Source organism: Hyalella azteca, unplaced genomic scaffold (assembly GCF_000764305.2).
Source record: "Hyalella azteca isolate HAZT.00-mixed unplaced genomic scaffold, Hazt_2.0.2 contig14441, whole genome shotgun sequence".
Taxonomy (NCBI): Eukaryota; Metazoa; Arthropoda; class Malacostraca; order Amphipoda; family Hyalellidae; genus Hyalella; species Hyalella azteca.
The window spans coordinates 4,270-61,562 of record NW_025944327.1 but is presented as its reverse complement, the minus strand read 5'-3'; the positions used below and the strand labels follow the sequence as shown (position 1 = coordinate 61,562).

Here is a 57,293-nt window from a genome sequence, read left to right as displayed (position 1 = left end):
CTGTAGTGCCGCTTCGTGCTAGATTTGTACGATAATGCGATGGGAAACACGGTAGTATCCCGACTCACGTTGGTACGTGAGGCTCTTACCACACACGCACGACATGGGTCTGTGGTCCACTCTCTACCACAAGGCTGCTGAGTGAATACTGTCTTGTGCTACCCACACGAGGCAAGGTAACTTATTTCTGTTGCATGTAGCCGTTTTATTAAAAAAATTGAAAAAAATAATTTTGTCTGCCACAAATTTTTATAATCGATCTTCAACACACTTCTACCTGTCCAATCGATCTGAAATTTTGCACACTTGCGTAAAATCGGAGATAATGCATAAATCAATTGATAGAATAATTGCAAATAAATATTGAATTGAATAATTGACAGAATAATTACAAATAAATATTTAAAAAAGTATAATTGATTTTAATTATATATTAAAAAAATTTAAAAATTAATTTTTTATTATATGAAAATAAAATTAGAAATTCATTGCACATGCGTAACATCGGAAACACGGAATTCTTTAAAAGTGTTGTTCTTTAAAATGTAATTTTTAAGCGCATATTATTGCTGATTAATATATCTATTAACTCCGAACTTAACCAATAATTATTATACTTTTTGATACGCGATTGAACTTTGAGCATAGAAGTTTACTTATTCAGCATACTTATTTTAATGCTACATTACTTCCAATAAATTAAATTTCGTTATCAAGTACTTCGCTGGATCAAAAACATTGTGTAAATGAAGAAATAACATTTGGAATTATTTTTGGCAATATTTGCCAGTCCAAAATAATAATAATACGTGCATGGTTAATACATCAAAATGTTCGTCATGAATCAGAGAACACATATAAAAAAAGTTTCAGAATTTTGGCTTAAGGGCAGCCAATATCCATTATACAAATGTCATTTCACTTTTACAAATGTTTGCTGGAGGAACACACAAACTATAGTTTTAAAATTATAGCTTGCTATAAATATTATTCTATGTAATGTTCTCGTAATGTAGTTTAAAAAATATAACATTGGATATGCGATGAATTTCTACCACTAGAAACATTTTTCATTTTATTACTACTCAAGCGTCTAGTGTGCATTCAACATTCCAGTGTATGTCAATTGCAATGTACATTGTAATTTCTATGTCTAAAGACAAATTTTTATTGCTAAGAATATTTTACAATGAATTTCTTAGCGCTATAAATTATACTGTAAGATAATTATAACGTATCATTCGTATGCAGATGCTGCAGCACGTATTGCTGCGCTACGTGGGCTCGCTCAAGAAGGTGCAGAGCAAGCACCTCTCAGCCGACAACACAACGCTTCTCAAACCCGAAGGCGACGACGATTCCGGTCTGTGATGGTCGTGTTTTTATGCTCTAGTATTTTATATTGAGATTTTCTCTATGGAAAAAATTTTAGTGTTTCTTATAAAAATCGCTTTTTAGCGCATTTTCTCATTTATGAAAAAATGCACTATTGTGCTCGCCATGTCCGTCTGTCCGTCCGTCTGTCTGTCCGTCTGTGACTTCATGTTTTCGTCGACGAGAAAATGCGCTCTCTGTCACTCACTGCAGTGAGTACTGAGTTATATTTTTTATTATTTTTCTTGTAGAATGCTCATAATCGATTATGATTTACATTTATTTGCAGAACATATTAATCAGGAATGATTCTGGTCTATGATGATCATATTCCTATTAAAAAAAGAGAATTCGGTGAAAGATTAGAGATGTTCGGTAGTGATTGCCTTTATTTGCAGAACCTTTCAAACAGAAATGGTTCTGATTACTTTGTTCTGAAAAACCTATGCAGCAATATTATTATTTTTACAAATTTAAATTAAAAACTCATATGGTTCTGTTAAATTAGAAGTATTTCTAGTGAATTTACAATTTTTATCAGTCGAAATTTCACTTCGACTCTTATTTTGGAACCACTTTTGTTGAACCACGCCGGTTGACTTCAATACTTAATTCTGGTTAAGGTAAATTCGACCAGTTGAATTTTTGAAATTGAATCTGAAGCTCAATCATTCTATCAATTGGCAATTCATCGAGGTACTATGTCACAGAGTTGCACTGGCTCTATACATTTCCAATATAGAATTTTTTTCTGGATCGAAAATAGAACTTCAAATGCTTATGAAGAAACTTTTTGCGGCATAATAATGTAAAAAAAGAATAAATATTGCTCGTAAAATTTTTATCGGGGATAATAACATTCTGATTTCATGTATTGTTGTCGGAATTTAGTAATTATCAGTAAATATTTTATCATTTTAGTTCCTAAAATTTGCAAAATGGAGCATAAATTCCTATTTTCTTTAATGCATAATTTTTACTTTTTATTTCTTTTTTATTTTTAATGAAGCATAAATTTCTTTTTTTTTCATTAACTAACTATTTAATTAATAGAGTTGTTTCATAATTTGTTCTAGATCACATGAAATTTTATAGACAAGGGTATAACATACATGAAAGCATCTCGTACGAAATGCGCTTGAGCTGTTCAAATATCTTGTTCATTATTTTCGTTTCGTGGTGGCACAGCACTGCATTGTTATATATTTATATTTTCTTCATATTTTGATTATGAGGTAAATAACTGGTAACATGGCTGGAAATATTTCGTTCTTTTCGTCAATAAACAACCCTGGAGTGAAGAAAAATAAAAAAGTAGTAGGGTTTGTTTTCCAAAAATCGACATTTTTTTCTTCCTTCTAATGAAATAACTGTATTATCTTAAAAAACTATAAACACCGTGATAAATTCAATACCGCCTCATTCAAACAATTTCATGCAAAATTTGTTGGTGCATTTCAGTTATTCAACGAGAAGTTCAATTTAATTACATTTTAATTATTCAAGAGAGTCTACATATCATGATCATTGCTCCAGCCACCGTGTCTCGGTCTCCGAGTTTCTGGCAAAAAATCCATTGACGACTTAGCGGCTCATAAATTGGAGCTGTAGCTTTAATGCAGTAGTGAAGAAATTTTAAAATAAATGTGCATTTGCATTCTTTTTTATTATAGTTTAACGCGATTAATGATGTATTGACATAGAAAGAAACATTTTAAGTGAAAAAGAATCCATATTAAAATGTAACAATTTATTTAACGGAATATTCGTTGGCTCAAGCCAAATTTAAATAAACTCGAAAACTGCTCTCATTAACACCGATGAAACAACGGAGACTAATTCATAAGTAAGAAAACACGTTTCAATAATTTCAAAAATATTCCAAATTTCTAGGACTTATATCTAGGGTGCTTTGCAACTCTTAGTGTTATCGTAAAAGTTGTTCTATTTTTTCTAATGCTCGATTGAAATAAAGCATCCTTCGAACACGAAAAGGAGGATAGCTTGGTTATATAGTTTGATGATCATTGTGATTTTCGGTAGCAGCTGACTTGGGCTACAGGGTAATGGTTAAGGCTACAATAATGTTAAATTTATTTGCCTCAACGTGCTGCTGAATAATCTGCTGCAGGATCGTGGCAGTGAAAATCGAATTTCGAAGTGACACTCGAGTTTGTGGTCTAGGTGGTGATGGTTCTGATTAGAGGGTAACTGCTCGCAGCCTCCGACACACGAGTAGTGTTTCAATTGATATGCACGAGTATTAATGTAATACACGAGTGCAATACACGAGTATTGTTTCATTGCGACACGTCACATTTACAGATGGACAAGCTAATTAAGTAAATTTATTAATTTCTAATCATCAAAGGTTACCATACAATTATTTTAAAAATGAACGCCACTAATTTAACGTATTGGCTTTAAAAATGACGCGCTGAAAATTTTTATTAAGAAATTAACAACGAGGAAGAGATCCATTGAGGCAATTTCAAATTCATGTATTACTGGGGAATATTTCGTGTTGAAGACATTGAAGAGGCTTTCGAGTAATAGAGCCATCAAGTATATAGAGCCTGTCATGCCGTTACGGCACGTGTCATGCCGTTATGGCACATGTCATGCCGTTACGGTACGTGTCATGCCGTTACGGTACGTGTCATGCCGTTATGGCACATGTCATGCCGTTACGGTACGTGTCATGCCGTTACGGTACGTGTCATGCCGTTACGGTACGTGTCATGCCGTTACGGTACGTGTCATGCCGTTACGGTACGTGTCATGCCGTTACGGTACGTGTCATGCCGTTACGGTACGTGTCATGCCGTTACGGTACGTGTCATGCCGTTACGGTACGTGTCATGCCGTTACGGTACGTGTCATGCCGTTACGGTACGTGTCATGCCGTTACGGTACGTGTCATGCCGTTACGGCACGTGTCATGCCGTTACGGCACGTGTCATGCCGTTACGGTACGTGTCATGCCGTTACGGTACGTGTCATGCCGTTACGGTACGTGTCATGCCGTTATGGCACGTGTCATGCCGTTATGGCACGTGTCATGCCGTTACGGCACGCGTTATGCCGTTACGGTACGTGTCATGCCGTTACGGCACGTGTCATGCCGACACGGTACGTGTCATGTCGACACGGTACTGTCATGTCGACACGGTACTGTCATGTCGACACGGTACGTGTCATGCCTCGATATGTGGTGATTTGTTATCATGCATGACAGCGCCAGTCGAGGCCTGAGCTCAAAACCTTATTAATGGAACCACAATACCGTCCGAAATTAATGGCCTCTATACAGAGAGGCCCGGCTAATGAGATTCTAAACTAGAGTTGAAATTTAAAAATAAAGGACTTGATTATTTATGATAACGAAATTTATTTTCGTGAGTTAACCTGCAGCTTAATTTATTAACAGCAAAAAATGCAAAAATATTTACCTACTTGGAATTATAACGAGCGAACTCCAGAAATCTGATTAGAAAGCATTTTCCGGGAAAAGAATAGTGGTGCAACTAAGACAAATAAATGATTAATGATAGCATGCGACATTATTTATATTGTATTTGGGTATGTGGGCATGTCCATGTGCTCGTGAAATGAGAGTGTAATTCGTTCAATTACCGAGCCATAACTTCTATCTTGTATATGTCGTGCCGAAATCGCGGAATTGCCGATTCTATGGAATCGGCAGCAAGTTTGCCGAATCTGTAGAATCAGAATTTTGTTGCTGATTCAGAAAATCTAACGTTAGAGTTAGAATTAGAACATAAATTGACAGTTAGAGTTAGATATGGTTAGGTCAAGTTCGGTCAAGTTCCTTTAGGTATATTTAAATGTTTAGAAAAAAATAACTTGGCTGACTGACCTAACCCCAGATTCCTATAGTATAGAAATGCTGATTCTACAGATTCGGCAAACTGGCTGCCGATTCCATATAATCGGCACTTCCACGATTTCGGCAGAACATATACATAGCAGGGAATATCGAACATGTACGAACGCCGGGGAATATCGTACGTTGAACATGCACGAACGCCGCACGTTTTTATGATAGGTTGAAATGGCATTAAACTTTCTTATAACTGTGACTCCGAGTGAGACATTACATTAAATTAAATTTAAGGTATATTAAATTTTTAAGGTATATTAAATTTTTAAGGTATATTATCATACAGCCGTTGCGACCTCAATAGAATCGATTTTTAAAAGCAATTGGTTACCGCTTATCTCAACTGAGATGAAATTCAAAACCAATGTTATTTATGTCAGTAATATTCGTTTCGAAGTTTCAACATCTTTTATACTTATTACTGAGCTAATTGAGGGTAATTAATTATAAGCGTCATAAAATATTGACCGTAACTCTTTGTCTTTGTAGAAATAATATAGCAATAAAGGCTAGGCAGAAAAGCATGAATTATATGAAGACTTATTGTCAATAATTAAACTGATGAATAAATCGACAAATTATTTGTACTCTAATAGTATAACTTATTATGTATTTCCTATGCCTGATTATCATTGACCAGCCTTCAACAGTTTTACAAGACTCTTATTACAACATCACCAATGATGAATCTAATTGAATGGACGAACATCAATAAGCAAGTTCTGTTACTCTGCAAAATCATACCTGCTATATTTATACAATGTTGAATCTCCAGTCAGTCGCGCAGTAGATATTTATTGTCAATACTAATTACTTAAGAAAGATGGAATCAATTGATGTAGTGAAATTAATGGGTTAAAATTATAACGAATTTTTCGTCTCTCTGTCACAGATGAAGGGTTGTCACAGCACTACATCATTGCAGCCATCATCCTGGCCACCTTATTACCTCTGATGTGCATAGGTGGGATAACAATGATGGTATGCGTCCTCTAGGCGTGTTGCAAACTCCTGAAGCGTCTCATGCCGACGCATTTTAATAGTTTCCAAGGACTGTGAGAATTCCGCCGGGGAGTCCCTCCGTCTTCGCCCTCGACGTCGCCTGCGTCTAGAACTGGACGCTAGCCGCCTCGCTTCAGACGAGTAATCTGACTCTTCCGACGTGTCCGAATCTTGGGTCGTGCAATCAGTTCCGCCAACACAATTCAACGTCCCAGGAAGATCGTTCTCGCTGCTCCAGTGCCACAACCGTATCTCGCTGGACGACGACGTCCTGCTGAAGCCAGAGTCGCCCAACTTCATGGACACCGTCCGTGAAGCCGAGTCTGGCATATCTCTACGAGAAGCTCTTGGCGAACTGCATTCCGATATGGGATGTTCACATGGTTCAACGAACGTTATAGGAAGCAAAGGCATCTTGGTCAAAGACGGCAATGGGACCCCACTTCACATTAAACTTCCGGGGCTGGTTCCAGCAGTGGTTGCCGAGCCGGGATCGCCGAGTAAAGGTCATTCATATCAATCTGAGCAATTGCGACCACTGAAGCAGGAAGTGCTGAAAGGTTCAGTTCGTCTTCCACGGAGAGCAACTCTACAGCAGATGTCAATTTCAGTTGGTCATCACAAGCCTCACGATAGTGCACAGGTTCCTCCTCAAAGAGCATTGCTGGGGTGTCCATTTCCGGGCAATCCCCTAAGCTGTGTCCAGGCTTGTGGCAAAGAAAACAAGAATCGCCCGCGCACTTCGTCGAGACGTGGCTCCGTAGTCCGCACGTCCTACACACTTTCCGATTGGAGTTTGTGAAGACCAAGGTCCTTGTACGTCTCCTGTCGTAAGCATCACAGCGAGTTCGCCTTAGATCCTGCAGTTGAGCGGGCCGAGTCGACACAGCTACGTTTTCACGCTTCAACTCTTCAATGACGGTTTCCAAATTCGTAAGGCAGGTCAACAAACGCTCAAGTAACTGAATCGACATTTCGACAATAGTGTTGAGTAAAGATTACCAGAATAATACAAATATCGAACTCTGCACTATACAAGACCTGACTGTCATTCAGCCAATCTCAGAAGGCAATGCTCAAAAAAACTCCCCCGAATTAATCCCCATACTGGCCACCAAAAATATATGTTGCGGGAGAGCTTTCAACATATACAGCTATCTCCAACGGGATAGTGAGAAGACGAGACTAACAAACTGTTGACAGCCAGGCCATTGAGTTATATTTGAAAACCCTAAGAACCTGATCATAAAAAATCTAACGTTATGCCAATACAATGCTGACTATAAATGAAGTTAAACCGAATTAAAAAAAACTGTAGCACGAGACGTATACAAAGTTTGGGATTTCTTCTAAGCTGCAAGTTTCGACACCACTTCCTGCTGACAAAAAGTCAGAACTCAGTTACAAACTAGGACGACTGTCTTCAAATAAAGTGCCCACTTTCAATTGGCACAGATTCGCGTAGACCGTAGAGGCTCAACAGTTAATTCCTAGGTGACGATCTAGGACATTCGGGAATTTTCAAATCCTCCAAAGATGAGATGGTTTATCCTCTCTCTAACCCGAAGTCCATCCGTCACCGATGAGTATGGAGCATCTTCTTGGCACACTAGTTTCTTTTCCCCACTAAGTCCTTCGATTCAGTGACAGCTCGCCGATGATTAGATTCCATGCGAACCATTAAGGGATAAATGTAATCAGATGCCCACTATGGATGGAATCAGATGCCCACGTCCACCTGCAATAATCGAACACAAAGAATGGGTTTAACGCTCAACAAATACCAAGAACCGTCACCGAAGTAACACTATTAGAAGGACGCATGACGGTATTTATGAAATTTATCCCAACAACAGGGAAGGCACACGAACGGATAAAATCGAAACACTAACCATAGGAGGTAAACAGGAGGCAACCATAGAAACTAAGTCATACGAGTATACAAAACTTCCTTACCCGCCACTCAAATTGAGGCCAAGACATAATTCAGCAGAAATTCAGCACGCAACACCAACTAGTGTGCAACGAGATGGAAAGCAGCTTGTGATAATCTGGGCCTTAGGTACAAATAACTAATTAAAAATTACGATACGCGATTCAATGGCCACTTCAAACCATGCTCAGTAAAAGAATACCTAAAGCGAAGGCAGCTCGCCTCGCTTGTTACCAGCGGAACCCTGGGCAAATAAAAGAAGCCCGAGTTGCGCAGCTACAACGTCAGTAAGATTCGTTTCGAAGTTCAACACTTTTTATGCTTATTACTGAGCTAATTGAAAAAAAGGGGAAATGTATTATAACCGTCATAAAATATTGACCATAACGCTTTGTAGAATTAATATAAAAAGAAGGGCTAGGCAAAAAAAGCATGAGTTATGTGAAGACTTATGAACAATAATTATATTAATGAATAAATCAACCAAGTATTTGTACTCTTATAGTAAGTTATTATGTATTTTCTATGCCTTATTATCATAAAATTACCTAGTTACAAAATTGTGTCCTTTTCATGCATGTATGTGACCAGCCTTCAACAGTTTTACAAGACACTTATTGATCAACAATGATGAATCTAATTGAATGTACGAGCTGAAGTGAGGCGAAATCAATTGATGTAGTGAAATTACAATGTTGAAATTATAACGAGTTTTTCGTTTCTCTGTCACAGATGAAGGGTTGTCACAGCACTACATCATTGCAGCCATCATCCTGGCCACCTTATTACCTCTGATGTGCATAGGAGCCTCTGCCTTTCTTGCCAGGTGAACATACGTGTCAAGCTAAACCAGGTGCTCAGGTGTCAGTAAAACTCTGTTACAAAAAAAAAAAAACTCAAAATTTTGTTGAAAGAAACCAAAATTACTGAAACACTTTATCCTTAAGAGGTCAGAAAGAGGTCATCAAAATATTAAAATGTGCTTTCGCAAAAACCAGCTATTAACTTACGAGTGATCAACACAAGCCCACGCAAGTCACATATTCATCTTGGTACTGCACTCGGTATTTATACCGCGTGCAGTACCAAAATTGATCGTATGTGAAAACTTAGAAACTAAACCAAAATTGATCGTATCAATGTTCAACTTATTAAAAATTAATTTAATTTCAACACGAACTTTTTAAAGATGAACTAACGACTTGACTCGTGGCTGGTGATTTATTACTAACTAGACTTTATTAATGACTAATGACTTAATAACTAACTAATGGTTTATTTTTTTCTCTTTTGATAAATTAAACTAATTAATACCAGGCACTAGACAAACGACGCTAAGAAATATAAATTAATTCCGAGTTGGTTGATTTTGTTGAAGCAAGATTTAATCAACGTCAGATGGCTGGTGAGTAATAATTAGATAATTAAGCCGTACCACTTGTGTACACATGAGGCGGCTGTGGGCCAAAGGCCGCGATGTTGAGGCGGGCGGAGGCGTGAAGCGCGAAGACACCGCGCAGACGAGCGTCAAGAGCCGTACGGGCGGGGACAGCGCCGGGCCGGCGTCACGCAAATCAAGTCGGGCGTCCAAAGGCGAGCGCGACGCGCCGTCTAGCAAAGACCAGCTCATCCAGCAGGTGTGTGAATATGTTGATTTATTATTGATGTTTTGTTATTGATTTTCTCTACAAACCATATAATAATTGTTTTCATCAAGCGATCACGATCAAATTGTTCAGTTTTTTTTACTTCGTTCACGGCGCTCAGGTTCATGTGCTTTTCGTTTTTTATATATATTTTCGCCATTGCGCTCATCTCCACATACTTCTGTATGGACTTTTTTTCAGGCAGGATCAGTAATTTATGAAGTTCGTTTGCTTATTGCATTCCGTTGTTTTCATGAAATTTATTAAAGTTTTCAAGAGGATTCGAGATTACAATTATTACGTTATGATTATTATTTTCGTCAGCGTTGTCGATATCAAGAAATTGTACATCCATATTGTTGTTCCTTGATGTGTGATTGAGATTTATTCTTTAAATATTTTCTTAGGAGAATTTTTTTCCTATTTGAGACTCTTTTTTGCAAAATGCTTTTGAAATTTTCGGGCCGCATGTTTTTTCCATAGTTTTAGTAAACTAGGTGTTATGTAGGAAAAAGTTGGTATTTTTGAGATAATATTCCCTTTTATTTTTACTGAGAAATTTTTTAAGGAAATTTTTCAACTGAACTGAATTTATTTTCCAATGAACTGTTGTTGCATCTCAATATATAAATGAAACTTGATTAAAACTATGAAAACAGTTTTTTTTATTTAAGCAAGTTTGCAGTACATAATGTGAATTGATTCTTCTGTATTTATGTCTTTGATAGGAGTGAATATTTACCAACATGTTGACATTCAAGGTGAGTCATCGCTCGATTTTATCGTTGTTATTCTGGACTCTAAATAAATTAAAAATTGATGCATATTATACTCCTGCATCGGTTTTAGAACTTAAACATTTTTTTATTAATCTAAAACGAGAGAGTTCTGGAAATGAAACAAAAATTGAATTCATAAAATTCAAATCAATTTCGCTATTCATTAATTCATGAAGCCAATCAACTATATCGAGTGAAAATTTCTGGTCAATTTTCTTACTAAAATATATTTTTCGCGTATGAAATTAATTCCACAACTTATTTCACCACTTAATAAGCTGGAATTTGTGAAAGGAAATATGGCATGAAGAATTTTTTCATCATTATTCATGCTTAAAATTTCGCTTGATTATACTGTAAACTTAGGAAACCAGATCGTTCAGAAAATACTGGATAAGTGAAAGCGAGGCTGAAATACACTTCATGAGGAAATAGGTACTGCTACCAGCCATAAACTTCAAAATGTTGTTTATATTAAACAAAGAAATCAATTTAATATTGTCCGTTCTCATAAGAACCTGGAATTTGTGAAAGGAAACATGGCATGAATAATTTTTTCAGCATTATTCATGCATAAAATTTCGCTAGATTATACTGTAAACTCAGGAAACCGGATCGTTCATAAAATACTGGATAAGTGAAAAGCGAGGCTGAAATACACTTCATGAGGAAATAGGTGTGGAATGCTCATAAACACATGTTATTAAATTTTCGATAAATCGGCTCATTTTCTGGAAATTATATACATGTATGTATTGAAATACTTAGAATTTATGCGCGAGGAATGGAGTTTTAAGCTCAAATTCTGTGCGAGATCGAAGCGTAAAATATTTCCCTCGCGATTACTATAAAAGTGATATATTAAGCTTCAATATTTTGTAGGTATTCGAAAACCTCTTTTTTGTCATTCCAATAGAAAGAAATTCTTAGATGTAATACATTTAACCATGTAGATATTTTCTCTAATCGCGCTTCAATTAGTTCATCTGAAAAGTTCCAAAGTTGGAAGTATGCATTCTCTTCACTCATTTAAGTATGATTTTACGATTAGACAATATTTAGCATTATTTTCTATTATATTGCAGTATGAGATATCTCGGTATGTGGAATTTCGTTTGCTATGCTTCGTTTCGTTGTATATTGTTTGTCTCCAATATGTCGCCGTCGAAATCTGTTTTTCAACTATTACGTAGTTCCTTAAAATCATTGCAATGTGTAACGAATGTACTGAGTTTGTAACTGGAGTGTTTGAACAGGTATCTGTGATCAGCAAGGACGACCCTGATTGGGTATTTCAGTACCGATGTCCAGATAGTCTGCCTAGCCCCACAATAGTTCAGTCCACCCTCTCCAGCCTGGAACTAGTACCCAAAACTTCGACCATCAAACCTAAACCTAGTAGAGAATCTTCTCGTACCAAGATCATCACCGATTCTGAACTCACTCAGATTGTGTCCACTGTTAATGTGTCTGCTACTACCAACACCGCTACTATCGCCGATATCGCAGCGACCCTAATTCGTAAACACTCCGAGACCAAAATTGTGGCAGCTGATGGCTCGTCCATTACTCAGAAAGAGCCTGAACCCATATCATCCATCTTCGCAAGCATCCTTAGTCGGAAAGTATCCGAGACAAAGATCATCTTGGGGGAGGCTGCGGCTGTTGCTGTCACCAAAGCTAGTAGACACGCTGACCTCACAATAGATGACGAAGATGATCCCCCTGTAGAAGTCGACTCGTCAACCCCTAGTATCGTGCCGCCACCTAACACTCCTGAGGCAGGTCGCAAACCTTTCAATACTCGCAAACCTTTCAATACTCGCAAACCTTTCAATACTCGCAAACCTTTCAATACTCGTAAGCCTTTCAATACTCGTCCTACCAACATCAGTCTTCCGCGTTTGACGCTATAGTCCCTAGTGACATGCAGGCAACGAACATGCATGGCATAGCTTCGTAATCATCCCGATAACGGTGATCCTGTTTGATATATTTTATCGTGTGTTTGGAAAGAGTTAACGAATCATGTTTGTGCTTGGTTGCAAACAAAGCTTGTTTTTTGTTTTTAATTCCAGTCATCAGTAATTAAAACTTACTTGTCTATCAGGCGAGCAATACTAATGCAAATTATTGATGAACAATTCCTAAACATTAGAATACAAATGATAAGAAATGAATGCTATGGAATAATGAGGAATAGCGTGAAATAAGAAAAAGGGCAAATAAATTAGCTTGCTTATCAAAGCCAAAATGGTAATTTGTGTCCCAATGATTTTTTATGATGTTTCTAGCATTTCAAGTTCACCCTTGAAGTTGTTTAATTTGGTACAAATTCAAAAATTAACGGGAGTGTGCAGTTTTTGCTAATAAGAAACGCTATCAAATCTAAAGTAGTAGAAATTAATTGAATGACTTGCTTCAAAGTTGATACCCAGGTCCATCAATAAAAGTTCCTCAACAAACTCAAGGAGCGATTAGTTTGTTAATTTTCAATGCTCTAAATATTATTCATATCCTGAAATTTGTATTCACGGCTCTCTGAAGTCCATTTGAATTTATTGTATAAAATTGAAACTCGCGAATATTTGATAATCAATCTACGCATTCTTCCAATTAATGGAAAACTCTATTCACAATTTACCACGAACTATGCCTAAAAACCGCCTAAATAATATCGTGAAAATAAAGTCATGCGAGGCGATTAAGTAATTTTATTATGGTACAGGTATTGATAAAATAATTTGTTCGCATCTTTCTTAGTAAATCGGCGTCAAAACGGGAGACTGATGTTGGTATCATTCGTCATGTGTAACTATCATCGAAGCGTTTCTAATTCTTTTGTGTGACTCTTGATTGTATAAAGCAGTATAACGCACCCACCATCGTATTAATCTTTCTAATATTTCTTAAAAATTTATTAGTTGTTAAATCACGCGTATAAATCTTTAATTACTTCTCTTAAATGAAAATAAACATTGTTTCTGCTTTCCGTGTAAGAAAGTATAATTATTTATCGAATTGAATTTGCCATTTTATTTGAATTCATAAACGTTGATTTGCAAGAATTTTTGTAACTTCATGTCATGTTTCATGTCTTCCTTTCCGATTTCCAGTCGCTAAAGGGTAGCATTAAATGCATGGTAAATGTTCAGCGTTGTCGATAAAATGGATATAAATATGCTTTCTAGGAAAAATTTGCCTTGTAATAGATAAAGAGTTAACTTGTTTGTTATGACTATAACGATATAATTTTTTTCTTACTTCATCTCAAATTCAGCAGCAATTTATAAAACAAAACTAATTACAAATATTCTTCCCATTTTTCTGCCTGTCATTTATGGTTAATTCATATTTTTGCCAAAGATGTGAATAATTTGATTTACGAAAATAGTTATTTTTATTTGCATGGTTGAGAATTTCGATTGGTCGGGCTGCTCGCTGGCATCAGCCAGGATTCAAATAGATAGAAATTTATTTTGGCCGAAAATGCGAAACTCGCGTTTACAGTTCAATGTGCTACGAGACTGCGTGAGTTGCAAAGATTGGATGTATTAAATTAGTTCACATTCGAATGCCAAATATGCGACTTTTTAGCATAATTAATTATCGTTAATGTTGTTAACTGGAATTAAGATTCTTATAACGTATACAATGTTAGCTGTTGTGCGATCTTTTTTTTCCTTATTTCGATTCATGTACATCCTTATACCATTGCAATTTTAGGTGGCTATTTATGTCTTAAGATAAAATTTAATTATTTATTATAACAAAGTATTCAACAGGTTTTGATTATGACAATTTGTTTTCAAAGTATTTGTTCAACGTAAATTAATTTATATTAGGATTTAATTCACTGGTTAATCGTCTATGCAAGAGTTGAGATTTCGCTTAAGAAATTCATTTTCATAAGCTGGATGATTTAGGGAAAAAAACGGTATTATTTTTCATCGATGTCTTGTATTGTTTAAATTGGTTAGCCTAAATCCATTTTATGCCTAAATATAAATTTAATTCAGTGAATGTGTTATATGAAGAGGAAGTTGTTTATACGGTTTATATGAAGAGAAAGTTGTAGTATACAGTGTATTTTGTGTAAATATGCTTTTTTTTCTTGATGTACTGTACATGTATATATGTAAAATTCGTATTCAACTTTAAAAATTGTTAATTCAGATTGCACGGTCATATATAAGCTCTTTTAACCCCAACCTAACAGACATTCTAATAATATTATTAAGGTATCGGTGTTCCATTGACTGAAGGAGCATAAAACCTTCATCATTTATCCCAAAAGGTGTTCTGATAAAATCTGTGCCGCTGATGTTTTTCTATCTGTTAATGATTCATCACAGTTAAAAATTTTATAACTGAATGTACTGAAACCTTCATAAGGCAAGCATCGTTTAAAAGCAACTGGGGATTACATTTGTAATACACATATGCTACCAATACATACCTAGTCAAAAATTTAGGTAGTGGCACCAGCTATACAAATTAGACGAGTCCTTATTGCATCGAAGGAACGCCGTAGGAGTGCCCAGTTCTATCTTCTTTATCACGCATTTGAACTCCCAACTGCTGCTGATTCCTATTCTATGCCGAATATTTTTGAATAAATATTTTTGTTTGTGCTGTGGAGTGCGGTGCTGTGGAGTGCGGTGCTGTGGAGTGCGGTGCTGTGGAGTGCGGTGCTGTGGAGGGCGGTGCTGTGGAGTGCGGTGCTTAGTGGAGTTCGGTGATGCAACTAATTGTGAGGCAAAAAAATGAAAAAATTTATATTTAGTTTAAAGCTGGCTCCATAGCTTTTTATGTATTACCTGCTTAAAGTTTCGCTCCTTTAACTCCTAATTTGTATAAATTATGTCGTAGTAAATAATACTGTTAATTATACACTGGGCTTTAAATCGAACATGCATCGTGCATGAATTATTTTTAACCCAAAAATAATACAGACTTAATAAATGAAAATTTAAATCAATGTAATTACAATAGTATGTATTAATCTGTGAATAACATTAAGAATTCTCCTCTACTTCATTGTTCTTTTCCAAAATACTTTCCAATTCAATTCATTATACTATTATGTAGACTGGTTTTTGTTGCGAACTAATGAAACGCAGTTTCCTTGGATGTCAATAGTCTTTCCTGATGACACATTTTCACTTGCTTTCTGATAAAATTACGACATTTTTACGCCATAATTACACAATTTTAAACTATGACTTATTCCTTCTGTTGAATTTCATAGAATGCATCAACATTATTCTGTCTCTGAATGTGACCTGTATATATGAATGCTATGAAAAATTTAAATGCTCAGGATTCGTTTCATAATTCCAATGCTTGCCAATTAATGCTAAAATTTGGTTGAAATCCTTTGAAATAAATTTTTAGTAAGGACATGAAAATGCATAAAGCCATCATAACTTGATATGATTTTTCCAGTAATGGCCAAAGGTTACTGTATTGTAAGAGAAATTTTTTTATAGGTTAGTGTATTGTAAAGGGAAAATTTTTTGTCTTCAACGCCACCAAGAGTCTCGTAAAAATTTTTTATAAAAAACATTTTTGCATGCGTGCTTTGCAATGAACCTCAACATAAATGGCTAAATGTTGATGTTTCTTATAAAATTGTCGTGTTATCTTTCAATTGTTTGCCGTTTAATTTATAACTGGCTTAAGTCGAGTACGATTGAAGCTATAGAATGGATAACGAGTGTAATGTTAATATCATCAACAGTCAAATTAAAATTTTCCAGATGCTAATTTGTTAATATGACCAGTTAAATTCCCGAGCTTGTCTCAACATTTCTGCAATTTCAAGTTATGAGAGAATATTTTTTGGTCTTTAGGACAGCAGTTTGGCGGGATCACCGACCGAAGAGACCGTGGAGATCTTGGAAGACAGTCCCGACGATCTGGAGATCGACACTGCGGCTGAAGACGACGTAGACCGAGACAGCGAAACGGAGATTACGGCCAAAAATGGCATCTCTGTGTCCGTACGGCGGGCCAGTATAATGCCACCAGACCCCGATGGGCCTCTCAACGCCATACGGACCACGGTACGTGCTTGTAAAATAAATATTTCCATGTAACATTGATGCAAATGTTCATCAATGGATGTATATTTGCATCCATTGAAGCGCATCAAATGATGAGAAGGATGTGAGAACATTTTTAAGTTTGCTTCTACACTAAAGAATGGATTCGGGCCAGTTGATGTTAAGAAGACCAAGTTGTCGTGAGTAAAATCATTGAGATTGTTAACCGCGTGGGATTGTAAGGGAGTTGCCAATGCGAAGCATTTATTTACAGCTATTATTGTCTTTAATATTGTTTTAATATGGTTTATGGTTTATTGATTCCAAAACTGGGGTTAACAAGCCCATGGCAGCAATTTTTTCATATCCGGGGGAGTAGAAAGATGACCTCTGAGGAATGTGAATCAGCTGTGGTAATATTCGTGTAACAAAGTTATGTTGTGGAATTGCATATTTGAGTTAATAATCTTTAGAAATTAGGGAACCACTAATTTAATGGGTAAAAATATTGGTCGTATTCTCAAGAAAAATATGCCCATACAGGATAATGCCCTTTGGTAGACTTAACATGTATGAACTGAAACATTTACACGGAACCAGAAACATGCGCCAAAAATCATAAAATTCAGGCCCGAATTCATAGGTAGTTCAAATCCTGAAACTTTTCAATATTCTTTTTTGATATTCTCTCTACTTTTTTAATGTTCTATGAACAGATTTTATTTTCGTAACTTTTAAAAAGCGATCATGGATATTTTTTACAAAACATAGGAACTAACGTTACAGATCTATTTCGTGTCATTTATGAACATTAAAAGCATTACTATTAGTATTAAATAAATCTACGGTCTATTAGTTATTTGTCTGTCACTTAAATAACGATCCCAAGTATTTCACCTCAACTAGAGCCCATGATCGTCCGTCAAACCCACAAATTTACTGGAACAAGGATTTTCAATGAACAAGCTGTTTAAAATAAATACGAGTACAATTAACAAAAAATAATGCTGACAAATTTCACAGAAGTTTATCAAGCCTACATAACAAACCTAAAACTCTAACCATGTGTTTTGATCTTTTAATTACTTTCAATCCTTTACTTTAAGTCAGTTGGCAATCGATCAATTCTAAGTTCAGAATCCAGGAATGGAGGCTTTCTTGAAATAAACATAATAACGTTTTGGAAATACCTAACTAAAATAAAAAGTATTTTAATAATAAACAAATTGACACACGAAATAATTACTATAACACCACACAATTTCCTGCCATTTCACATCGCAAATATGCTCACGATCTGTCAATAAACGCATCTCTACTGCAAGGTCAGCTGAAACAATGATGATTAAAACAACTACTACTCGAGGTCAAATCAAAGGTGATTGAAAATTAAAAATGACTAATCTGACATCTTTAAACCTAAAACAGGACAACTTAAAATTTTTATTTACAGATATAAATTGAGCCTATTTCCTCTCCAAAAAGTAATTCTTACGGCAATCCTACCTCCAGTAATATTAACCGAACTGCTGCAACTCAGGGCCTATACTTTCAATAAAAATCAAGAGATCGTAAGTTCATCCGCCAATCATTGACGGCTTTTCAAGCAAAATCCACCAATCATAAACAAGAAAATAGTGCGTAAGTACTTGCGTTCACTTAGCGAGTTTTGAAAGTATGGTCCCCGATCGTTTGACTTGTGCAGGCTGAGGTAGAGTCCGTGGGTTCTTCTAAACGCCTCGCGGCTCCAACTCGTATCAGGAAAAGTAAGTTTTTCTTGTCTGCATCTGCCTGAACCTTTCCATGAGTCGCTAATGTGAAAGGTAAATCAATTTTTTTCACAATGGAACGGACAGTTTTGTTTGAAAAATTTTGCAGAGTGCCAGTGATTTTTCGCCTAATTCCATAATTTTTGTTTAAAATTATTTTTCTCCAGTGCTGCTGCTTTTTTAGCACTACTGTAGAATTTTGAAAAAGTTTTTTCCTTCGTTTAAGTCGCCTGTGTTCTATTAGTTAAGTGTATCGAGATGAGAATAATATTCATGTAAAATTTTCAGTTTACTATTTATGCTATCAGCTTGTATGGTTATATTGTGTTGTCGGTCATCTAAGCTCTTATATTTCTTACTAACATCTAAGACATTTTTCATTATAACCTAAATTCATAACAGTTTCTACAGATTTTTGACAATATTTTGATCAGCCTGCCAGTATCAATAAAACTATGTTGTTTTGTATAATTTTTTTGCATGTTTTTGTAATATAACGAAAACACTGCATTTGACTTTGAACATAACTTTCTACGTCAGTCGTCCTCTTTGTTGTGTCATTTGTTGGTGTCAAAAACATTTATGTGATAAACATCATCATAACTATTCATCATTAAAATGTGAGCAACTAAACATCGCGTTACTTAGGACTTGATAAACATTGCTAATTACTTGTCTGCCATAACCATTGGAAAATATAAAAATGCTACATTTTTGGTAGCAATAAATAATTTAAAGACCACCTTTAATCATAATTAAAATGATATTATCGCGCCTGATTCCTGTTTCTCTCAAGGCTTTCGATGCCCCACTCATAAAATTAAATTAACATTATTTAAAATCAAAATCAATTAAAAACGTTAATATCGCAGATTTTTAACATTTTCAGCGACAAGCTTGTTTTCTCCTCTAAGAGTACGAATTTGTATGCAAATTCTCGTCACTAATTACATGGCTACGCATTGAAATAGCGTCCCGCGCCCATGTCGAGCGCCTAAGTGTTTTCGATTTTAATTAGCGCGAATTTATTCATTTAATTCTCGTATAGTGTGACTGCGAGCTGATTGATAACATCTCAATTATTTGGGTTGAAAAAATAGAGCCTTAATCTAAAATAATAGAAATAAAGAATTTTAAAATATTTTGAATAATGACTGTCATACAATAGGTAGGAAGGCAAAGATAGTAGAAAATAATTTAAAATTGGTAATGGTAAATATTCCAATTCAAAAAAATTTATATCGCATGATTCTCTTCTTCATTGATTTTATTCAACTGATGAAACCTTATTTTTTTCATATAATTGAATTTCGGTGAATATTATTGAATGAATTTCGGAATAAATCTAAACATTTTTTTTTAATTCGGTTTCCGGTCTGCCACTATAACAATTCATATCAGTGGTTTCTAAAACTAAATTTTAATGAAAATTATAAAAGACAAACTCCTTCTTTCGAAATACTTGATAAGTGATTAAAAAAATGTGTTTCGTGTATGCAATTTAAAACTTTTTAGAAATCCTCATGGATAAATAGGGACAACGTTTGGGGTTCCTGAAGAAAATATCCTTAATAATTTAACCGTAATGCGCAACTAGAAAGTATAAATTGAGTGTGGAAGTAAAAACGAAAAGCATTTTAATCAAATAAATCCAAACCAATTGAAAAATTTTGGTGTAATGGTTTCAGCCTTTCGTTAAAACCCTTCAAAAACTTTCTAGAGTAATATACTCGTGCATCATAAAAATTTTTATGGTAAAACAATATTTTGGGTACACACAATTATTACTATTACCAACCAAATAATGATAGTTCTTAAGTCATAAAATGACTGTTTTAAGTGAGGGCCTTGCGAACCTCCCACCGGTAAAATAAGAAATATGAGCCTTGCTTGTTGAGGATCGTCACGTGTTGAGAATGCAAATAAACTTTCGTGATTTACGTCACTAATACTCCAGTCAAAGAAGCCGCTTTCATGCGTCTGTAAACAATTCATTCCTAGCATTCAACTCAAGATATAATGTCGAATTTGGATAAATACGTAAATTTTACCCATTTCCGAGACTTTTTGAGGAAATTATCGTGGGAAGTGTCCTTTATTTCCAAAACCAGTTAATACCAGTTTGTTAAATAGATGGCCACCAAAAGCCGATAACTAAGCTGCGAAAACGTACGAGCCTGATTCTAAATTCTAAATATTTATATATTTTTAGTCTGCCGTTTTAACTGATGTTGGGCTTATTACTGACCAGTAGATAACCCACGACTTGCCGCGAATGTTCTATTATTCAAAATTCAACCCGTGAGAACTTTTTTGACTAGAAGCCAATAATTAATTAATGTCTAACCAGGTTCTCTTAATTTTTACTGCAAATTCAGTACTGGTCACCCTAGTCAATTGTTAATATAAAAGTTGATTTTTTAATTTGCTGGTACGATTTTTTTTTGCGTGCCGCCATAGCCTCAGCACAGCAAGTGGTTGGCTAATAATCTTGAGATATTGATTTTTAATACGACTCAGTCGAAACACATATCATACAAGCCTTCGATTTTTGTATGGGTAATGGTAATGTCACGCAGGCCAATCCTTGAGACAAAGTCGGAACGAGTCGACAAGCTCGTTCCGGCGTCTCTCGCAGCAAGAGCATCGACGGAAGTCGCGACAAGGGGGAAGTTATCGGCTAAATTCTCCTACAAACCCTGACCAGCGTCACTTCCACCGCTCCTATCACAGCAATGTCTCCAGATCAGGCGTTTGCTTGCACGTTGCTCCCAACGATACGTGTGCCTACAGCAATGTCTGTTACTGCGATGATAGTGGCGGCCGTGATCCAGAAGAACTTATTTTTAGGAGCCATCAGCAATTGGAACGGAGGCCGATGTCTCCATCGCTCCAATTTCGAAGTATCTAAGACCTCTCAGAAGTTTGCCATCAGTTTACTCGTGTATTTCTGGACCCTGTAAATTTGTATTTCCTCTCGCTGAATCTTCCTTGGCTGAGAAAATACCCGTTGCGTTCCACATTCCTTTAACTATGTGTACGTATGCCAGTAAATGTTGGGTAGTTTTGCTTTTTCCCATTTAATGCCGTAAATTGCAAACCAAATAGTGTGTTCAGAATTCACAAATTAAATATGGAAAGAATCGTCGCAAATCATAAAAAATATTGAACATGAAAGACTTTGTCGATTTTGATTGATTTCTCAATTGAAAGGATTCAGTAGCCCACTCTGGTGTATACTACCAATGTCAAATATAACATAGTTTAATTGAATAATGCCCAGGTAAATACTGAAAATTTTATGATTTTAGTCCTGATATCATGCCGTTTATTTTCAACAACTGTTCTCAATTCGAGATTGATAGATTTTCATTAACATATTCATTGGTTTCGATCAAGACTCAGTGAAAACTAATGATCCCAATCAGGAACTTTCCAAATATGACCAAAAGTCTAGTATTTATCTTGTTCCCTGCAAATTTTCCTAGTATTCTTGATGCCCGATTGAACTCTGTTTCTAAATTCCCGTAGATTCTTTGCATATTATCAAAGTAATGAAGTTCACCCGTCACTGTGGAGTCGTCTTTTGGATACATAGTTTAAAATAAGATGTACTAGTAATACTGCTGGAAAATTTTATTAGCTGACACTTGCAGTATTTCATTTTCGATGAACAGACGATGTTAAAGGGCTCGAGATTGCCAGCCACGCCTTTGGAACGCGGGTGAATCGGCGAGTTATTTTAGGATGAAACTTAATAACCATAAAATTTTAGAGCTCTGGGATAAGATTAAACGGGTTGTAAAAAGGTTTCATATTTCGTTTGGGGCATTTATGACTTTAAAATAAACGCATAATGCTGTTGGATTAGAAATGCAAAAATAACTCCAACCCAGTCAAACTTACTTACCGTGAAACATAACTAATTTTTAATGCAATCATTTTCTCCATTTTCAATAATACTATCATTTTAATTTTCAATTCCAGAAAGATGAACAAAACAAATTGGAACAAGAATTACTTTTAGCATTTACTTGTCTGATTAAATTCGATCGTCTGTGATTCGATTCGATTGGGTCTTGGATTCGCATCAATGTTGACGAAGTCAATACACATAGACATTAGGTTTTTGTTCCTGTCGTCTGATAGTTACAATGAACATATTTTTTGAAAACAAAATGTTAGTACTTGTTGATTCGTAGACCAAGCGTTCCTACTTTTCTTCAAAAAACGATAGAATAAAGTAGCACATGCAAATTTTTATGATAGAAAAGGGTTCAAATATAAATGAAAAAATGTTTAGTTTCATGTTTCATTCATGTTCATTTTGTTGGCCGCTTTTTTATGTAAACAGAAGTTTGTTCTCTTAACTCTCCACAAGATTCGATACCGGTAAACTATTTTATGTCATTGACTATGAATTCTCTCATTTAAATTACATTCATTGTTATTTCATTACTTGGACATAAAATTTACTAAATTTATTACTTACGGAAAATCTTGAAGGAAAAAAATCAAGTCGATGGCTAAAACAATTTAAATGACCGTTTCTTATAAAAAATTCTGTCCTATACTAGCCGTTTTCTTAGGGTACAGAAATCCTAGTCTGATTTTAGCATATCAACTCGAAATAAAATTAGAAATATCTTATCAGCTAAAATCAAAGACATGGACACGGAAATATATGTTTCATTATGACATGCATCCACGTGATATTCGTAGAACTCATTTTCTTTGAGCTAAATCAATGTTCCCTGTATACTGAAGCGGTTCCTAACAAGAAATTCCAAACATTCGACGCCCGTCTCTTAATGTTGGAAGTGAAGGGGGATTTTAATCGACTTAAAACTGATAATGTTGACCTTGCGGGGACTGGTGCAGGAAAGCATGATTTGGCTGTAGTTAAAAGTATATTGTTGAACAAGCTCGGCCGAAGTCTCTTCGTTGTGTTGAAAAAATTTCTAATTAATTTACCACGAGATAGTGAAAATAAAAATTCTGGTATCTGAATACAATTATGGTACATATGCAAATTTTGATAAGCGAATCTTCAAAGTACTAGTCGCGAGGTATTGGCATTAGTAATCCTGGTCTGTTCCCAATGTGACGAGCGTTAGCATTGAAATCTCGTCGTATTAAGGTAGGTATACACCAACAGAAAATAACGTAACTTTTTAAAATACCATGTTTCGGCGACTCAAACACATTTTGTTGAATTAGAGTCCGGGTAACCAGCTGAGTGTGTTGCCAGGTCAGTCGCTGAGAGTGTCCACCCCAGAAGAAGGCGATCTCGGTGTCGGAGGTCGCAACGCTGTCCTAAGACCGTCGCGGTCGTACCCACGCTGGGCCGAGGTAGCCTCGGCAGTATTAGAGCCGTCTTTTAATGCCTCGTCTAGAGCGGGAAATTATAGAGTGACTCCGGCCTCTCCGAGACCAAGAAGAACGTATCAAAGATCAAATTCTGTTCAGCATCAACCTCAGCCTCAGTTACACCGTCAACAATCCACTCAACACTACCCGTCTTCCGCCTCCCATACGTCAAATCATCACCAAACTCAACAGCATCAAGTTCAACTGCACTCCAGTTCTCACAGATCCCAGTACAGAAGATCTGATCTACAGCAACAGCAGCAGCAACGGCAACAGCAATTCAGAAGTAGTGTTCTTATAATTCTCCGTTTGGCACATGTTTTTGCCTGCCTGTTCAAACAAGTCGTGCTTCGACATTCATGTATCGCATCATGACGCAAGATTAAGCGACATTTTGTGGATGTAACTTATTTTTATCACTAGGACCGATTTTTGTGCCTGATTGGTGTCCAGATAAATGTGCAGATTCAGATCATTCATATTTGAGAGTGAAATTGGTTAGACACATCAAGCTACTCGTTTGTGTGTGTGCAATGTCCTTCGGTGTTTTCGTTTATGTTCGCTCTGTTCTCTGTCTTTTACACATCAATGACCAACACAAACATTGGTTACATTTAGTTATTGTTTTCTCCCGCCCTACTGTCATTGTTCCCTTCGCCTTGCTTGTTGTTGTTCTCGTCCTGAAAAGGTCTCTCCTTCGAGCAGTGATGATTTGCACTATAGTTTATCAGTTTAGTTCAACAAGGTGCAGTGAAGGTTTCGATAGTTTGCCTTCAACGTGCTGTCTAGTGCTCACCCAATTTCCAATAGCTTAGCCAACCAAATTTTTACGCAATTTTGAGCCCAATTTTTGAATGTACATTTTGAAGGAACCTACTTTACCTCAAAGTTGTCCCTGCTGACCTAACTTATCCCTGCTGATCCATGCTGTTGTTCAGCTAATCAATGCTAAATGCGCTGTCAAATTTGGTGTTGTCTTGAGTCCCAATTTTGGTCCTTTCTTTCTGGTATCGACATAGATACCGGTTTATATTTTGATTTCATACTAAAGTATTAGGTTTTTTTTACATGAAATAAATTGTTGGAGGCACTAGATAAGGCAAAGTAGATTGCAAACAGGCCGCAGGGCATAATTTATTAGCGAACTTCATTTGGCTTAGTCTGATGCGGTTTTAGATCATCTTTCAGTCATTCTCATCCTTAGATCCAAATTTTTATATCATTGGATAGTCAATCATTCAATTACATTTGATTTCCTTTAATTTCATGGATAAAATCAATTTTCACGGTTAGATCCAGTCATATTGCTCTTATCTCGTAAATTCTGAAAGGCAGGGTACATGTTGTGATTGTAATAGTACACTTTTACAAAAAAATTATTCTGAATATATCACAAAAAGGTAGCTAGGCTAAGGAGACTAAATACGTAGCTGATAAGAACTTAGAACATCATGAAAAGCAATTAATAAAGAGCCCTCGTAAGTCGTCGTTCCTGGTCCTCTCATCGAAGGTCAGTCAATGAGGCAGCGGGGCCGCGAACTGGAGACTGGAAGGCCTTCAATGCGGAACGATGCAAGTGGAAATGATTTCGAAACCGACCATAATCGACTGCTGCCTTCGCCTCATTCGCCGCAGCGAAATCGACTTCGGCGATCTTTGTCTCCGCAACCGAGAAGTATATCAACCCTGTTTGGCCACCGCCGTTTTCCCTGTTCTATTCATTTTCTAGGCCAACAATCCAACCAAAAGCTCTCGTGATTCGATGTTGTGTTTATGCCCTGCTCAAGACATTACAATGTTTCACATACCTGCCTGATGCAACATCCATGCGCATGATACCTACAGGAAAAACGCCATGTACACTAGAACCTTTTCTTATTACCAAGGAGCTTCAACTTTGTTCTGGATTCCTCGGATTGAAATTATTCATACGAAACTCGAATTATGTGTTGTATCTGTAAACCCAAAGCTTTTTCCTGCAAAATTTTTCTGCCTTATTCCTCCTTCTCCTCCCAACATTTTAACTCTTCAAATAATTAACTTCCACCCTTCACTCCGCTAGTATTGAATGCCAAGAAATTCGTATAAAACAATCTGAGCTTCCAGAATGTCTCCCCTATCCAAGACTGAGATGTCTACCCATTACGACCAAGCATTGGAAAACAAGTAGAAATTGAGGTCCTTCCTCCCGAAAACTCTTGCCTCGATATTCCCTATCACGAAACAATACTGGTGTGTAGAACGTGCAATTTTTTGTGGAAAATGTCAGTGAAATTCAATGGTTTTTGCAGCAAACTTTTGTGATATGTGAATTTCGCTCAAAAACTGTAAATTGGTTTTACCTGATTGACTTTTTACTACTCTAACAATGTTTAAAAAAACTGCTATTTGACGTTTTTGAACTCTCAACCCGCATAAAGAATTTTTATGCGTCGTTTTTGCATTTTATGAATGTGATATCTCATCTTGTAGGATTTGAAAAAAAAAATTCTCCTGATGCGGCGATGTTCATTAACATAATTATACTTTTTCTAGCAATTTTTGTGGCTTAAATTAATTTGACGCAATGTGGGGTCGGCTATTTCACATCGATACCGATGTAAAGTGTGAACAATCGTTTCGGTTTTTAGAAGCATCTTATACTAAATTAAAACGGAAGAATAAAATAATTGTTCCGATTTACAAGCTGTAACGTTCATAATTCTAAAAAGATTTTGAACAATCGAATGTTTTATTCGGAACTTAGATGTTCCTAAGTACAATAATGACCTAAGAAATTCGCTCAACAAATTTTACATACCGTGATGCTAGACGCCTTTGTTGTTTCCCTCTTGCATGTCCAAATGTTTTCACGTTCCCCGTGCGTTGGGAGTCTTGTTTCAAAAACTAAATTTGACCAGCAATTCCAACATTTTTCCGAACTAATCTGTTTCATTTTCCACCAAGCACATTTGTAAGCAACATTTACATGTAAATGAAGTGAATCAAAAGCCGAGGAGATTACGTAATATTAGGGAATCGTACCCCAATGGCAACGCGGGGAACGTTTCGAATCTCGTTATTTGTTACAATTCGTTAAGAATGGTGTTGAGTAGTGATTCAGACCCATCTGAGCTTAGACTAACTCCTCGAATTTCCCTTAATTGTTATTTTATAAGTGTGAACTGTGTTGATTACGCACCTCTAAATTCATGTGCTGCTTTCGTTCTGTGACGATCTCATGTCTAATATTTATTCCCATTTTCCAGGTCCAACCACAGGATAATTAATTTATCTAATCTAATTTATTTGTGAAAGCTTCTAGAATTATTACAGATTCTGCCATTTTAAACGGTATCTTCGTCGAACCATTTCTGCGGCTTGCAAGAACGCCCGTGCATCTATTAAGAAATTTAACAAGGATTTGATATATTCAATACTTTTCATTCTTGCCAAATGTTATTCTAATCTTTATATATTATTGAACTTTGGGGTACCTCTAAAAATATTAGGTACATAGATAACACAACTCAACTGAGTTGTTGTTCAACTTTTTTTAACCTTTTTACGTACCATGAAGTTTTTACGTACACAGCTCTGAGATTAACTGGCAGCAAATTCAGAGTCACGCCAACTGCATGTAGCCAATGTTTATAATTATTTTGTTCTTATTTGAGTGTGTTGGAAAACATCTACGGCATCAGCTTTAAATATAAGTTTGTTGCTTATATTTTAACCAAATGTTGCCATTCATGACCATTTGACTCGATTGGATGAAACGAATGAATGTTCTACTTTATACATAGAACGCCTGTCGTTAGAATTTCAGGTAGAATTTCAGTTAATTACACGCAACGGATAATACAGTCCCTTCTTCCCATATTTTCAAGTGTCAATATTGCTTGACTTGTAAAAGTCACACGCATTCAATGATCTAGGTCGTTCAATGCGCACGTCTCGCCAAGAGTTCGCGCCTGACGAAGTACGGCGACCCTCGTCGTCTACAGGTGCCGCTAGCACCGAGCGAGGAGGCTCTCTGCGAAATTTTATACCTTCTCCCCGCAACAGCCAGTCTTATCACCGATCTGTGTCTCCGCAGCCAAGAAGTATTGACTCACATGAAAATTTTACACCTGAGTTTTAATGTTACCCGAGTGGTGTAATGTGCCCTTCGTATATATCTACGATCTTCTATCTCTTCTATTGTATTATCAATTAATCAACAACTCCGTAATACCAGACCCGTAGAAAATAAGTGTTATAACATGTTTAAAAACAGAATATTCGATTGATGTCGTCACCCTCAACTCAACTTGCTACTGCTGTTACTTCTGACAATACGGATATTGTAACGAATTCCTTTTCATTACTTTTACGTCTCTCACTTCATTTAAAAATTTATTAGCTTGCACTCCAACAGCTCAAATTAAATCGACGACAACAATGACTTCTTGATTTACGACAACGCTACTTACCACAATTATATGTCACTGCTTTTCTTCAATGACCTTTCGACGGAAAAAATGTTTCATCACCAAGTTAAAATGATTAACGGAAACTGGCGACAAAGAATTTGGCCGTCAATTAACAGTCCATAATTATAGTTGGAATATAGCCATGTCCTTGATTGTGTGAAAAATCAATACTTTAAAGATCAAGCGGGATATTTTGAAAGCCTTATACGAATTATAATGCGTGTGCTGAGAACCTTTTTTTGTTAACCACAAATTTCATCAACCTACACAATATCTCGCACGAATTTTCAGCATTCCTGGTTTTTAATTGGATGATAACAGGCATCGATTTTTTTTTTGCGTGAATGAATTCGTATTAATTTCAAGTGACTCTCATATTGATACAACTAATACTTGGTTATTGCAATCAAGAATTTCAATTCGCGCTTCCATTGGTAGACTGTCAATTAGGCTCTATAAAAATTCATCGCTAACAAATCTAATCTGATAGCTTATCGAACTGTGGCTCTTGCTTGTGTACAAATGTAGATTTCCTCTTCACTTTGAGCTTATACTGCACAAATTTTATTGTTAGTGTTGCATGCTTGACATTTCCCTTTGTTCCGCCATTTACAAGATTTTCATTTTCTCCGCCCTAGTGAATCACTATAATTTCATTGTTAACACATTTTCCTTCGGATTTAAGTTGTAAACAAAATCATGAGGGCGAATTGGACGAGTGTTAGCGATTGAGGGGTTACGACCTCTCTGCCTATGTTATTTTTAGCGAGTTTTGAAAAGCAAAGAGAAAAGACACATTTTTCTGCCAAAAAGAAACAACAGGTTGGCTACGAATAAAACTTGTGACGTCGAAAAGGTGGACGAGTTTAGGATATTGGTATAAATCCCATGTTCTGCAACACTCCGTGTTGCCTGTAATATAGAGATTGTTGGTCCCAATCAGTGTATTATGTTATATTGTACTTCCTCCTCGACAAAAAGGGTGTTGGTAGTTTTGATTCAATGACTCAGTTTGCATGGCTTTGAGACCAGAACGAATCCCGTTATTCAAACTTTCCTATTCACTGTTTAGCGTTGCTCTAATTATAAGTTCTCTTTCGGTTGCAGGAGGTTGCTGGGTTCTCGATTTAAATTATGAGGAACAAACCAATGAACTTTTGAGAATTGATTTTTTTCGAAGCATTTATCCACGTTCCTAAATTTTATTCAATTTGACTTGTGATAAACAAAATATTTTTAAAGCATTGAACATGATCTTAACCATCACAGCGAAATAATCATTTCTTTTTCTTAAAGAAATAAATTCTGTGTCTCATCGTTAAGCATTTTTATTGTTTACATTTGAGCCACTATATTTCTACAGTATCTAACCGCAACTAACTTCCAGAATTATTTGTCTATTAAATCACTATAAAACGTAAATAAAAATTTCGTTGTATTTGTTCGTCTAGTATATATTGCGAGTAGTTTGAGTGCTTCCACTAGCATGGATGTTGACTCCATATCTTGATAATTGAATAAACTTTGCCAGGTACAACTAATTTTATGTATTGCATGAGATGTTTTTGCCTTTAATAACTTTATCTCTACACACAAGTAAATGTTTTCGAAGTTTGAACATGTGTCTACATTTCAGGTGATGATCATTTAATCTATTCGAGACTTGTTTAATAACCGTGACCTGGGTTCTTGGTAGAGACTTTCCCTCAGGTTTTGATATAAGGAGAACACGCGAATGTGAGCGCCACTGGGATAAAATTAAATGCATGGTCAGTGTATATTTTTTTTAATTCGTCTATTCTACGAGATGTGTTCTTAGTTATGTTTGAATATTTATCTGTGAGGCCCTGTACTTGCATATGGAAGCAGCTTTGATGTATAACTTCGCAAACGGAATTCGGGGATGAAAAATTCCACTCATGTTGACTGAAAAGATTGAAAAGCACAGAAATATTTGTTTCAGGGGAATTTTTCAGGAGCGATGCCGTGAATTCATCTGCAACTCTGAAATGATATTGGCTGACGTAAAGTTCTTAGATTATAATTTAAGCTTTAGTTAAATAAAAATCAATAACCTCTAACGAAATAATTTTAAATTGCATACTATTATAGTTTATATTTTAATTACAATTTGGCCGTTTAATCTGACAAAAAATGTTAAGAAAAAAATTTCGTTCATCTAAAATTATTTTGACAGTTCCATCAAATATACACTTCTTTCAAAAATCATCATTACAGGACATATTTTACGCCATCATTCTCCTATTACTATCGGTTATCAAGTAAAAAAATGCAATGCATAAGATCTTGAGCGTTACCCTTCCCCACAGGGCAGAAATAAAATATTCAGAGCTTTTAGTTCATGGACGCAAGTTGAGCGAATTTCGCCTTCATGTGAAATTTTTCTGTTGTTGAAATTAAAATTGCTGTGGCTTTATTTTAAATTTCAGTGGTTGAGAACATTTTAATTATGTTTAGGTAGGAGGTAAGGTTGTATTTATCATTCTGAAAGGTGACCCTATAACTGCCTATGTCATTTTTATAGCTATCACTGTAATAAAGTTCTTTCTAGCGTAAATGAATGGCAGCTCGCATACGGACGACATTTGGCGGTCCGTATGTCTACCAAATCCTCATCTGTAATTACTTTTCAGATTTTTTAAATCCCGGAAATGAACGATCACGAAAATTTTGAGATTGAAATTTGTCATAAAATTTGCTCTGCTCATCTTTCAATCGAAATCTTGCCTTAATTAGCCAGATATATTTTGGTTTTTAATAATGTTTGAATATTAAATAGAAAGTAAGCATAAACCCATTTGATCATAAACCTTGACAGAAAGTTGTATTAATTGCTATGAAAAAAAAACTTTAACGGACGATCAGTTGGACTTCGGAGGCGACCAATCGAATTTCATTAAACGAAAATGTATATTGCTATGAATCAAGTACATTTGATAATTTTATTCCCACATTCACTGCCAAATTTGCCAATATTTTGGAAAATCTCATCGATTTCTCGCGCAGCTCACCGTATACTGACGACATCGTCAACTTTTCTTCGAGTCCCTCGCACTGACGACTTACCTTTCTTCAGGCCACTCGATGAGAGATCCTCATCGTACAGGATCAGTAATGGCAAGAAGAAGTTCTCCAGACGACGGCAGAAGAGAAAGCAGTCACGGCATACCGCCTGCCACAGACCGTGATCGTCTCAGCGCCGAAGATGCACGCAAAGGCTCCTTCAAGCTACTCCTGCCCTCTCCTCGGCCCTCTCATCGAGCCCTGTCACCGTCCCCAAGAAGTATTACACGAATAGAAATGTTACACGCACGAATAGGAATGTTACACACACGAATAGAAATGCCACTCACGGATAGAAATGTTACACACTCGAATAGAAATTTCACGCACCGTTAGAAATGTTACACACACGGATAGAAATGTTACAAGCGCGAATAGAAAATGTTACACACACGAATAGAAATGTTACACACGCGAATGGAAATGTTGCACACACGAATAGAAATGTTACACACGCGAATGGAAATGTTGCACAGACGAATATAAATGTTACACACACGAATAGAATTGTTACACACACGAATACAAACGTTACACACACGAATAAAAATGTACACACACGAATAAAAATGTTACACTCACGAATATAAACATTAGACATGCGAATAGAATTATTACCTAGGTTCTGGGTAGACCTTCTCTCAGGTTTTGATTCAAGCGACTACCACGCTGTTGATGTCGATGTGATGTTTCGTAAGGAAGTACTGATTCATATTTTCTCGAATTATTCATCACGATCTTGCCGTTTGAATTTTTTTAATTGGGAGATATCTCGAATTGTAAAAAAGTCTTTATCCAAAAAATAACTGGGCTCTTATCCGAAGGTGGAAGAGTTCATTGCTTTATATATGCTGTTGTTTTTGTTAATGCTGTTTTTTTTATTGAACAATTGCATCGCTCATATAAAAATTGAAGAGAGAAGAGATAAAGGCTTCATACTTGCTATTGTTCTTAGGAATGCTGTTTTTTCTTGAACAAATGCATCGTTCATATGCAAATTACAAAGATCGTTTGCAATAGCCTTATAAATGACAGGCCGCTCGATGCGTGACCACCACCGCGACGGCCGCGACGGTAGCAGGTCGCGTCGCAACTCCCACGAAGAAGGGAACGCCGCAGTGACGGGGATCGTCGGCTCAGAGTTGCACGGCGCTACGCTTAAGCTCCTTTTGCCTTCCCCCATCTCACCTCGACCTGGGGATCGAGCGCCTTCCCCTCAAATGAGGAGTGAGTGACACTCTTGTAAATCAGAGATGGGGTTTCGGTGCAGATAATTTCCGTAGCCGAGTTCGAGTAATATGTTTGCTAGTAAACAAGTTTAAGGAGGTATACAGCGTCAAGATGGTCGGCTGGTGGTGGTGTATATGTTCTTGGTTTGTAAACATACACAAGCGCGCAAAAACGCACCAGTCACTGTCAATTATCAACAGTCGACGATCACTGGATTGCATATTTTCAAATTATCGTACATAATCGTGAGCAGCGATTTTTTCTCAGTAACTAGTTCATCAGTGATAGATCAGGAAAGATCGAGAACCAGATCTTATAAAATGCTATAACCGTTAATAAAAATCCGGTTTGATCTTTCCCACCTGTTGTTTCAGATGAAAATATGACCATACGAATAAGCAATAGTTTCACCATCATAATAACTGCACGTAACAATGCATGTAGGATAATTTTCCTTGATACGTCAGGATAGATTCAACATTATTTTTCCCCGGTGTGGCAGTGTTTATCCCAAATAATAAATGTTGGAACCGAAATGTACTTGTGTAACCCCCATGAAAATTGATCCATGCACAAAATTTCAGGTCACTCAGTGCGCCACAAGCCTGACGGCAGCTCGAGCAGCAGTCGGCAGCGCCGCTTTTCTCAGGATGAAGCAGTAAATCCTCTGAAATTGACTCTGCCATCACCCAGGGCTTCCCATCGATCCCCGTCCCCAAACCCGCAAGTACAAGCCTCTTCTTCCCTATCCCATGGCTCCCCGTTGCACTCCTCTCATTCCCCTTCTCACACGACACCCATGACTCCTCCCCAAACCCCAACATCTCTGTCACCACCTTCTGCAGCCCACCACGTATCTGCCCGACATCCGTCACCGTTACAGTTACAGCCCCAGCAACTTTTGCAGCACCAGCAACATCTTCCGCCACACCAAGCGTCGCCCATGAGTCCACGTCTTAAAGGACCCGGCGATCCCTTCATCATCGGAGACATGATGATGGTCAACGACGTGATAATCCCACCTCCAGTCATGGATATGGCCACAACGTCAGTTTCTACCCCGCCGCCCGGCACTCCTACTACTCAAGACTTCCCGCCCCATACCTCTCGCTTGTCGGCCTCTCCTGTAGTCTCCCCATCCCAATCTAGTTCGTTTGGTCCGGATCATAGCATGGACTCACTTGATTCGAAGAGCTTTGCCTATGGCAATCAGGTAAACTGCTAAGCGCTTTGCAATCAGTTTAATGCCCGAGCGTTACTTGACAATAATTTCATAATAGATGTTTAAGTTGGCTCATACTTTATGACAAAATCGTGGTTGAGGCACATGTTCGATTTGTCCTGTATTGCTTCAACAATGAAACCTGAAAATGATTTCAAAATTGCTGCTCGGGATTTGTTTAAAGATTCCTGTTTCAAACGATATTGGATTCTCACGTTACACAGGTTGCCTAATAACCTTTGATTTTCTTTTTCTTTAGTTTCTTTACTCTAATAACACTGGTAAAGTCCTCATTGTAAGAACTTTCCATAAACTTCAAGACTTAACAGAAAACCCTGTAGAAATACTTTCTTCGATTTGGAATAAAGCTTTTGTACAAATGTTCTGCTACGAATAAATCAGAAATTAGATCACTTACTTCTGCAAAACGCTTTTCTATTAAAAACGCTTCATTATTTTGGCTTTCTTCATTTCTCTTAGTGAATATTTCTTAGAACTATATTACTTAAAATGCAACCACATTTTGGGTTAATTATACTCGCACTATAATCTTCTATTTAGTTTAAAAAGTGATTTAAAAATATCGAAAGATTAGGGCGGCATCTGAGAAGTTTGTGATAGACCAATGTCTTTAAAATGGCCTTTTGTCAAGTTATAATTTTTTTAAATCACTGAAATTATTTTACGGAAATAGTATTCAAAATTTTATTAAAGATATTCATTTAATTTTATAATTGAGCAAACGCATAAACTGCACGTTTTTATGCATCGCTTATTACCTTTTAGAACTCTTACTCGAAAGAAAACAGGCTAACACAAGGCTGAAGAGATACTTCTGAACAATTTATTTGTTTAGGCTTCATTAAGTAGCTGAAATTAATTGTGTATATATGAATATTATTAAAAATCACTTGATTAAAATGACTTGAGATCAAGTGCTTAAAAATGCATGCTACGTATAGGGTAGCCAAAGTTTTACTCATACAGATCGGTGATGTGAGTAAGTATTTCGTTAAAGATATTCACTTTAGACGTACAGAATTATAATTTCTGATGCAGAATTCATGTGAACCAATTTATGCTGCTTAATTGACTTGACGCTTTTGAAATAAATTTCCGGATTTCATATGCTACACATTTTATACAACAAAGCTAAATACAGCTTCTTATTAAAATGAAGTTCAAGTATAATTGTGTTTGCTGAGCTTTTTTCGATAAAGTAATCAAATGGGATAAGTCGGATGAATCACAAATCACTAAGCTTGTTTGTTTGAAAAAAATGTATCTAATTTTGAAATAGACCAAGTCGGATTAATGACATATTACTAAGCTTATGAGAAAATGGGTATCTAATTTTGAGATAGACCAACACTCGAACACGACAATGAAATAGCAAAACTTACGTTCATGGCTACATATTAAGGAATTTACGTCATGTTGGGCAGTTATCTTGATGCTTGTTTCTGTTTTGTGTCTACAGAACTTGTTTCTCGGAAGCCCTTACGGCTACTCCCCCGAGTATGCAGGTTTCCAGGGGCTCGACGACTCAACAGTCGCACTTTGGCGCCAGTCGCGAGCGTCAACCTCAGCCACAGCGGGGGAGGCCAAAGCCGTCGCGCGAACACTCGAGAGAAAAATGAGTCTCTCTGGAGCTGCAGATCTTGGGGGCTTTGACCACCCTTCCATAGCAGTAACAGCTGTCATGTGAGATGTTGTGTTATTGCTCTTTCATTGTCATAATATTATGACCATTATATATCATTATCATTATATTATGTTCATTAATCATTTTTATGTTTAAACGAACTTTAGTTGAGGCTTTTACATAATATGAAAGAATAATTTGTTTGAATGGATTTAAATGCTGTGAGGTTCCACCAATCAGCAGATATTCATTTTTCGTGATTGCGGGCAGAGATTTTTTTTATTTACATGGCACAAACATTGGTTTACTCTAAAGAATGCAATTACTATAAATCGGTTTACGAGAAACGAAACACAGCTCAAACATCATCTGTTATGATCTTCTCTAACCAAGTATTTATTTGTGCAGGCGTAATTCCCGAGGCCAGCTGAACAAACAGTCATCTCTTCCCTTGGGCCCACGCGGCCCACAAAACAGAAGTCGTGTAACGGGTCGCTTCCATTCATCCTTGCGCCACGACCCCACGACCCCAGGTCGCCTGTTTGACCACCACGGCGCCACGTCCCCGTTTCCACGACGGGCATCCACGAGGGACCGGAGCGGCAGCGGCAGTCGGGCAAGCCACGGCCAACAATAACGGCAACTTTCTCTCGTAGAATAGATCCGAATTTTCCTACAAATCTAGTTTGCAACTGCAAGCGATGGAAGAAATGGAAAGACTATATATGGGCGGCATATTCCTTATTTTAGTGCATAAGCAAGGAGTTCTGCAAAGAAAAGGTTCGCTTATGATTGGAAAACACGGTGCTGCTACTGTTCTGCTGATGAAGAATGATTTTGACTGACACTGGAAGAAGTCTCCTATTAAGAATGAATGGCCAAGTTAGATATATTTTAATAATCTACCGCGACTGAATTTCTAGAAATGGAGATGGATCTTGAACAGGGGATGTCGAAGTGTATCTCTTGCTGGAATGTGATCCGGTAGAGACTGAAGCACCAACTTTGCCCTTTGTAATCAAGACACACCGCTTTCTTCATCGCTTGCAACACTGCTCACTTCAACTCCACGGCCACACACAGTTGTCAAATGAATTGCTGCTCCAGAGATTCTTTACTATTTAAACTCATAATAGGGTACATAATTATGAATACATGTTTTCTGACCAATTTGTAACCACATACTATCATACAAAATCATTGACAAATTAAATAAGAAAGTTGGATAACCTTAGCGAAGTCGAATTTTTAGCGTTTCCGCAAAGTTAAACAATTTTAATTAACACAAATTTAACTTGTCTGTTGATGGTATACGTTTGATGAAAAATTTCTAAGCACGCTTGATGAAAAATTTCTGCATGTTAACTTTTTACAGTCGGTTGTTCTTGTTAAAGAAACCATATATAGGTTAAGAAGATTATCCCGAGATATGTAGACACAAGCGTATAAGACACAAAAGGCATGCAGTGAAGAATTATCTGATTGTAGAAGTTTCATAGAATACAAACTTCTAGAATTACTCATGAAAGATGTTCATCGTTCCTCGAAGTGGGTGTTTGAATTGTAAAAAGAGTCCAGAATTATGCATGAAATATGCTCATCTTTCTCCAGAGTCGCGGTTTTACGAGTCCAGAGGAGCACCCTAGCTTGTTTTTTTTTTTTGTGGCGGCTAGAAAGATGCACCGAAAACTGAAAAATAATGCGCGGACGAGGAAAGAAGCATTGAGGTTTCAGAATGTGTCCAAAAATACCCTTGGACAAACGACACACGATAAGCATCAAGAGAGTAGTCTAGTACACGAGGAAAGTCTTACTAAACATAGAAGGTCTACCTAGGTTGGCAGAAATAACCACAATGTTACCAGCAGCATGTTAACTTGATCGCTATTGAGACACCCTCTTCGTATGCCCAACCTTGTAGCTTGTTAGTAGACCATCCCGGAATCCTTCGTCTTGTCTGGCAAGTTCCAGACTCGTTAATGTCTACTCTTAATTTCGTTGTAGGTCATGCAACACATTGTGGTTAATGTTATCAATGGATTATAGCCCTTGAATTAATAGTCATGTCTGAAAATGAGTAAAGTGCAATCACCCTGACGAATCCAGCATGGAGTTAATGCTATGTCGTGAGCTTGGTTATGCCATCATTTAACATTAAGGTCTGTATTTTCGTAAGTATTTTACAAATGCAGGGTCTATATGGAGGTGCAGATGAACTCAGAGAAGCCGAGAGAAGTGCTACCGACGCTTAAAACGCAACTACACGATATCGTTCTCAGAATAAGTCGAAATACCAACGCTTCGTGCATAGAATGAGCGTTAATATTAAAGGGGTAATGGGAAATAATTTAAGAATAATCAATTTTCATATAAACCTAATTTTTATGAAACTCGATAGGATCAATCAAAATTTCGAAAGAGAGGTAGTTCTCTCTATATTTTCGGAACTATGTTTCTGGCTAAAAAGATGCATTTATATACGTATTCTTCCTATCGTCGACAATAAAATGAATTTTTGACCCTCTTCGAAATGTCACTCAACAATTTCCACAGCTGTTATCCAAGAGAAATGCTATTAAAATACGATTTTCATTTTCGGGTGATCATAAATTTCGTGGTTGGAGCTTTTCATTTTGGGTTTTTATGGATGCTGAAATAGATTTGTACTTCGTAGGCCACGGGGTTGGATGATATTTGATTGGAATGAAAATACTGTGTACGTGTTAACCTCAGTGAAATGAACTTTCGACAATGTACTGCATTTCATACAATTGGAATTTTGCGTACGTGTATGATCCGATATTCATTTCAGTGTTGATGATTCAGTACGAGTGCGATTTAGCATTACTTGTTGAAGGGGAGCGGCCAATAATCTATGTATAAAAGAAGTTTATACAAGCTCAAATCTATTTTGCACAGAGAAATAAATAAACGCAACTCCGGGCCTAATCTAGATATCTGTGTTTCGAACGGAGTTCGAATGAATGAGGTCTAGGGGCTAGGTAATCCATTATGTTCTTGTACAGAAATGTTGTGGTGTAAATGTCACTGTTTTTCACCCTGAGCTTTAATGTGTATTTTTCCTGACGATAAATATAATGGAAATAGTTTAATAACTATAGAATCTTTTTGCGCAGAGTACTTTTTCTGTGGCACGCAGGAACGAAGCAAGCATTTATAGTTTCTTTCAATTACCAATTGAAATTTCTTCAATCTTAACATCTATTATAATTTTCTAGACAAGCTTTCTTAAATATTGTGTTAGCTTCCCGGTCGCTTGTTCACCTCAAATGCTGTAGGCAGATGAAGATGGAAGTTTGAAACAGCGTTTGAAAATTGTCCATAGCCATCTTAATATTTCACCATTGAAACAAATATTATGCCCGAAAACAATGTTTTCCAGCACATATAACTGAATATAAACTTAATATTTCATGGAATTTGCATCGAGGGCCCCGGATAAGTACATGATTATTATTATTACCCTGTACTTGCCTCAAAAAATTATAAAACGTTGAAAAGTTATTTGCTTAACTAGTAGAAATTCTAAAAAAGTCATGAATCGACCAACCGTTTCAAGTGAATTATCGCATGCAATATATTTACGCAAATGACAATCCTGAGTGACAATATTTTAGTGAAACATGTATTACTTTTCTGTGCCAATCCACCTACGCCTTGTTGCGAATTATAATGTTCACAGGAGCCGATATTTTTCCGCGTCAAATCCTCCTCAGAATTTTAACCTTTTACTACCCGTTAGGACAAATAATCTTCCTATTGATATTGCTATGCTTCCCCCAATTTTAAGGGGCACTGTTTAGGGATCAAGGTTTGTGGTTGTGTACTTGTTTTCCTTGTAATGCTTGCAGAGTATCCTTGCCGTCGCTCTACCCGAATGCTTCCTTGTCTCGAGTTTAAACGAAATTTATTTTGACGGAATGACAGCCATCTGTTAGACATGTGTGAAGTGCTTTAAGTTGCACTTACAAATTTCTGTAAATCATGAGAATTTTTTTGCATTTGAAGTTTGTTTGTTTCTGCTTCTGATAACAACACTTTTATTCATCGCAATCGGCATCAGTAATTTTTGTGAAAAATCGGACCCTGCTTGATATTTGAGGCAAGCGTGCAATTTCTCTTGACTATTTACAATTAATGAAAATCGATCTTAGCAAACTGGGAAATTTGATCCAAAACTATTTCGTTATGAACAATGGAAATTAATATTCCATCGAGTTTAACGTATTAAAATGATGAGCAGACTTCTGCATCCAATGGTTTAATATTGTTGCTGGCAACAACAATCATTCTTGAACAAGAATTGTTTTCTGAATTCATGATAAAGAGTTTGAAAACTTTTCAAAAAATAGCTACCATAATAAAAGCAACAATACGGAAAATTGGTAAATCATTAGTGGAGAATTGTTGAAGTCTTTGGGTAAACCACAATGCAATTCGTCGAAATAGCACTGATCACTGAAGGATATCCTGCGAAGAAACTCTTGGCAGCCATTCGGTAGTTTGGAATCAGTTAGCTGTCATTCCGTCACGTAGAACTCTGCTGTTCTCAAGTACGCTTAATATACAAATGAAATGAGAACACATTAGAAGCAGAGTGCTTTATGTATATTTTTCTTTCCTATACGCCTCGTGTGCCCTCACAGAACTTGTTAGTCTAGTCGACATGAAGAGTTTGGCTAGATAGATAACCGCGTTATATAGGACCTGACGTATTTTGCAAGTCACGTTATAGGCTCCCGTACCTCCCTGCGATATGTGAGCGAAAATTTTTACGAATCGTAGTAGTTAGACGGCCAGCGTTTAAGGCATTTTCGCTAAAAAATTTACCGTGTCGTGCTTCGTTACAAGGGCAGAATTCCCACGAATGTTACAGACTCAGATACGAAAGCATTGTTTAAGATAGCCATATCGATGCGGCTTAGGATTATTTTCAGCAAAAATTTCATATATTATCACATAGAGGACGTTGATCTCAGTATTTTTGTTATGAGTGAAACCACTGTAAAAATTCGAATTCTATTTTAAAATAGTATATTCTCATGGCTTAAACTCGTTTAAGTTTATGGTTACAGTATGCGTCTATATCGTTCTTTCTCTAATGGGTGAATTTATTATCGTATTTGATAAGATAATAACTAAATTTTCTACTATAAATCAATTTTGATGAAGCCAAATTTCGGCTCGATGTAATCAATAAACTATAGTAATTAAATGGTATTAAAGCGATTAGTATAAATGCGTTCACAATAAATCCTTTTTATAAGAAATGTTTAATGTTAAAAACTAGCAGATTGAAGTATAAATGGGATGTGCATTTTTTCATCGACTGAATTCTACATAAACGGACTTAGCAGTAGTCGACAGTGAAATATCCTACAATGCCCAATCGGTTGTTTAAAATTTGAATAAATTGTTTGCAATGGAGATGAAACTTGTAATACTGATGGCTCTATTGAATATGATATTGAGCATCAGTAACATATAGAGGGGGGTAAATCAAAAGCTTTATAAACATTGATTAGTTTTTAAAATATAATTTCCATTCAATAAGCATTATTGGACCGGATTTTGTTACTGAAGGTTTAAAAAAAATTCGTATCAGACTCGATCGTTCAAAAAAACGTTGGGTAGCTTTTTCACTCACTATGGGAGAGAGAAACAGTGTAACGAATATCAAGTGATGGGGAGCAATATTTCAATGTTCTGCGAAAAGAGATATGCGGAATAATAAACTTCAACTAATTGTATAATTGCATTCATAATTTTTGTGTTCAGCAGGAAATGTGTATTACTTGACGTTTACTTGTTGCGACTCTGCGTTGTCTTCAGAGACAACAAGCGCATTGCACCTTCGTTTTATGGTGAGAACCAGCTCCGTAAAGACCGTGATCAAAGCTTGTAACCTTTCATCAATTCTTATTCTAATACCGTTTAAATTTGGTCTATGTTGTAAAAAAACCTTGCCCGGAATTCATACAAAATTTCAATATTCAGCCAAGCGAAGATTATGCGCTTGTAAAAGCTTTAGCGAAGCTCAACCTATCGACGATGTTGATATTCTAAATCTGTCCTTTTCACTTATCCTTTATATCCGGACCTAGATGAATTTATCCTCAGTCCCTTCTAAACAATTCATTAGCTCAGTTTGAAACATTGGATTATTTCAAAACTGACAATGAAACCAGGTAAAATCTACTGAATGAAATTAAATACCAAATAAAATGTTAGGTTTTCAAACCTACGTTATTTTTGTTTATGCAATATTATGAGAAAACGTGCATTCTATTTTTAGAACCGAAAAGCTAGATCCTACCATTCCTGCAAGTCATGCTATATCCTCTGTTCCTAACGTAATTGCTCTTTCAGTAAACCGTTGTTGCTTTCCATTGGGCTTTCTCTTACCCTCATGCAGGGCGCGAAGCAACTTTCGACTTACGCTATTCGACTTACGCACCAACACACACCTGGGGGCACTAACCACTCACCTGAGGGCACTAGCCACTCACCTCAGGGCACTAACCACTCACCTGGGGGCACTAACCACATGTAAACTATAGAGGTCGGGATAGTTCGGAGTGGTCTTGCAAGGTCGGGAGTGATGACTAATGTTAAGCAAAACTGTCGATTGAGCATCAAGAGCACAGAAAACTTAGTCTTGATGACGTGTAACTCCAGCATATTTGCAGTAGGTGGTCGGGAGTGTTGGTCAATGTTCAGGACTCGGTCTCAAGCTATAAGTACCTTCGCCATGCAGCTCAACGCCTAGGAGTGGAAAAGCACTGTAACGTCTACAGGCATTTTCGAGATACGTGATAACGTGGCAACCGGTTGAAGCCAGCTGCTGTCACTGGAGTTCCCGGGGCCATACTTTCAAAACTCGCAAAGTGAACATAAGTACTTACGCTCTATTTTCTTGTCTATGATTGGTGGATTTTGCTTGAAAGCTCGTCAATGATTGGCTGATGAACTTACGATCTCTTAACTTTAACTTTTTCTGAAAGTATAGGCCCAGCTCATCGCAAATTAAGACGACGTTGTTACCACTAAATAAAAGGCAGTGAAATACAACAAATAATCCTTGCGAGTTCAAGGAAAAAATGCGACAGTAAAGAGAAAGACAAAAAATGTAAAGCTACACATTTCATCTTAATCTCGGGGTGTACGAACATCTTCAGATATAGTGGGCCAGAATGGAAGCTCCAACATTAAACATGCAGTTCACGAACTGGGGCGATGACAACGATCCACAATGATTTGTGCGCGATCAAAATTTCAACGAACAACTAGAATTAATGTATTATATAAATATTGAATTTAGGTATTAGCTCTCCGAAAACGTAGCCGATTCTTGTTTGAGAATGCAATCATAAAATGCTCAAGTAATTCACAGCGATCTTTTAGAATTTAAATAAATAGTACTCTTCTCCTTAATACTTTTGTGTTCCTCGACTTTATTTTTAATTTGATTTTCAATTTTAAGAATAAAAATAGAAAATCAGTTTCCTACACAAAAAAATACTCTTGCATTGCCGATTATGTTAGATTGGGTTAGTTTGGTCGAGGTTGTTATTAATCTCATTAACATATGATCCAATGCAACCTGGATTTAATAAAACAGTCTCTGTCCTTAGAAAACAGCCTTAAATATTAACTGACCTTATATTGATGATCACAAGTTGTGAGTGAGCTGAGCTGTTCTTCAACATCGCGATTTACCTCACAAATAGCAGCAGTAACATCATACGGAGATTCACCTGGAATCAAATTCTTCAGTTCAAAAGTTGAAAGGAAAGAAAAACGAAGCTACAATTTATAGTCGGATCCGAGTTAAATAATAGTGAACGCACTAAAACTTACATATACATGGCCAAAAGTTCATCCAGCGTTCCATCTGCAAAATTCTCCAAAATTTCCTTCGTTGTAACAACGCCTGACAATCATGTGCCACGATACCAGTATGCTAGCTTCTAAATAATAGGAATCACAAATTTTGAATGAGTACTATGAATGATTGCGTAAATATGTCCGTTATTGTTTATAGTAGCAAAAGTGTTGTAAAACAAACCATTTGTCATCCAACGAACACTTACATACGGTATAAATAACCAATACTAAATTGCCACCAGAATCAAGTAATACGTTCAAACGGAAAAATTAACCAGACTAAAAGATCAAAAATACTATTTAACCAGTGTAACCAGATATTATTTTATGCAAAACATAACTGTTTACAAAATATCACAATAATTCTACGTACGCCGTTCTGTCAAGTCCTGTTCGAAAACTGGATCCAATTAAAGTAAATTCAAAGGTGGATTTCAAAACGTTCAAGAAGTGTTACTCCAAAGTACTGGCCAGAATATTGCGTCACAAGTACTGCTGTCGTATTTGTACAATTATATTAATTTGTTGGGTCCTAAACCGTAACTAAAGAAATAAAGCCTTCAGTGACCCCAGACATTAAGCCAATGAAATCATTCAACTATGGGAAAAAGGAATAAATAGGGCTGATGAATGCAAGAAAAATAAATTGCCACAAATTTCTAATACAAAACAGAATCCATGTGATTTCTTTAGCAGTAACTTTCATGTACATAATTCCCACGTCAACTTTTAAACATGACTTGTCTGAACTTCGGACTCCGATTTTATAGCCTTCCTGAAATGTAATAACAAACGCACATTTAGAACTCACAATCTAACTGTAGAACATCAAACAAAAGCACAATGTGAACAAAAGAATAATAAGCAGATGCGGCATTATTCACAATCGTAAATGAAAACTAAATTAGACACTTTTATGATCAACACTGAACAAAAAAAATAACAGGACTGTAATATTAACTAATCTCTCTGTGTAAATATTTTGTAATATTAATCAAACTTCAAAGAATTTATCTTTGTGGTGGAACCAGGAGAATCGCAAAGTATTCCTAAAAGACGTCTCGTCAGTGATGACTAGAACTTGAACGAGAAATTTACAGGTGGAACCCTCATTATATAGAAGTAGCTACCACGCATCGAAAGCCAAAATATTTCATCATATTTACGGGCATACGAGCATCTCTTCTGGCCACATTAAGCAAAGGAATAACAATAAGAAGTCAAGATTTGGTCTCAATAACTTTTTTGTGGATCATTGTTTTTTGTTGGTCATTGAGAAAAACAAAGCGTCCCTAGGAACGCACAGCTCCTGGTTTCAGACAGTCGTGTATTATATCCGAGTTTGTGAATTCAGGTACACTTAGGAAACAATTTAAAAAATTATTTAGTTATTACAATTAAATAAAAACGATTGATTTTGTGATCATTATTGAAATGACCAGCAAATTTTGAAAAATCTATCAGGGCATTTCAAAATTTGGTTCAAGCTTCACAATAATATATAGTTTGAGCAGATAAAATAATATAATAGGTTTATTAAAGAAGGATAATAAAACCAAGAATGATTCAGACTATTTATATTACCGTTATCTATGGATAATTTCTATTGTACAACGACATCATATTCATCCACAACGTAAAGAATAAGTAAAGCTATAGCCGTAAAATAAGATATCATTAGGACGTCCAACACTTTGTAAATGTTCAAAATTTAATTTTTAGTCAAGAAGTTAGCAATAGTAACCTCTTTTTTTCGAGCATGTATGATTACTGTTTTGTGAATATGAAATTACCTATCGAGATAAATTTCTTAGAATATGAACAAACTGCTTGTAACTGAATTTTCATTAAAAAATTATGTATTTATAATGTCGAGGAATCCCACAGTTAAAAATCTTAAATAAGAATAAGAAATTATTGGTAGCGAATACGTAAGGTCTAGTTATGGTTTCTTAAAGGGAATATTTACACGGACTTATGTAGTGATAAGCTGCATACATTGACTTGAGTTCCGAGTCCTAACAAAGCTATAGACCTTAGTTGCAAAAAACTCATTAGAATCCAGATTCACAAGAAATTAAAATTTTTAATTGTCTCAATTATATTACCTACGACACGAACACTTGTTCGTGAAGGTATTTTAAATTGAATTTTCGTATCTTCAAGAAAATTCTTAGTAATAAAAATTCACTGAAATTTAAAATAATGCACCTTGGCATAAAAAAACACAGAATTAGTAAAGACAATGAACATATAAGAGAAACAGGTACTACTATACTTGAACGTCATATTGCATTTTATAAATATCACTTAGGGATAGCACCTAAGCGAACATATAAACACCTTCATTGCATGGAACTTTGGTTTCAGGAAAATCACGCTCACTCAAGTTCATCTCTGGACAGAAATAAAATCCGCATCGGCCATCGGGTCACATTTAAATCGATTTAAAGACCGGCGAAACGAAGGCGATCGATGATTCTAAACTCAGGGATCGAAAACTTTAAAATTAGGGAACGAAAATTTTACATTGAAGGATCGATGACTTCAATCTCAGAAATCGTAAAATTTAAAGTAAGGGAACGAAAACTTTAAATTCAGAGACCGATGATTTTCGTTTTGGGGATCGAAGACTATAATCTCTGTACGGTAATGTTTATAGTGCCAAGTGACAAGCTCCTAGACTGAGCCCAGAAAATTTCAAGGAAATTGCAAGTAAATTTTCAGGTAAGATCTTCCAACTACAGATGAAAGACACGCTAACGTTATTAACAGGGTAGTGGCTATGATTCATGGGACGATTTAGATGAGAATTTTATTAATAGTGAATTCATCAAACATAAAATTTACAGGAGGAAAACACGGGCTAGTGGATTTCTTTTAGAGTATATATGGATTAAAAAATATTGCCAATTAATTATCCTTTCGTTATAACAGTCCAAAATTTACGGCTGAGAATAATGCAGGCATTCAGCGATAGCTTCAAATAGCGGAGATATGAGTGAAAAATGGGTGAAAAATATGAACGGAATAACCAATTTTCAGACAACGGACGAACAAACACGGTGAGAAGAAACTGGTCAGCTTAGAGAAATAAATCAATTTTCAGTCTCAGTAGGTAGCACGGAGCAACAACAAGAAACGTGGATGTTTAAAAAGTGAGACTTATTAAGATAGTTTTTGGCCTGTTCTGGGTAAATGTATAATTGTGTAGAAATCATGCAAGTAATGTGCAAACATGAGAAATGATGTGTCAATAATCGATCGAAACAATGGCGGCATTTATACACGGGTTATCAACCATCAATGTGATGTTAATTAAGTGAAATGTTACCTACTACATAACTTTCAACATTCTATATCGAAAAAAAAAAACTCGTCTTTACCGCAGCAACAAGCCGTTTAGAATTAACTTTAATGCCAGTTAAAAACTTTTTGCTGAGAAATAAACGCGCATTTTCCATCCAAAGAGAGTTCAAAATTTACATTTTGGCATAACTATTCAAGTGTTCCATGCACGTTCCTTTATATGAATATTCTTTTGAATAGGAATAGAAATAAATAAGATAAGAATAGGGGGATTTGGGGATTGAGATGCGGAGTTTGAATTAAGGGGTGGAGCTCGAGCCGCCTAGCACGCATGCGCGGGACCGGGGGAGTATTTAACAGGAGGTAGCGGGTCTTTCCCTAAATAACTATCTACATGTACGGGCGATGCACGACATCCAAAGCATAAGTAAACACTTTTCAGGATTTTTTCTTATAAAATCTGAACACCGCTTTTGTAAAAGAATCGATAAGAAAATTTTCTTCTATGAAAAGGCCCAGCCATGCAGAGCGATTCATTTATTATAGATAAAAACTCTGGAAATGCAGACAATGATAATGAAACTACATGAAGAAACATGGAACTTGCAAAGGACATTTAAAGCCTGAAATGTGGTGGAGTTGAAGATAATTTGGGACATGTGAAAAGTAGTCATATAGCATTCAGCGGGAAAAGAGTCGAAAATGACGGGAAGGACTACATTTTCATTAAAAAAAATTACTTCAATATATTTTCCCCAAATGGCATTGATTCCCAAATTGAAGCGGATTCTAGTATTTGAATATTAATGAAATATTTTCGTAAAGAGAGCTCTATCGAATTGTATTAGTTTGACCCATATGCGAATTTTATTTCGTGCATGCGTGAAAAAAATGTACAGTCAAATCTAGATGATCATGACACCGAATGCTGGACATGATCTGCAATATTATCCTACACAAAATAATAATACCTAGAGTATTTCTTACTTCTGAAGCTTGTTATGTACAAAAGTTACGCGTTAAAATCTAGTTCAATGTGAATGCGAAAGCGATTTCCTCTCGAGGAACGCTCAAGCCAATGAACAGGACAGTCATTAATTAAATATTAATTATTGTGCTCTAAAAGCAACCACATTCGATAGAAGGTCAGAGAAGATGTGATAACATATTGTTAGTTTACGACGTGAATGCTGTGAAAATCACCAGCAAAGCGTAGATTTTGTAAGCCATTCTTGTAATTACTAAGTGAAACCTTTTTTGATTTGGTTACTGTTTTTTAGCACAGCACTGTTGAAAAATCTATTACTTAATTCCATCTTTTCCAGTCGGGATTGAATCTTGCATTTTTTAAGGTTGGTCAGCAAACTCTCCTTTAGTTAAGTACTTCATAAAATGTAGCTATCAAGTAAATAAAACTGCAGTAAACGTGTACTACTAAGTTGAATTCCACACATTCAGAGTTAAAATTGTAGAGCTGCTTTATACCGCCATATCACCCATAAGAACTGGATGCATTGACAATTAAACAAATAAGATCTACAGGCCATCTCCTTAAAACCCATGCAATATACGTGAAAATTCACTATAAACTTTAACCTTCCTTTACCTTTAAAATATGCGGGCTCAGATGTCGATATATTCCTGAGATTCAAGTGTAACTACTAGACGACATCAGTTCATTCGTTAGGTATATCCTGGCATTGCGTTGTGCAGGCGCATTTCCTGAGGATCTTCACGACTTTCACGTACTTTGTTCCGTCGTTGCAAATCATCGTGACTTTCTTGATTCTGTGCCGTTTTGGACGGCAGCAGAAGCGTCCGCAGCCTCCCACGCAGGAATATTGGCGCACGGGCTGGGCAGACCTGCAGCGGTTGGCATCCACCAGGTGCGTAACTGTGGACTCGCGTCGGCAAGTCGGCGCTGTAAACAAAACAATGATTTATTAAAATAATTCAAATTTGAAATTAAAATTTGAAATAATTCAAATTTGAAATGAATTACGGTGCTGAAATGATAGGCTTCTTTCGTTTGATAAGCAAACCTCGATCTATATTGCGATACTATGAGTAGTAATATGTGTTACATAAACATGCGCGCCGGCAAGTCGGCGCTGTAAACCAAACAATGATTTATTAGAATAATTCAAATTTGAAATGAATTACGATGCTGAAATGATAGGCTTATTTCGTTTGATAAGCAAAACTCGATGTATGTTGCGATACTTTCAGTAGTAATATGTGTTGGTACATGAATTTTCACGGTAAATTGCTGACACTTATTTGATATGAATATCACGCGAAGTGGAAGGATACAAATAATTTTGAAAACCTAGAGCAGAGAAAACGTAACGTATATTAAACGGTTATGTGAATGCGAAAATATTAAATAGTCAATTTACTTTGCATAATTTCTTACCGGCAAACATTCTTTCCTAAGCGTCACGGTTTAAATCATAGACTTATCTTCCAAGCGTCACTGGCTTCGCTTCAACAAAATTTCCACATGCAGAAACCTTCATTGCAAATGTATTTTGCAATTCTTAACTTATTGAAAATGTTCTTTGCTTCGCGTACCTTTATTGCAGAACTTTCCGCTCCATCCTCTCTTGCAGCGACATCGGTAGCCGGGACGTCGCCGGCGCGGCTTACAGCGTCCCTCCTGACACTGGTGGCTGCTGCACACCTCTGCAACACCACGCAAACTCCGTCGTAACAAATAATTTTTATTTCCGTGAAAAAGTCATAACAAAAAATTGATTATTTCCGTGAAAAAGTCATAACAAAAAATTTATTATTTCAGTGAAAAAAACAGAGTTATAAATAATAATAAATTATTAATAAATAATAAATATAAATAAATATAATTAGTGAGAAAGGCCTGTAAAATGGTACACTTAAATACATTAATGGAAGGGGGTGCTTGAAGAAATGTGCGCAGTTTGTCGATGATTGCAATGTTTGAATAATAATAAAACTACTTGTGGCAAATTAGAAAAGTGAAAAATTCATGTGTAATCACCGTTTTGGACCAATAAATAAAAAATCTACTAGGAAATCTGGACGGAATATAAATCACAACAAGTAATCCCTTTGTTTCAAAAATAATACAAAGAAAAATATAATTCATTCGACATCGAAATTGCCCGCATTATGAACTATGACTAAAATGAAAAACTCATTAATCACACACCGGGCTCAATAACGGCATTTTCGGAGGAATTGTATAGTTCGCGGGTGCTGCTGCGGGCCAGAAGCTGCAGCTCGGAGTAAAATACTCCGCTCTTCCCGGCCCCGTCAAGCGCGGCGCCGGTCACGGCAGGCACGGCGCCGGTCAGGGCAGGCGCGGCGCCGGTCAGGGCAGGCGCGGCGCCAACCACGGCAGGCGGAGGGCCGGCCTCCGCAGGCGGGGCGGCTTCATCGTCCTGCTGGAGGCCGGTGCCACAGCCAGGCACCACTTTGTTCTGCTTCGGGATGCGGCTGAGGTCTTGCACTCGACCGTTGATTTCGACGCTCTTCATGCAGCCTGATCGGGAAAGTGGTTACAGGGGGGCAAATCTGCAATCTTTCCTCCGTTGAACAGTTGTGTAATGAGATCGTTGAATAGCCAGGGAGATGTTCTTGGATACAATATAATGAGAGAACGAAGTATTAAGCAGGAAGTGAACGTTCTTATCTTGTAAACTTCTTTTAAAACCCTATTGAAGTAAATGTAGAAAAATTCAAGCATACGGTACACAGTATTTTGAAACACATTAAATGGCTGAATCTTTAGCAAATGATTTTATTGAATTGTCCAAGAAATTGAGGTTTCAAAAAGAGAATGAATGATTTTCAAGAAGAAAATTTGAGTCTTTTTTCCATCTGACAAAATATTAACGACAATACGGTGGATTTTCACATGTGCAATGTTCTTTTAAAAAATAATATGCATTCTTTCGATTACGAAAAGGTGTTTGATAGTCATACTAAAACATAATATAATTTATTCTTAATCACTTCAAACATTTATATCCCTGTCATCTACGCTTGCTCCACAAGTTCAAATTATCAACACAAAAATTCGATTAGCCAGAAAGCATAAATAAAATAAAATCACACGTTACTTCAAATAGAACCAAAATTCAATCAGCCAGACAGCATAAATAAAACGGAATAAAACGTAATTTGCCCATCATGAAATCAAAACAATTCCACCCAAAACACAAAAAAATCCCACACAAAAATAAATAAAAACTCACCTCGGAAGCTCGTAGAGTATCCCACACAATAAATAAAAACTGACCTCGGAACCAAAAAAATCCCATACAAAAATAAATAAAAACTGACCTCGGAAGCTCGTAGAGTTCCTGAGATGCCAAAATCCCACACAAAATCCCCAAAAAAATCCCACAAAATAAATAAATAAAAACTAACCTCGGAAGCTCGTATAGTACCTGATATGCCAAAATCCCACACAAAATCACCAAAAAAATCCTACAAAATAAATAAAAACTCACCTCGGAAGCTCGTAGAGTTCCTGAAAACACCAAAATCCCACACAATAAATAAAAACTGACCTCGGAACCAAAAAAATCCCACACAAAAATAAATAAAATCTCACCTCGGAAGCTGGTAGAGTTCCTGAAAACACCAAAATCCCACACAAAATCACCAACAAAATCCCACACAAAAATAAATAAAAACTCACCTCGGAAGCTGGTAGAGTTCCTGAGATGCCAAAACCCCACACAAAATCACAAAAAAAAATCCCACACAAAAATAAATAAAATCTCACCGCGGAAGCTGGTAGAGTTCCTGAGATGCCAGTGCTCGAGCGCCAGTTTGCCGACCTCAGGAGGCACTCCGCCCAGGAACAGCGGCGCGTCGGCCACGTCCAGCGCCGCGTGGTCGCCGTCGTTGACGACGCTGCGCGCGGCGCCGCCGTCCACACGCAGCGTAAAGTTCTTCTTGGCAGCGAGCAGCTCGACTGTGTGCTCTGCCCCGTCACTGATCAGCTCGTAACTGCGGTACACATGAAGATACATGAAACTTCATGAAGATACAAGAAACTTCATGAAGAAACATGAAACTTCGTTAAGATACATGAAACTTCAAGACGATACATGAAACTTCATTGAAGCTTCATGAAGATACATGAAACTTCATGAATACGTGAAACTTCATGTAGATGCATTAAACTCCATGAAGATAGATGGAACTCCATGAAGATACATGGAACTTCATGAAGATAACTGAAACTTTATGATAAACATGAAGTTGCATTGCAGCAAAAACATTATAGCATTTGTGGTGTGTGTTGTAGCGTAATAATAGCGTCAAGTGTATTCTTAAGGCAGGAAAGAGGATTAGATACCAAATATATAATGACAATTGAGGTGTGTTGCGGTGCATTCAAATACACTTTTTGATTTGTGCTTTGGCGAGTGGACAAAATAACAATGTTTATTATATACGCGTCGTTATTAATTTCGTGATATTGGTTTCCACGTTGGTTTAAGTAGCCCAGCTTTAGAGGCAAATTTTTTAACACCAACGGCAAAAAAATTAGTGGACGTATAAAGTTTTATTTAGGCTCACCTGAACATGTTGGACGCGGGGTGGTTGCCCACGTCGTAGCTGATGCGGAGTCTCCCACGGAAAATTTCAACAGCCAAGTGTTGGCGATCGAGCCCAAGGTAAGCAAGCACTCCGTCAGTCACTTCGGACCTGCGCGTCGCAATGGTCAAAGTAATAAATATTAAATAGTGCCAGCAATTGATACGCAGAGATATGAAAAAAATTTCTATGGATGAACAACTGTTATTGAATAACTTCATGTCACAAATTCACTGTACGTATGTGTACGATTAAGAAGGTTGCCAAACCAAAAGTAACATCGGATTCTTTGCGTTTGACCTATCGTACGAAATTGAAGTTGTGTGATGACGAATTAATTATCTTACTGCTTGTTAGGTTAAGTTGCCATTCGTCAGTGTTTTCGTTGATTTAGTGATGAAATATCTTCGCTTGCAGAGGCTTTATTAACCCATAGTGATGGTTGGTTTATTGATAATATAAGTATTAGTTTGTATTAATTTGAAGAAAATTTCTTGCCTCATCATCGCAGTTTAAAATGAGCCCACTAAGCCATAATATAAGTTTTTATTGTGTTCGATGACCAATTGTTTTAGTTCAAAATGGCGCCACGGTCCCATTATCTTAGTATCAAGGGCATCAATTGAACCCTTGAGTGGTTTTTCGATCCTGTTATCGCGCTTTACAGTGCGATCACTAACACATAATAATGATTACAAAGAGGCCTTTATCTCATTTTCTTACTTTTTTATGTATTTACTAACTCAAATCATCAGGTTCAAGTGGTTTTGATAAAATTGCATTTGTTCACCATCGGCTCGCGTCCGTTCACAGTCTGCGGGACACCATACCTAATGTTCGCGTAAGTTTGTTCGTTCGTGAAACGAATAAGTTTATTCGTTAAATTTATTATTCGCCTAAAAACAAATCCCGCCAGTCGTCACAGTAGTCACGACTGCTTCACTAGCCAAGTCGGTACTTCTCCCTTGCATCATTATAATTCCCTTCGATAGAATAAATTCTGTCTGAATTATATAGATTTTTTTTCACAAACAAATCGCGACAATTCTTAGAAAAATCAACCGTAGCCAAATAAATGTTATTTATTCATTGAACAACTAAATTATGGAAATATTCAGCGTGCGCACACTTGATACAGACATATATATATATATGTCTGGGAACTCATTCCAGACATATATTCCAGACTCATTTATGGGAACTCATTCCAGGATTCCTCATCGATTTTAAACTAAAACAGCTATATAAAAGAAGTGCACAGTTAACAACTATCATAATAATTAAAAACTCAACAAATTACTGTTTTTCAACATTTTTTTATGCTGGGCCATCTTCATCAAGGCAGCGCCATTAGAAGTTCGCACAATATTATGTTGAAGATATGAAAGTTTTGCCTTTCAAGTGAGGCTATTAATTTATTAACTACATGAATAAAACACTAGCAAATAGTGTAGTTTCAACGAAAAATATAGACAACCGTCGATAAAATATACATAAGATAAGCGTTCGATTCATAGTTGAAATTTGATAATACATAAGTAATAAATAGGAAAAATGGTTTAATTAGAATTCTAAGTTGAAAATAAAATGGGAAAATAAGAACGGTAAATCTGACATGAAGGTTAGCGTGACGTTGAAGGCTGGCAGCACGGCAGGCGCTGTCAGTTGCATGAAGCTGCCCTTGTCGACGAGGTTGACAGATGTCAGCAACTCGCAGTATTTGCCTGCCACAAATAGATTTTATTAACGCGATGTTCTACAAGTATTTAAATTTATTTAACGCGGTGTTCTCTAACTGTGTCCACTCGTTCAGTGTGATGTTTTTTTGAATATGTCATCTCGTTCGAGGCGATGTTCTCTAACTATTTCATTTCATACAAGGCGGTGTTCTTTACTTATGTCAACTCGTTCAACGCGATGTTTAACTATGTCAAAACCTTCAGTTCAAATCATTTTTTGATGAAGCGTTTCATCTGATCTTAGAGCATTAAGAAATATTGTTCGCATTTCTGACGAAAAGTAATATTTGCATTTTGTGCATCAGTATTACGTAGTAATGTCCCTTCCCGAGATTAATTTGTCGTTCCACGTAGTTTTGCGTCTCCAGCTACTAATCTTTTTCAAGAAAAATCTTTTTCTTAGCAAATCTCACGAGAGCGACGACCTACCCACGTAGCAGACACTGCAGACTCACTGCAGACTGCACAAGCAGATACTGCAGACTCACCTGAGTAACCAGACTGGCACTTGCAGGTGTAGTCTGTCCTGCCTCTAGGCACGGTGCAGACGCCGTGTCTGCAGTCGTGCTGCAGACACGGCTCGGTCTGCTGCAGCACAGACGGGCCACGCTCGCAGTACCGGCCCGTCCACTCGCCCACGCACTTGCACTCGTACGTCCCCAGCCCGTCCACGCACTGCCCGCCGTTCTGACGGCCGATGGTACGTTAGGAGGGGAAATTCTGGCGTTACACACGAGCTTAGGGCATTATTAACTCGGTAGAGAGCGTTATAATTGAGTTATATATCGTTATAACTGCATTAGAAACCGTTATATCTGCGTTACAGAACATTAGGTACAATTCCGCGATTGAACGTTACAAATGCGTTGAAGATCCTGCACTACCTAACCCTGATGTTTGCCGCAGTACCCAACATGAATTGTCGGTGCAGTACCTGAAACAGATGACTAGCGCAGTAGGTACCTGACAGAGATGGTTGACGCAACAGAGATGGTTGAAGCAGTACCTGAAACAGATGGTTGCCACACTACCTGACAGAGATGGTTGGCGCAGTACCTGACAGAGATGGTTGGCGCAGTACCTGACAGAGATGGTTGCCACAGTACCTGACAGAGATGGTTGCCGCAGTACCTGACAGAGATGGTTGCCACAGTACCTGACAGAGATGGTTGCCGCAGTACCTGACAAAGATGGTCGACGCAGTCATCAGCATTGATGGTGCAGTTACTGCCAGACCAGCCTGGTGCACAGCTACACTCGTAATGCGTGCCGTGGCTGCGGCAGGTAGCGCCGTGCTTGCAGGGGTCGTGGCCCCCGCTACAGAAGCTCACTTCCTCCTCGCACAGCTGCCCTCTGTGCCCGGGGGCGCACTCGCACCTAAGAGATACGTTAACGTGTCATGAGTACGTAGTAAGTGATTATGCAACAAGCACATGAAAAAGTAATAAGTGCATAACAATTATACAATAGGCACGTAAGAAAGTAATAAGTATGAAAGAATTACACAATAGGTACGTAAAAAAGCAGTAAGTGTGAAACAATTATACAACCTAACAAGTACCTAAAAGTATAAAAAGTAAAAAGTACCCTACAAGTACTTAAAAAAGTATTAAGTGAAAAATATTTATACAACAAGCACTTAAAAAAGTAATAAGTGTATAACAATTATAGAACAAGCACGTAAAAAGTAATGAGTGTATAACAATTATACAACAAGCACGCAAAAATAGTAAATCAATGACTAATGAAGCACCATTGTGAGACAGGTGCGTCCATGAGTACACTCACCTTAAAAGGATACCTTTATTAGGGCAGCCTTAGGAAGCCGGGGCGATAAGAAACAATGAAACAATCCTTTACCATGACGTAAGAATTGTGTAAGAGTTGACGCCGTCCACGCATGCCACGCACCTGTAAGAGTTGAGTCCACGCATGCCACGCACCTGTAAGAGTTGAGTCCACGCATGCCACGCACCTGTAAGAGTTGACGTTATAAAGACCACTTGTGTACCTAGATCACATCTTCCCATGTATTAAATCACCTTTGATGCCATTATAACCACAAAAAGTATCGACACTATTTTTCCCTCAGCAGCCTGCAAACTAGTCTTGCTTTATCTTCCTCAATTCAACTAAATCAGTGTATAGTTATACTTGATAAATTCTTCTATGTTCATCGTTTAAAACTTGCAGGATAATCTTTCACATCAGCAGCAGAAAGAGGTAAATTTTACTTCATTTTAGCAATTAAAAAGTGTTCTCAAATACTGAAACACAATCATTCAAAAAAGGACAAGACAAAGGATGAAAGAATCAAGTAACTAATATATAAGAAATGCATTCTGAGAGCGAATTATACCAAAAAATGTAACTCAGTACTCACTGCAGTGAGTGACAGAGAGCGCATTTTCTCGTCGACGAAAACGTGAAGTCACGGACGGACGGACAGACAGACGGAAGGACAGATAGACAGACGGACAGACAGACGGAAGTTCATGACGAGCACAATATAGCATTTTTTCCATAAATGAGAAAATGCGCTAAAAATAAAACAAATAATTTCAAAACTCACGCAAATCTGCCCATCTCGTAGACTTTACAGGTGCCACCGTTGTCGCAAGGGTTGCCGTAGCAAGCATCAATACGGTGTTGACAAATGTCGCCGTAGAAGCCAGGGGCGCAAATGCACTCGAACTCCCGACCAGGCAAACTGCGACAAGTTCCTCCGTTGTCGCAGGGGCGCGTGTAGCACTGGTCGCACTTTGCCAGCACCTCGTCAGGCACACGGTCACTTTCTGTGGGGATTGTGTGGGTATAGTGATAAGGAATAGATACTTAGAACTTATATACAATGTGGAGAGATAGTGTTAGGGAATAGGTACTTGGAACTTGTATACCATGTGTAGAGATAGTGTTAGGGAATAGATACTTGGAAGTTATATACAATGTGTAGAACATAGTGACAGTGGATAGATACTTGGAAGTTGTATACAATGTGTAGAGATAGTGACAGGAAATAGGCACTTTGAACTTATATACAATGTGTAGAGATAGTGTCAGGGAATAGATACTTGGAACTTATATACAATGTGTAGAGATNGCAGTCGCAGTACAGGGGGTTGTTACCGAGCGCCCTGTGATAATATAATATATGGATTACATATGGAGCACGCCATGGAGCAGTCGCAGTACAGAGGGTTGTTACCCAGCGCCCTGTGATAATATGTTGTATAGATTACATATGGAGCGCGCCATGGAGCAGTCGCAGTACAGGGGGTTGTTA

The 57,293-nt window shown here is 37.0% G+C and overlaps 2 protein-coding genes across 2 annotated transcripts; one reads left to right on the top strand and one right to left on the bottom strand.

The window, feature by feature from the left end:
- The first annotated feature begins 8,396 nt into the window (after positions 1-8,396).
- On the top strand, positions 8,397-41,861 carry LOC108664660 (serine/arginine repetitive matrix protein 2). The gene is made up of 12 exons (XM_018151323.2): positions 8,397-8,496; positions 8,946-9,039; positions 9,667-9,850; positions 16,494-16,706; positions 18,391-18,451; positions 23,706-24,110; positions 25,335-25,499; positions 31,376-31,582; positions 32,398-32,589; positions 33,177-33,805; positions 35,295-35,518; positions 35,868-41,861. The coding sequence occupies exons 1-12, from the start codon at positions 8,397-8,399 to the stop codon at positions 36,094-36,096; spliced, it is 2,703 nt and encodes a 900-aa protein (XP_018006812.2). The 3' UTR covers positions 36,097-41,861.
- Positions 41,862-47,053: 5,192 nt separating this feature from the next.
- Positions 47,054-56,805, bottom strand: LOC108664653 (protein slit; the record flags this gene model as incomplete). Its single annotated transcript, XM_018151315.2, has 10 exons — positions 47,054-48,597; positions 49,251-49,361; positions 49,867-50,199; positions 51,451-51,677; positions 52,254-52,382; positions 53,887-53,995; positions 54,499-54,697; positions 55,192-55,387; positions 55,986-56,021; positions 56,583-56,805. Coding segments are annotated over 10 exons (1,808 nt in total), but the record flags the coding sequence as incomplete, so codon positions are not given.
- Positions 56,806-57,293: the final 488 nt, after the last annotated feature.

What these genes read in the sequence shown, in the direction of transcription:
- LOC108664660 (XM_018151323.2), top strand. Translation starts at nt 8,397, where the DNA reads ATGCTCAGTAAAAGAATACCTAAAGCGAAGGCAGCTCGCCTCGCTTGT. An exon ending in ACGGCAACAGCAATTCAGAA is followed by an intron (nt 24,111 to 25,334) that starts GTAGTGTTCTTA and finishes CTCTCATCGAAG; the next exon opens with GTCAGTCAATGAGGCAGCGG. An exon ending in CCTGTCACCGTCCCCAAGAA is followed by an intron (nt 31,583 to 32,397) that starts GTATTACACGAA and finishes TATAAATGACAG; the next exon opens with GCCGCTCGATGCGTGACCAC.